A 66,367-nucleotide genomic window follows, 5' to 3' on the forward strand; every position below is an offset into this window, starting at 1 on the left:
CATTTTCGCCAGGAATGCCGGTCTGGTCAGGCCAGTTCCAGCCGAGGCGGAGATGGCTACCGGGGACGGTGGTCTCCAGTGAGGGTCGGCGCATGGTCACGCTACGCACACCGGACGGCCAACAGAGACGGCACCTGGACCAGCTGCGACCTCGACACGCTTCAGGGTCCCCGGAAGGCGCTGACAAGGCACGTCGAGTCGCCGGCCGGTCGGAGGTGGGAGCAAGGCCGCCCAGCACCGACGAAAGAGAGGTCGCCACCAACGGCGATCCCGAGGTGACGCCCACAGCAGACCCGGTTCCTCTCAGGCGCTCTACGCGCCTGCGGAAGCCGCCGGACCGTTTGAACTTATTCGCGACTCCAAGTAACTATAGGTGGCGCCACTCATTTTCCAAGATGGCGGGTTTAGTGAGGGTCAGAGATGCGTGCCGCTGTTGAGCCTGTCTAGTGTGCTGGCTTCACTGAGCGAAACAAATTATTTCTGGTAATACGAGGAAGCTAATGTCTTAGGAGCGCAGGTCACCTCTTTTACCCGAAAACAAGAACGGTGTTCAGCGTAATATTTACGCAAGGATGCGCGTTTTAATTCTGCAGCGAAACCGAAACTTACCTCTATTTTGGATTTAATTTCTCGACAGATGTCTTAATTTCGGATTCTTTCATGACTCAAGATGTGTCTCACATCGTAATTATTTACTTAGAAAAGTTGTTCGCGGAAACTTTATTTTGTGACATACTGTTCGATCCAGGCTGATATTCGTCGTTGTTGAAAAGATCAATGCTGATATCTGTGCGTTCTCGCTGCCTTTTTCTCGCTCAGATAATTGCCATGGGAAATAATGACAATTATCCCAGCACAAGAATAAGAGAATAATTTCAATTTTTACAATATGTTCACGAAACGCATAAACTAATAAACGCTGCTCTCACTGCAGCAACCCAAGACGAAATCCGAGTCAGACAGCTAAAGTGTGTGTGTGTGTTTTTATAGCACCGCGTGACGCGTAGGACTTCATATTACATCCAGCGTTTAACTGTTTGTCTATCTTGATAACTATGTCAGTTTTTCATATGCTAAAAAGAAAAGAGAATTATACCTTTCTGGAAAGACTATTCTGGTTAAATAGAGTATTCTCGTGATCTTGGCGTTAATTAGAGGCATACATTGCCGCGATTTGTATTATAATAATAATATTAAAATTCGCAGATCTAAATAAGTAATTATTCAAGCTCTAATTTAATTTGTTGCTTATGATTTAATTTTAAACGCGCGAAGAAATATGACAATGAAAACTGTGCTAATTATCATCACTCGTTCCAATTGCTGCATTTTAATTACAAATAAAATAAAAATAGTCTAACATCAATGAAATCATTCTAGCTAATGTGAGAATTCCATGTAAAATTACATTAATTGTGGGCAAAGTATATTGTGATATCAAAGTCCCGACTTTTGACAATCGGCGAAACATCCAAAGTCGCCGCCAATATACTTCCAGATCAAAAGCCCAAAAGTTTAAAAAAAGCCTTTTTTTAATTACTATTTTTTTTTCATAACATTTATTTACTTTTGTATTTGCTCGCCGTCAATTTGCCCATCTCAGCCTTTCCTGTTCGAAGGAACGCCTGCCTGCTTGCACGTCTTCTCACTGCAGCACGTTTCGCTGGCGTTGGAAGCCGGTGAAACAGTAGTGAGGTTTAATATTGCGTATACGAGCGAACTCAAGCCCTGTGTGTTTGCGTTAGCTTTGCGCGTTCCACACTGCGCGTGCGCGGAGCCCGAAATTGCGGTCTTGGATGGCGCATGGCGATGGGGCGCACGCACAACGTGGGGCACGCAACTCTAACGCAAACGCACACCGGTTGCGTTTGCTTCTATGCGCAATACTAAAACTCTCCAGTAAGGTACAATCCCATACCGGCTGCAGCACTACGTTGGGACAGTGAAGAGTGTTGTTCGCATTCGGAAAAGACATTTCGCGAGCCATGATCGCGAGCAGTTCCGCCATGCCCGCTGAGCAGGAGAGTCGGGGGACCCTCACTAGAGCGCTTCCCGTTTCCGCCGCGGGAGGGCGAGCGTCGAGCTGGAGACGCGAATAGGGGGGAGGGGATGCTGTATCGCCGTACGGCAGCGTCACCGCAACCAGGAGCGGCGCGTTCCAGCGCATGCCCGTGCCGGACATACGTCACCGGCGCGGGAGGTAAAAAGAGAGCGCTTGCCAATAAACGACGTTTTCATGTCCCGGCCACCGGCGAGTCTGGTCGATGTTTCACTTTCCACCTCCCTTAAAAAGTTAGGGGGGGGGAAATGAAGTCACGTGACAGGACGTCACGCGACATGGTCACGTGAAGAGACACCGAGGTGTCACATTGAACCTTGGCGTTACTTGAGGTAAATATTCCCTCTAAAGCTTTGGGACAGTGCATGGCAAAACGGATGCACATTTTCGGGACTCGGGAGTACCGTGAGAAAGCGATCCCTTCTTTCACAAAAATGGGTTCCCATTTTAATAAGCTAGCTTTAGCATGAATGTTTCGTATATTAATAGGTTTTTGCCTGGAGGGAAATTTAATCTTCCACCGAATACGAATAAGCATGATAGCTCTGTTTTGCTGATAGTTGTGGGAACCGAATTTCATTCGAGAATTCGTTTTTACCTTGCTGTTTGTTTTATGATCTCCTACAACCACTTTTTTTTTTCAAATTAAAAAAAAATAGAGCTATATTGAAGTTCGTAGCGACGGTAAATGCCGGGATTTTCTTCGGAAAACGATGTCAGGTAACTGCGAGAGACCGCGGTATTAAAAAAATATATATTAATCAATCTCATTAATCGATATAAGTTCGTAAGCGGAACACATTTTGAAAAGTGGAGTGCAGTTGCAAGCCTCACCGTCGCAACCTCTGTGTGTCTATAGCGCACACGTAAATTCTGGTTTGCACAAATAAGCGACTCCTATCATATTGATTCACAAATCTAATTAAAAGGCATCGTAGAGAGTTTTCCTTTTTTTTCTGCCAGGAGATGAAGGCTCTGGAAAAATAACATCCTAAGACCCTTAGTTATAGATCCGTATCACCAAAACCAAAAAAAAAGAAGCAAAATGCAGCTGAGATATTTTTGCATTTCCAAGGCAAGAACAGTGGTGCAAAAACCATTTAAACTTCGCGCAAATTTCAAAGAAATAAACAACCTAAAACGGTGCCATTACCCTATTGGAAAAACGTACAAGAAACAAACCTGCTGCTTGTACAGTTCGGGTATGACACCAACATACTTTCTTGTTATTATGTATGCAGCTAGTTTGGTTCGGCTTTCTGCATAACTGGAGATACCGGCACCGCTATGCCTATACTGGCAGCCAGTTTGCCTATACTGGCAGCCAGTTTGCCTATACTGGCACCCAGTTTGGGTCTGCCTATACTGGCAGCCAGTTTGCTTGCCGATATGATTCGGGGTGCTGGTATGATTTTGCGGCCGATGACGTAGGCGACCGCCATCTTTCCAACAAAAAACGCTTATACCACACCACCACCGTTATATCCAAATCATACATGCAGAAAGACGACCGCCATCTTCCAACATAACGTCCATCGTTTACCACCGGTATCGTTACATACACCATACATGTCGAAAAAGAACATAAGCCGCGTTTACATGAATGCGACTTAGTCGTATTGAATTTAGTTGCCGCATTCCATATGCGGTCATGTAAACGGCATAATGCGCAAAGCGCATCGCGTTAAAGTCGCTAGACAGAGGTGGATCGAGATGTCGAGTGCGCATTCATTCAGCCCATGTAAACGGAGATCGGATCGCATTTTGGAACGGGGAGGATTATCGGAAGGCGCTCGCTGCGGGAGCGAGTGAACAGCTGAGAACATGGAGGCGGCCAATCTCGTCGGCGGCGCGGAGAGCGGTCCCGCAATTTTTTTCCCGAGAACAAACGCAAGCTTTTATTGTGATCATAACTAAGCAGAATATAGCGGAGCTGCTCGGTGTGGGCGGCCCCGTCCAAACCTTTGCGAAGTACGACTTGCGTGTCCGAAGGGGTCACAAAGACATCGGTGCAAGCACGAACGACACCGAGAGCCCCGAGCACTGTTGAGCACTGCATGGTAGCGCAGAACGAGCAGCTCCTACCTCGGTGCCGTTCCCGGCTGCGCAAGAGCCTCTCGGACTCGGGGTACGGTCGCGATCGGCGAGTTCTGGCGCGGCGAAACGCGGAGGCTTCCTCAAAGCGTGCGCACACATGTCGCCTCTCGTTCAGAGTGAACCGGCGGCCCGGCCTGGAGTCCTAAATGCCTTGGTTTCGATGCTTCTTCCGTCTCGCAACTTCTTCTACAGCACCGAAGACAGCGGGCACCATCTTTACGGTCACTAAATGCGTCGAAAGGACTCCACGTGCGATGCACCGGAAAACGTGGTGCGGCTGGTGCCGGAACGGAACTGCGTAACCAGCGTAACTTCGAGCTTTGAGTCAGCGTGCACGGCAACAAACCGATCGTGACACCAAGCCGCGGATACCGCATCGCCGGTCGACAGCGGCAAACGGCCCGTTGCTCGTATCGTGGGCCGTGACTCGTACTCGGCCAACTCGGCGTCTTTTCGTGGCCCCTCGCGTCGTCGCTACCAGCCGCCAACCCGGCGTCGGAGAAAAGCGAAACCGAAACGTAAAGCTTCCGCCCAGTGGCTTCCGCTGTCGCGCCTTTTCTGACTTCCCGGCTTCCACGCTTCCGGTCGTCGCGGAGATGGCGACGTAGTGGTTTTGGCGGTTTTGGCATCGCTGGCTCGTTCTGCGTTTTGGGGGACAGATGTTTTACGGTCCGTTTCTACTGCGTCTCTGGCTCTCAACTCGACGGCGCCTCTCATAGTTCAACCAGGCGTGGTCAACCTGTGTCAGGCCGGCTCGACTCGTCCGATCGCCGGACCGCAGGCGACTTCCCAGTTCGGCCGTGAGGCCTAGGATCCGAAGACGTCTGTCTCCGTGAAGCGGTAAGCGAATCTCGACCCGTTTTCGTTCTACTTTTAAATTACGTTAGGTGCGCTACAGTGTAAGCATGCGTGCCAAGTGTTCGTAACAATTTTGAACTAGATAATTGTGCTTCATTGCGGTTTGTCATTTACGGAAAATATAAATCGAGCAATGAACGAGGAGCCATGCTTGAAAACGATGCATGTACGATGTTAACTTCTACCTCGGCGGCTTTAAAAAAAAGTCAAGACTGGTTACGGTTGGATGCGAGGCTGGTCCCAATGCAATGGTAAGCACTTAGAGCGCCTTTCTGAACGGCATGTAAGCAATATAGCGATCAACGAGACGAGCGACGGCGAGAAGCTACGAGTGCCGGCGCCGAGCGCCGAAGATTTCTCACTCTCGCTGCTTGCGCCGCTCAATTCTTGGGCTTCTAGAAAACGTCGCTCATCGCCTCGGTCGCTCGCACCAATCGCTTTCATGATGTGTGTCTCGTCGCGCGGCTGACTGCCGTGTTTATTCAAATATAAGTCGACCTTTTCTTTTTTTTCTTCTTTTTTTTCTTCTCGGAAATTGTGACTAAAGAATTTCGACACCTACATTCGCGACCAAATTTTGCGACCCTACCGGAGGCATGAAGCTATCGAGTCACCGAGCCGGCGTTGCCGTAGAGCCGCGCCGCTTCTTGTTTCAAAAAGCTTTTGGTTGCCGAAATGGCTCGCCGCCCGCGGTGGCCGGTCGGGCGTCGGATTTCGACATCGCGCCTCTAGCGTTCCCCTTGCTGGGCAACGGGTAAGGAGAGGAACGCGATGCGCCATGCACTTTACCCTCCATCCTCGCAAACGCGCACAAAACAAAAAAAATATATATATATATTTTTGTTAGTTGCTTGAGGCGGCTCGGCTCGCGTGTTGCTCATGGCGACACGGCGGCTTTGCTTGCGTCTTTGTAGTTTGTCTTCCGTCGCTTCGCACCTTCTTTCGTTTCCTGTCGTCATTTTACAACGGTGTCAGTGAAGTATTGCTGCGAATTTGCGAGGATGTCTACCCAGCTGACGAAGCTTGGGACGATGATAACATGTCCAGAAGTTCTGACGGTGATGAAGTTTTTGGCATCGCCCCGTGATTTAGCTGAGAGTGATGTAAATAAAGGTTTTTTTCTTTCTTTTGCCCAAAATTTCCCCTGTTCTTAAAAATAAAAAAAAAAAGATCGACCTATATTTGAATTTTTTTTTTTTTTTTTTTGGTGGATCCAATAAATAGGGTTCGACCTATTTTCGAGTAAATACGGTAACTTTAATTTTTATTTTGGGTTACGTCGGACGCAACTCGAATGCTTGACAGTTACGTTGGGCGTAACTTTAATTTTTATTTCGGGTTCCGTCGGACGTAACGTTAGACACTTCGTTACACTTAAGGAAAATAGGGGCTGCTGGTTCATCATATAAAGTTATAAACCAACCATTTGTGTTTAATTAAAATGCATCACTGACCTAAAAAAAAAATACTGCTATTCTAGAGTTTATGCTATAGGAATGTAGCACTTCAGATAAATTTGTTTATTTTTACTTTTAGTCCCTGCCCCACCAGATAAAACATCTGGCCTAAAGCAGTGTTTCGGATCTCCTTCCAAGACATCAGGCGGGTCGTCATTCAATCCAGGAGTCGGCGGCGTCTCATGGGCGTGTTGCTGGTGCTTACTGGATGGTGCTACCGAGGGAAAAGTGGTCATGCTTGGGAAAGGCAAGTATGGCCGCCGTAAGTATACATATTGTTTTTACCTTTGCTCGAATCCGTTTTTAAGAAATGCACAGTTTGCATGTGTGCATCTCTCAATGTTTCCACAGTCGGCTGTTTTTTTTTTGGAGTGCTCCAACTGTGTCAGCGCTAGTTTCTCTAGATCATGCAAATGGGATGCAACAATAAACCACATATGCTCTCGCAACAAACAGCGCTGTGCCGAAGCACTGTGGAATCTACTCTAGCTTTATGATGCAGCACAAAATAGTTGATGCCAATTATAGCTACTTTTGTGACTCCGTTTTACAAAAAGCTCTGCCGAAACAAACTTGCCGCCTTATAGGTAGTGCAAAAGAACCTCGCGTGCCTAACCTGGAGAAGGGCATTTTTTTTTTTCATAGGTCAATTTTTCCTTAAACCAATACCTTCAGCCTCCTTGAAATGTTAACATTATGTGACACACGGAAGAACAGTAAACTCTTTAATGTTGGCAAACCTTTAATTTTCGCGGCCTTTGATTTTTGCAGAATTCAGTGGCTGTGATTATGTCCTCTGTGACCGATTCGAGAAGAAATAGGGGCCACGAAGATAAGGGGGTTCTACTGTACATCGGAGGAAAGAGGAAGTCACTTATGTTTGTATGCAGGAGTAAAACCAACAACAACAATCATGGTGTCGACACTTTGTAAGCCTATCTGTGTCTATTGAATGATATCAATTTTGTTTTAGTTCGTTAAACATTGTTGCCTGTACATTGTGGGATGTCGTCTTCAACACGAGCAGTGGTTTTCTTCTCAAGCAGGCAGCATGGACGCGTGCCGCAGCACAACATAGTTCATTTGCAGGTGGTACCGCAGGTTGAAGGATGGTTGGCACAATATGGGGGAATCACAATTCAATGTTCTACCTCGGGCGTAGACAAGATTTGCTTATTCTAAATCATTTTGTCTAAAAATCTGGGATTTGCGATGAATGTACCCGCATGGTTGGAAGGGCCAGACAAGCCTTGTGAGCGCTTCATTTTCTAGCGTCTCAGTCCTGAACCCACTCACGCACCACATGTGTAGATGTTCCGATAGGTGGGAGCACTTATTTGGAAAATGGTGAATGGCAACTGTTATCTTTATCAGACTTCTGTATTATGGTCAAAGTTGGACTGCATATTTGCAATACTTTTTCTCACTTAAAAATATGTCATACTAAAATATGTAGAATAGCCGATGACAAAAAGAGAATGGCTGGGCGTCCTCCAGCACGTGCTTGTGCTTTTCACCCCACTTTGGACAGATGTGCTTGCTCTAGGCTCATGAGGCGCTGAAACGTCATCGAAGGTAGCAGACGGGCTGGTGGTGGAACAACGGAGACTTCTCCCTGCCTTTCTCATGCTATCAGTGAGCGTGTACCTCTATACTCTAACTTGGCTTAACCTGCACACAGCTGAGGAGAATAGGCTTGGCGAGTGCCCTTACTGCATATGCATTTGTACAGCTGAGGCACTTTCTGAATCAAGAATATTGTGTACCTTACCTTCAAAAACACATCATTTTGGGGGTGCAAAAGGAATTCTAAGGCATATTTTTGTTTGTATTGTCCTATTACGCATCGCAGGCACGTAGCCAGGGGGAGGCCCATGGGGCCCGGGCCCGGGCCCCCCCTTCCCCCTCCCCCTCCGAAATCTTCCATTTTGCATGTGTCCTCCTCTCCCCCTTCTCCTCATACAGCATTTTGTCATGAGTGGGCCCCCTCTGAAACAAAATCCTGGCTACGTGCCTGACGCATGGACTCCTTCAACTTAATGCGGAGTCGACCCACCCTGTTGAAAAATTTAATGCCTGCCAGGTAATTGTTTTGCATTTAGTTAATATATCAGTATTCAGTTGGGTATCCCAAGTCATTAGTCGTTGAGATGCAGTCTCTCTGTAAGTCAGTCATGTTTAACATTCATAAAACTGCTTGTCAAATAATGGCACTGTCGAGGACATGTACTCGGCTCGAGCAATCGCTGTGCACAAGCTGGTCGTGTGGATACAGGCAGCAAACATCCCGGTTGAAACGTCCTTCCTCGCAATGTAGCTCAAGACTAGGTCAGGGCCCCACTCACAAACGTCTATACTTTGCATATCTTTAAGCTGGACCACTTTTGACACTACAAGCCATTGCAGCGAAAACAGTGTGACACATGATTGTAAGCTCGACGTACCATGGCATCCAACTAGAAGGTCACATGGCTTGCAGCTTCTGCCGTGGTTAACTTTAAACTGAGATAGTTTGGAATAATGCTCTCGGTTTTTAGTGTTGCCCGGCACGGTTAACAATTTGGTGATATAGTGCTGCATTGAGAAATCTGCATTCGTGACTGTATCACCTTATGAATGCATACTAGCTATTAAACTCTCCATTCTGCAGAGAAATGAAATGCACTTTGCTTCCAATTGCAGCTACTTCTGGAACTTCATGGTATGAAGCACCTTATGGCTGCAAGCTCTGACCGATCTTGTTCTCTGGTCTGCGCAGGCCCATTGCAGGGAGTCACTCCGAGAGCCTCACCAGAGGTTCCTGCCCGTGGTCGTTCTAAATTTTTTTGTTGTAGGTATGCATCCTTTCTGTCTTTCCCTTAATTGTACTCGGGCGCTTTCTTTTCATTGTCGCAGATTTGCCTCAAAATTAATTCAGCATACAAATGGATGCTGTACAACTGTACCCCACATATTTTGTTCAAGATAACTTTTCTTTGCGAAAGTTAGATTTTTTTATGAAGGTTAGTCTTTTTTGTTTTTATTTACAAATTTATTTGAGTTTCCATGGGCAACACTAAAACGTAATGCCATGGGCAAGGACAAGTTCACTGCTCTAACTTGTTCTCAACTGATTGCAAGAAATTTTGTTAATGTCGTGAAACCTCTTTCCAGCATTGCTTGGCAGCATGAAAACAAATTATACATGGGACATACTCTTTTTTAGACTGCTTGCTCATTCTGCAGGTCTGCCTTCTATAGATGTCGTGCTACTGGAGAGCAGGTAATTCGGTTGTTGGTTTTGCCATTGCTTTTTTTTTAGCCGTTGTCTTAATAGTTCTTTTAAATTTAAAAATTTTCCTAAAAAGCAAGTTGGCAAGAATATCTAGTTTGACTAGTTAGCTGAAAATAGTGATCTAGTACCCTTTAGTCGGTAAAATAGATAGTGTGTGCCGCTGTTAGTGTCAAGTAGAGATGCACGCTTTTTAGGCATTTTGCGCAGGGTGGTACCAATTTTTATTGGTTAGCCTCTTGGTGCGCCAACTAAACTCTTTCTATCCAGACACCTGCCCTTTGCTTTTATTTGGCAGGCTCTGGCAATAAAATAATATAGTGTTATTCCTCGGTGGCTTAATAACCTAAACAAAGAAGTTTCTCCATGTTTAAACGCAAACTTTTATAAAGGCAAAAATGAAATAAGCCAGTAGCAGACGGCACATAGCCTCAACAGTGCTCCGCGCCAACAGCGTTGCGTCAAAATAGCGGTCTTCTCCTTTTTGCTGCCTTCTCTCTCCCTCCTTCGGCGCTCTCCTCCCTTTCCTCCTCTCCGGCACCTTTGTCACCACACCCACTGGCTAAACTCTCCCACTATACAGCTCTGCATTGCAGTAGTAGTTTTTTTTTATAGTCTTTAGAGTTAAATGTGAATATTTGACAGAAATCTCCCAGGTTGGGGTGAAAGAGGGTTAAATGAATGCATTTGATCATTCGCCTTAATTCGGTACCCATCATTTCAAGGCCTGTGTGGCCTTGTCCTGGGGTGTGCCTATGACTGTGGCTGTGAAGGAGCAGTTTTTTAATAGGTACAAGTACAAAGTATAAAAACAAAAGGATCTATGTGCTGATCACGAAAGAATATGCTAGCCATTCTAATGTAGCTCTGCCAAGTACTTGATTGTGATTTGTTTTTATTTTCAGCTACTTGGTTGCCTCAAGATATGGAGATCCTAGTGGCCACAAGCTTGGACTCAATCTTCTTCTGTGGTCCGGCCAGGACCATGGGGGAGGTAATCCCAGCAACAAGAGCATCACAGTATCTCCCTGCCTGTGACTTTCGATTAGCATCACGACAAGGGAGTCCTCATGCCACCAAGTGTTAGGTATGCTACTCGAAATAAGCATTCTTACCTATTCTTGAAGTGAAACAGCCAAAGCACTACTAAGCCTAAAATGCAAAAAAACATTCAAATCTCGGGTTGGATGGAGTTCCAATTACAAAAAGGCGTCTGCAGACATGATTCACATGTGAACTTAAAGCCCACGGGTGTAGGTTCGACGGAGTCACAGAAATAACTTCCCGCAGATGGCTTCGCTAGTGCTATACCCAAACAAATTCTTAAAATAATCATTGTGTTACGTTGGTGTCATCAATCTTATGTACCTAGCCCACCCAGCAGCCGGGAGATGTGAAATATAAAAAAATGGGAACTTGCACATTGTCAGCTCTGCAAAGATAATATATTGAACCGAGCGTAGCACGTTCAACTTAAGAAAGCAATTCAGTGCAGGCCTAGTTTTAAGGTTCACATATTTGTTATTGCCCTTCATAATGAAGTAAAAACTGCTTAAGTTGTGGCCCACTACAGGCTCTCTATTAGTGTTAAAAAGTGTTATGGCAGTTTGAACAGCTCGCTCCAAATATTTTCTTGAAATGCATAGGTTTATGGAAATTATTATGTGGATGTTTGCAGACAGTCATGGTGAGACCAATCTTTAGTGCCAAGTGTTCCACTTATTCAGAGTTGGTTGAGACTGTAAATATTGTAGGTCGCAAATTAAATTTTTATGGTATGCAATGGGCACAATCATCCGTAATGACTAGCTCTACCTAGGGGAACTTTATACGTTTACTACGGCAAGATGGTTTCGCAAAACTAAGTATTTAGTTTATTCAACTCCTGCACTAACCTTCTCTCTAGAAACTTTTTATATTCTTTACGATGCTGAGTTAGGATTCTGGAAGTAGTTTTTCTAGAACTACGCTAGACATTTCCAGTTCATCATTTTTCTCGCCAAGCATTCGAGAGAGCCAAACCCTGTAATATATGGATGGAACTCGCAGAATGATGGGACTGGCAGTTTGAAACATTCGGCACTGTAACAGTAACAATGACATGTCACTTGCCTATGTAGTGCTCATTTTCGCAGATCAAACTGCCTTTTCCGTCTGCACTCATTTTCAGTGGACTCACTCAGCGAACTCGCACCCGAGACTGCAGCGCTGGGTTCTGCGAAATAATTTGAATGAATAACTCATTTTCAGTGGACTCACTCAGCGAACTCGCACCCGAGACTGCAGCGCTGGGTTCTGCGAAATAATTTGAATGAATATAGATGCAGCAGGTTTCTTTGAGTGTGCGTCTAACACGTATTCTTCATATTGAATCTGCTAGTGTATTTATGACCATGTCCTTAATTGTATCCACATTCCAGCTTATTTTTATTTTGACGTTTGGGTTTTCTTCAGTACTTTTCTCAACATCTGTGCTTGTTGAGCCGTACTCAAGACCATACATCTTGTCTTTCCCTATTACATTAATATATAAAACTGTTGATGGCGAGTACGTACCGAATCTGTCGTGCGAGTTAAATAAGAACCAATAGAAAGCTCTACAAAGGAAATTTTGTTAAAGGAGGCTGTATAAGCATTAGAATAGCACATGCCATGCTAAAAAAAAAAAAAAAAATACAAATTCTTGTTAGGTTGGCAAGGATGACACTGCTGTGCTGTTTCTGATGTGTCACAAAAAAAATCAGTGCCATACGGTGTTCTTTATGGAAATACAAACAGTCGAATTCGAAGCCTAGAAGTTTTATTCAAGAATGTTCCTCAATACAAATGTATTTAGAGATCTGAGCCACCGGCTCATACATGACTATGTGGCGAACATTCATTTTCATGTGCATTATAGTTTACAAGGTCTAGTCTGCATTGATTTATTGCATTCATGCTGAAACTGGGAGGGGTTCACTGGGTATGAATAAAGATATAAACATTTCTTGAAATGAAAACATTTGAGAACGGACAAAAGAAAGGATCTGAGAACCTGATCTTAGATTCTCTTTTCTTTTTCTTCTCTAATTTTCACTTTATTTCACCTGATGCATTTAGTTTTTTTAGCGCAGCTCTTAGCGCCCGTTTCCGCGTTTTGCGGCGTCGCTGTCGGCGTAACCGCCCAACTAAACTTGGCAGGAAATTGAATTAATGTTGCGGTCATGTGACGTTAATATTTCCGCTAAGTCTAGCTGAGAAACTGAATTTTTTATGGATGACATGACACGGTCATGCGACGTCATTTTCCCCGCTACTTTTAGCAGAAAAACTGCATTTGTGTTGAGGACAAGGTCTAGTCTGCATATATTTTTGCATTCATGCTGAAACTGGGAGGGGTTTCCGCGCTAAATTTAGTGGAAAACTTAACCCGCTAAATTTAGTGGGCACATTTTCCCGCTAAATTCAGGGAAATTTCCCGCGAAATGGGAGGGGGCCGAAGAGTAGTAGGGGAGGGGGAGGAGGGGCATACCCTCCCATACTCCTCTTCAAGATCTGTGCTCTAATTTCACATTACAGAGTATTCTAAACGTCTCATATTTCATCTCATGTTTATTCAACTTTTATATTGCAGGTGCGCTTGCAGCACAAATCTGGGTTGTGCTGATCCTCTACGCACAAGTTAGGAACTCCTGAATGGCAAGAGTGGGAGTTTGGTCTGACAGCTCAAGGGACACCATTGTTCAGTATTGAATTTTTAATTATCTTCTTTTGAGCAAAGTTAAGCTTTGCTGCTTGCAGTTCTTCTAAAAATAAATACCTGCAACCAAATTTACCAGGTCACGACATTTTGCCTCTGCTCTTAGTGCTCCTGGTGAGCCTTGGATAAGAGCTTACTGGTGTGCAAACATCATGTTTGTTTGAAACCACTCAATAATGTAGACTCGCTGACATCCAGCATTCCAATGAAACGCTGGATGTCCACAAGTCTTGAACAATGCAAGCGGGAAAGGAACCATACAATTGTATCGTATTGGGGGACATTCTAGAGAGTGTTTTTTTGTATGTTTTACAGACTTTAAAAAAGCCATAAAAGCTACATTTACGCGGTCTGTGCACGTGAGTTGCATGGCCAGGGCGGCATAGTATAAAAGACTAATTTGTAATGTTCAGTCGGGTTATTACAGAGATGTGCCAGACTTCTTTCAGAAAACTAGATGGAGGTTCATTCTAGCGTAGTTTTATCCCGCAAACCTAAATATCCCATTCGTTTTCCACAAAGATATAACTAAACGTGAGAAAACACAAAAAAAAACCTCCTACCAATAGTGACATCGTAAGAAGACCTTTCGGCCGCGAAGCGTTTGTCGCTTAAGGGCCGCGCGTCCAATCGCAAGTTTTCTAGGTATATTCTTTCGCATTGGCACCAGTCGGGACACATTTTATTGCCCTTTTAAAAAATAGCACGTGCGTGCATAGCTTTGATAGGTGCTGAAGATGCGTGAGCAAAGATTTCGAAAGCTGCTTTTGTGACGTCGCTCTCCAGGGAAGTGCTTTCACAGCGCTTTAAAAATGACTCTATGCAGCCTCGATTCATAAAATTACCAAATAATTTTGATATTTGAGATTCTGGAGGTCATATGAAGAAGATTTAAAAGTGTTTTCTCAAATACAAAACCGCTTCAGCCTCTCTCTAAGTATAGTATGTTCCTGAAATTTTTAATCAGTGAAAATAGGTTCATGGTTCCAATTAGAAACTTGCTAAGCGTCATCAAAACACACTAAATCAACTTTCTTTGTGAAGATTTAAGACAAGAGAAGCATTTTATGGCGTTCTAAAATTATGGTCAATTTGGACGCGTTTCCAGACTTCGGTTTCTTACCAGAGCGCATCTTTGCACCTGCGGTCCTGCTGCCCGGTGGCCGCAGTGCGAAGCCGACCCCTCGCCTCCCTCGTAGGATGGAGGGAAGCAAGGCGCACATGTGTTGCGCGTCTAAGCCCCTGGGGAACAGGACTGTGCGCGCAGACATATGAGCTCTGATAAGAAACTGAAACCTAGAAACTCGTCCAAATAAAGCGTTTTTACAGAATGCGTAAAATGCTACCCCTGCATTATATCCTTCTAGAAAGAGTTGATTTTGTGGTTTTCAATGACTCAGCAAGTTTCTAATTGAAACCATATTTTCATTTTCACTAATTAAAAAGTTAATTGACAAATTGTATTTAATTATCTGACTGATTGTTACGATTAGGTCCCTATACTATGTACACCTGGCCGTATAACTCGCCTGCACAAACCGCATTAATTTAGCTTTCACGACCTTTCTAAACATATACGTAAAGCTTAAAACTAAATCGCCCTGTACAACAGTGGCAAGGCTAAACCAGCATGGTGGAGCCATACGGCTCCACCATGGTGGTATCGCCTTTTCGCTGGTATAGGATGTCCCATATTACGTTATGCATGTATGGTTCCGTCCGCCTCCATGGTTCCGCCATGATCCACTACGCTGGTATAGGATGTCCCATAATACGACACGCTTGTATGGTTCCGCCTACCTGTATCATTCCGCCTTAATCCACTATACTGGAGCCGAGGTTTCGCTTGTATAGGATGTCCCATATTACGGTTACGCTTGTATGAGCCTTTTCCATCATCTTTCCATCATCGAAATTTTCCAATAGGGTATGACCAAAAATAAAAAAGAAATATTGATAGTAAAAGAACTTGTTGTTGGGCTAGTTGGTGTTGACTGAATTGAACCATGGTTAAAAGCGCTAAAAAAGACGTACACAAGAAAGAAGACAATATTGATAGTGCAGGCAAATTTGTAGAAACCACAGGGGTGATTTTTATATGAATGCGATAAAATTTATCGGTGCACAAACGGGCAAGTGTTCGGTTTTCTGCTAAATTTAGCAGGGAAACTGAATTCGTGCATAGGACACGCTACGTTAATTTTCCGCACACTTTAGCGGGAAATTACTGCTCGAGGCCAGAAAATACCCTTGCTGAAAACCCTGGGTTGGCTTAATGATGCTATCGCATTAAACATAACTGCGGGTTGGCAAATTTGCTAACAAAATATTTTCATTTGGTTGTCAGGAAACCAACACTCCTATTTTCGTTTTCTAAATGCCCTACTTTCCCGAAAATAGCGTAAACAATATTCGGATGTCCTGAACTCCACGCAAGTTTTAGTTGTGCTCTGGATCGCCCAATGGGATACGCCTGCCTAGCTTTGTCCAGAACTCAAATGAGGAGCAATACTCGCTGGAGTAGACGTCGAAAAAAAGCGTTTTTCACAAGTCTGGTGGAAACGCGGGGCCCGACGCCCAGCGCGGTGGCCGATCAAGTCCGCCATAGCAGAAAGCCTGACTCAGCTGGCCTGGAAAACTCAAACTTACTTTCACGCTGTGTAAAGGTCAACCTCTTACACATAACGTCTTAATTGTTACCGTGTTTGTTCCCCTTTGTCCGGACGTCCAAACAGTCATATAACACCAAGACCCCATTAGAAGCACGGAAACCCACAGTTTTCATGTTATTCGTTTTTTCCGGCTCAGTCGATTGCGAGCCATTTGGCGCACGCGCTTCCCTGGCGCCTGGGTCACCGGTGCCAGACCTCTTTCGCACGCTAAAGAGTCGCATTACCTTCACTCCCACCAACTCTCTCTCCTCTTCTATTGTCTTTCGTCTCAAACGCGAATCATTAAAATGCAATCTAGATTTCTCTCTCTTTATTGCTCATTAGATAACCTAGATTGCTTCAAAAATGGCACCGTCAAACCCGCCCCTTCGTAGCTCTTCCTTGTTATTCAAAACAAGCCCGTAGACCTAAAAAAAAAGTCGAAAATAAAAAAAATATAAAAGTACGAGAGGCAGGAGAACGAATACGATGAGCCTAACTACAAGCTGTCTTTCCCTCATAGCGGCCTCATGCAGATATAGTGTTACGCCGCCTAGTTTTTTCTTCAATCGAGATGCGGACGATGAAGATTGCGACGGCTCACCTGTTTCTCCTGCTGACGGGGCCGCTGTGGCTGGTGTGTGCCAGGGTGCCGCCGTTGATACTGTGCGCTCAAATCCTCGGACTCTTGGTTCTGGTCACGCACATCAGCTACTGGGCGGTCTGGATTCTACGGCGGCAGGTGTTCGTCAAGCTCATCAGTGGGGACGGCAAAGCTGTGCTGATCACAGGCAAGGCTCAAAGAACCCCCGAGCGCTGCTGTGCCAAGGGTGTCTGAAAGTTGATGAAAACGGATTCTCCTCTTCCCCGTAACGTTTGAAACTAGTTATCGCAGCAAGATATAATGGGTCGAGTGGAAGGTTATTCTGTTCAGGCGCGTAGTAATATATAAGACTGCGCTGAAGCAGCTGTTTTTCAGGGAAAACTTACCGCTCAATAATGAATGAGAGCCCTATTAAAATCCTATAACAGGGTTCTATTTCATTTCTCACCATGGAATTATTCATCCTTACACGACGCAAAATCACCCGGAAAATCTACTGACCGAGTGTGCAGACCAGCGGTCGCTGGAGGCACGCCCACGGATGGATCCTACTGGAGGAATATTCAGGGCTGTGTCATTGATTGAAGGGATATTGAGATTAGTGTTATAGTGAAGAGGAATATTAATGAATGTGTCATTTACTGCAGGATTATTTCGAGCTTTTTTAGCTACTTGATGAATATTCAAAGCCCCGTCGTTTAATAGTGGAGTATTGAAAACCTTGCCACCTACTGGAGGAATATTTGGAACTATACAATTTATTGGGGGTTATTTAGAGCTGTGAGATTTACCAAAGGAATAATCATAGCCGTGTCATTTAATAAAGAAATACTCATAGCTGGGGTCATTATCTGGAGGGTTATTCAGTGCCGTTGCGTTTACTGGTAGAATAATATAATATGCCATTTACTTGCTGAATAAACAAAAATTTGCCGTTTAAAACAAAACTTGAGATCTGTTACTTACTGGGCGTATATTTAATGTCTGCCATGTACTTGATAAATATTGAAAGCTGCGTCGAAATTCTTGGTCAGATAATTTAAGGGACGCATATTAAAATCTTTCGTTTTCTAGAAGAATATTCATAGGCCTGCCATTTACCGAAGAAATTAAGAACTGTGTCATAATTTTTATAGAATAACAAAACACATCTGTGTATTTTTTTGTGAGGTATATCCAAAGCCGCTTGTTTTTCAAAAGAATATTCAGCGCCATATGATTCTAGAAATATCTTAGTGGAACATTTACGTCGCAAGACTGATATCAGCGATCGCGAAACGCGCTTCTCTTTTAAAATCGACCTCTCGAAATAAAGTAATATATCGTAATCGCTCCTAAATGACTATTAGCCTCGCGTCGTGAACAATGCGGAATTTTTTCTCTGAAAATTAGTTTATGCTTTGTGTGCTCTAGGGACTTAACGTTATTATATATCAGCCGTAGAAAAACTTAAAGACACTACTCCTCTTTGTGCTTCGAAGTATCAATATTGATGATCCTTTAAGTCTTAAGTCTTAACTAGAAACGTCTTTGGCGAGGTAAATATAGGGCTATCATATTTTTGGAAAATGTTTTTGTTCCATACGTTTCCTACCGTGGTACCTACAAAAAAGAAAGAAAAAAAACACTTTTTCCTTCGGAGATTTGGAATCCTGCGCTCTCAGAAAAAAAAAAAAGGGTATATTCTTGTACCCTCTGTCCGAAATACGACACCCCAAAACTCCAGTTCGGCGTTTAGCGCGCTGATGTGGAACCGACGGTACCAACTTTCACGACCGGCTTGATAGCCGAGTTGTACAACTCATTAGAATAGCTAATGTGCGTGTTACTGACTACAAAAAAGTAATCGGGGTTTTCTTGGCCACACTAAAAAACTTCAGTGTTTTTCTTTTTTTCTGTAGTCTTTGATACGTATTTTAGCTGTTTCATGAGGTATATATCGCCGTTCTCAAGCCCCTCCTGAAGTTGGGGCTGTCTGTTCAACGTCCCTGCGCTATACGTCGAACAGAAGTTTTGGGATGTCGTGTATGGGACAAGGGGTGTGACGTCTACACCCCATTTTTTTTCTTGAGAGTGTGTGAGTTGACAGTACGGGGGAAGCTGCAGGCACGATATTGCGTCTGTAAGTTTACATAATCGAATAACCCTTCACTCTAGGAACGCACGATTCAAGGCAAGTTGTGCACGCCAACTCCGCGCTTGTAGTCTTCTCCGCTCTTTCAGCTTAAACCTGAACAGGTTACACACCTCGTGCCAAAACCCGGAGCCCGTTTTACGTGAAAGGGTGCGCATACGGAAGTGAAACTTTCCCTTCCGATTTCAGGTTATATCCCTGTTTCCTCCTATAATTCAAGGTCGAACCGCATCTTTCGCAAACGTCGCACTTCCCGGTTCTTTCGCTAGTGGTCCGCGTTTAAGTGCTTCCACCCTTAACTTGCTTATATGACGCAAACAGAAAATAATCATTTTCTCGAGAGTCAACAAGGCGTACGTTGCCAAGATAATTGCGAGGGAAGGACGCAGGATAGACAATGAGGTATAAACGCTCCTTAATAGTCCTTTGGGACAGATCTCCTACACGTACAGGTCCCCTTCGAAGCAAAACGGAGCGCCGGATCGGCGACCGAACTGCATCGCCGCGCTATCTAGCAGCGCCGGCTGGAACTGAAAGGCCACATCTTCGCATACGGGCGTGCCTTCCAATGGGGCCTCCGTTTTCCTCTTCCCACCCACACGTTATCAATGGTTTGAGCGGCGCAAAGCTCTTCCTAAAATCGACGCCTGAGAGAGGTGCGAGTGTTGTCGACGCGGTGCTCATCGACAATACTCGCCCCTCTCTCTTACTTGCCTTCAGTGTTATCTCACCGCACTGGCCCGAGCCGAACACCTAGCGGTGTTTATCGGAACAGCGTTTGGCAGCTCGAGACGCCGATAATGCGAGGATCAAACAAGAAAGGCGGAGGACACAGCGAACGGCACACACGCATGCGCAGACGGCACCTATCAGGTGCAGCCGGCGCTGCTAGATAGCGCGGCGGTGCAGTTCGGTTGCCGCTCCGGCGCTCCGTTTTACTTTGACGGGACCTGTACACTCTGAATCTGGGGCCACCTAGGGAGCCACCTATAGCCGTGACAAATGAGATCCAACTTGTCACGGCAAATTTTAAGGCCACCTAAACTTGCCAGCCTGTGTTCCGTCCCTTTTAGAGCCCAGCTCTTAGGGGCCCGTTTCCGTCTTGAGCGGCGTTGGCGTAACCGCGAGGTCATGTGACACCGAAGGTCACGTGACCATGTGACCCCCGCCGAGGTCACGTGAGCCCCCAGGTCACGTGCCGCCCCCCCCTGAGGTCACATGACCCTTTCCCCCAGGGTCACGTGACGCCTCCCCCAGGGTCAGGTGGCCCCCCCTTTCCAGTTCACGTGATCCCTCCCCCCAGGGACACGTGACTGCCCCCACGGTCACGTGACCCCCCCCCCCCCGAGGTCACGTGACCCCCCTGGCCCCCGGAGGAGATTGAAGAATGAGGGGAGGACGAGTAGAAGGAGGAAGAGGAGGGGTCTACTCTCCCCTCAACACCCTTCCCTCCTCCTCCTCAAGAGCTGCGCTCTAATTCGGCGTTACAGGGAGTTGTAAACGGTTTTGACTTTTTTAGGTGGCCCCAAAATTTGCCTTGACAAGTTGGATCTTGCCGGCCCGTTTTTTTAGCTGGCCCGTCTTCCAGGTGGCGCGTTTTCTGCTGGTCATAAAAATGTCCTGTCGTCCAGTCCCCCGCAGAGTATCTCGGAGTATCCAGGACGATGATCCACGAAGAAAGTCAGGAAATTGAGAAGTACAGGAAATTTATACCGTAAATATAAAGCTATGAGGTGGCACTGAGCCTGACATTTTCTTGTGAGACGTCATGCACATAGTCACGTCGCAACTTTATTTTTGAGTCGCAAAATATATTGGAAAAACATTGCCAAGCTCGATGTGTATACTTTAGAAATTAACTTCCCGAGTGCTCTAGAGGAAAGTAAATATACAGGAATTGTTTCACGGGCAAGGCCGATGGTTTCTAAAGATTTAAAAGAACAGTAGGTCCGCACGTAAACAATCCATTTATTTGTTTAAATTGGATGCACAGCTGAAGATACAGGGGTGCTTTGTTGTAATACAGACCACATTCAAACGATAAAATTGAAAAGCATATGAAAACTTTTGTCACTTGCTGAAACATTGGTGGAAGCGTGATCGTCGCTTTCACTTGACACACTTGGCGAACTAGGACCCGCCGCAGTGGAAGGTGCGCTATCCGAGCCAAGTGTGTTGCAGTCAGCCGGAGTTTCGTGCCACAAAACGGGTCTCTGCGGCACGTCCAAAGGCATGATGCTGCTGCGATTAAGAATTTTCATCATTTTATTATAAGAGAATAAGGGAGGGAGAACATGTGTTGTATAATAAATACGTTCTAAAATTTATCAAACATCTGTTTTCTTAGAAAGTAGCTTGCTGGACGTTAGAGTCAATTCAGATGCTGAGTCATCGGCCACAAACATGGCCGCTAACATAACGTTTATTCATATGCTCTCCGGAAAAACAAAAGAAAGCAAAAGAAATTCGCCAATTAAAACCGCGTTTGCTTCCGGCGGCCATGCCTTTTTGTAGTTACTCGACATTAAAAAGCGGTCTGACGTCATATGGATAGACCCCATAGCTTTGGTTGCAGTTTGAAGAGTGGAAACAAAACAGTAAATTTTGACTCCACCAGGCAGAAGAGCTGAGGCTGTCCGTTTGCCAGGATCTACAGGTCCATGGCTATATCATACAGGCTGCGTCATGAAACGCCGGCTAAATCATTGCTCAAAAACTACACGTTGCACATAAAAAGCTAATTTTGTTTAATATGAAAATTCATAAAGTTTGACGTTCAAATAAATACGGTGTCAAAAAGTATGAATAATTAACTTCTGTAATAACTAAATTTAAAAGTATGGTCAGGTCAGGGTAAAGACCTTGCTAAACTGCGTCAAATATTGTAAAACATATTGTTTGATATTTTTTTTCAAAAATATTGTTTAATGCATACATCTCTTAAATTCAGTTAGCCTTAAAAAAGCTTATAAACTTGTTCACACAAAAAGAGCGTATTGGCCGACGTCGACGGTCGTGTGAGCCAACGAGGGCGCACGCAGAAGGGCAAACTTAGTGTATTCTAGATGTTACACTCATGATCAATCTTACCATAAACGTTCCTTGTGTGGCCGACCTCCTTTGCTCAACGCCATTGTCGACGCCGGCCAAGACGAGCGACTATATTCCTCGGACGGGAAGCTGATGAGTGCGGCGTATACGCCGTGCTCTATCGGCGGTCACTTCGGCAAGAGTAATGTACCCCCCCCCCCCCCCCCCCCCCCCATAAACTATTTACACGTTGTCGCTGTAAAAAGCTGGTGGCCACCGTCGAGACATAGCCGGCTAGCTTTCTTTGCCTCACCTTATCATAGGCAAATCGTAAGGGCAGCGACTGTGACCCGATAACTTAAAAAAATTGTCACCCACCACGACTGCTTGTGCACAGCCGAGCCGGCGTCAAACGCGAAGAGTCCGCGCTCGTAGGCGTTATGTAAGTCCAATCTAAGTTGAAACGAAGTAAAACTATTTTCCGCTCTCCACCGGCGACGCCAGCTGGTATCCTAATAGTATGAAAAGAGGCGATTCCAAACGTGCTTCTTAGAATACAGAAATATTGTGTATAGATACCTGTATCGTTCAGGACAGTGTCCCACCTGTCCTCTGTTGGCGAGAACAAAAGTTACTAGTCAGGAACTCTTTCAGCAATTGACTCTACTTCGTTCTTAGCCAGTGAGCTACATAATTACCCAGTCGGTTATCCTGAAGAGGACTGTGCCCGCAGTAACGGCACCAGCCAAGTTGGCTCAGTAGTGGTGGTCGTGCTGGTCGTGCCGGCAGATCGGCGGGCGGTGTGAACCCATCGAATTCACATGCTTCCTTATGGTTACACCGCCCGCCTCGAATTCCTTTGGTATCCTTCGACGTGAGCATCCTGAAGAACTAACTCACTGTCCCGCGGCTTCGGCGCATTTTCTAACATAGGCCGAGATCACCATGATAAGAAAACAAATGTCACCCGCAGATACTTCCGATTAGAATCGTACTTCGTACGTTCGAAATTAATCGTCCTTGCACACCGAGACGAGAAATGATCGTTATGCGCATGCGTGCCCTCCGGCTGCGCCCGCGAAGAACGCTGGGCGGCCTCAACTGCCACCATCTAGCGGAAAGGAGAATGTTTTTTTGTTGTTTTTTTTCGTTCCCGCTATAGAACGTCACGGCTATGGCCGTGACGTTTGACGGCCCCAGATTAAGATTATAGGACGAAACGCAGACTCGCAACAGCAATGCACCGGAAAAAGTGCGTGACGAGGAAGATATGCGTTTTACTGGGGACCTAATGCAACTATTACGCACGTCCTAGGGTCTCGCAAACTTAGAATAATGAAATCACGCGGGAACCTACCCTCGGCGCCAAGTATTTTGTGCTACGTTTTTAATGGTGGCTTCCACAGTGCTGCAGCCCCGCAATGCTTCAGGAGCACGTGGCTTCGTCCTGCGTCTCATTTGCTTGCGCAAGTAGCCTTGACGTCGTTGGAGCACTGAAGAAGCTACGCTTGGTTTGACAATGTTGCACGAAAAGGTGATGTAAACAATAGTTGTAATGTAGAAAGATCAGTGAATAAAAATAAGATAGCCCCCGGGAGTCTTCCTGGCTGAATAGTCTACACTAAAAAGGATAGAAAATAAACTGTTTTTTGCCGGATTCTACAACTGGAATGCGGTGACAACAAAGAAGCTGCACACTGCTGTGCAGGGTTACGCTACCGTGTTTAAATGTAGCGGACGATGTTCATGTGACATTGTAGCTCGCGAGATTCCCCCACATCACGTGACACACAATTCGCGCTAAATTCGGCAGTAAAATTCCACACTAACTTGTGAAGCGCCTAAAAAGCTAGGACACGAGGAAGACGAGACAGGACCAAGCGCTAACTTACAACTGAACGTTTATTGAAACACACTTACTATTTGTACGCAAATTCAGGCTCTCGAAACAAAAAGTAAAACCCTTTTTCAGTTGAGTGCACTGACGGGGCACTCACGCAGCTATTCTCGCCCTTTGCTCTCATGCAAACAATTCTCTCTGCGTTTTTTTAGTTTTCCAACTATTTTTGTTTTGTCATGAGTAGGCGCGCACGGACGTCTATCACAGTGAAATGCTAGATTACCTGATGGGGAACTTCTAACATAACATGTACCAACTAGCCCACCTATCCACTTGCCACGCTAACCTTAGTGAAAATATTACTCTTAATTTTTTTAGAAATTTTTTTTTTGCCTTGAGTTTGTCGGGAACGTTATGGACTCATATAATATAACTACAGGTGATACTGTGGCGCTACAATGTTGGCACTCAGATTACCCCCGAAACCTGGCGGAGAAATTTCGTGCAAAATTTTTCGGGCTGGGACGCACACGTACCAAAAACACACCGGATAGACTGCGAAACCTTGCGAGCAACGTCTTTCGCGAAATGGGAGAGATAAGGGAGATAAAAAATAATTTAAGTATACATTATAAAAATGCCCCTCACTGCACTACTAGTCATAAGAAGTCGTTACCTTGTACTTGGTAAATTAGAAACGGGGACACTGTGAAGAAAAAAAAATCAGAAAATAGCATTTAAGGGCCACTGACAACCCCAGTATCGATATTTTGTGTACTTGCACACACTACTAAAAATGATGCTCAGAGATCGTCCTCAAAGTTTTAAGCTTGGGAGAGCTGTACTGGGGGGGGGGGGGGGGGGGGGGGGGGGCAGAAAATGGATATAAAGACAAAAAGCAGATTTGAAAATTCCACCCGATTTAATCACGCAGGTGGCGAAATGGTGCACATGGTGACTTCAACAAGGCAAAGATGAATTTACTATGGGGAATGCACCCTACACCGCTTAATGGCAATAGATTGCTGGTTTACCGCGGCGAACCTTCCCAAAGAGGCAGGGAAACTCCACGTCCGAGAGAACGCATGCGCATCGCACACTCAACGATGCCGGAATTTTGCGCTTCCGCCGAGGGACAGGTTTGTCGTCGATGCTGCGATAAACAAGATTCGCAACGAAAAGTGTCTCTGCTGTCTCGAGGGTTTCTTCGACAATAGATGGCGGCAGCCGTCGCTCATAATTAAGGAAAGGCAGCGCGATTTTCTCTTTCTCCGTATCCACCTGTTATCCGTCGAGGGCGATCCTCCTCGCCCTCCTTCCGCGCCACGTTCCCCGCCGCAATTTTTGCGCGGGGCCCACAAGGCCCGCCTAGGCTCGCGCCTCTGCTTGCCAGGCCGTACTTGCTTGGTATTGTATACAGTGCACGAGAAAATTTTTGTTTTTATAAGTGTGAAGACAGTTTTGTTTTTTCAACGTGAAGAAACTAGCGTCTGTACACATTTATTGGAGTCCTAAAGCACGGTGAAACGTCTCGATCGGAAAATATAATAACGCGAGCAGACCTGCAGTCCCTCGGATGGGAAGGAAAGTTATCTAATTCTGCTAAACACAGATGATTAAAAAAAAATGTGAATAGAGTTTCGAGAAATTGTGTACATGGAAATGCACTGCAGTATTATCTTGCCTTTAGCCGTTTGTTTCAGCAAGTGCTGAGAGCCGGCACACGATAGAAAGAACCGCTTCGTGCTTCAGATAGACAGTTTTAGTCAGGGGTGTATTCACGTTTTTCCGTTTTTCTCGGGAAGGGGGAGGGAGGGGGGGCTGAGGTGGCTGCGACATCCCTGATTCGGGGTGCGGGGGTTGGGAGGGATGGTGGGTCAAGGTGCATAAGTATATTATAGGGTCGGTTTGATTTCTGGAAGGGACGAGGGGAGGGTGAAGTCCCATAAGCCCCTTGGCGACTAGGAGTGGTTTTAATAAATTTTAGGCAAGGACTGCGTTGATGGCGGGATCTCACGTCGTCGATTAGAGCATAGATTGAGCACGCTCACGTAAGGCCCACCCACAATCCCTAGCGTACGCTCTACTCAAACGTTCTTGTATCTTGGAAGATCTGCATTTGCGGCATTTAAAAGTCTGCACAACGCGTGCAAACCCAGGAATTTTCGGTAATGTCATAAGCGATCGTTTTGGCAAACCAGTAGCTTGGTTTACTTAGTACACATTTTATAAACATTGAATACTACCTGCAACTGAGGACATGGGCACGGAGGAATATGCGACGTCTGCTATTTACGTTGCTCGAGTATTTAATTATCCATCAAATACACTCACCTCGTTCGGTTGCAGTCGAAACTTTTCCGACCGATCCGGTGGAGCCATAGTCTTTGTTGCTGAAGAGTTTCTCTTCCCGTCGAGACGGTGAAACATCTTTTTCCTTTTCGCATCGCTGTTCGTACAGTCCACAGCGCAGCAAGATGGCAACACATTGCCGCCGATGTCGTGGTACAAAAAAACAATAAAAAACCTACGGCAGGGCCGTAATCAACGTTGGTGCCACTGCAATACATCGCACGAAAATGGCGGCGCTTTAGAGGAGACCACTGAATCGCGTAGGATCATGGGAAGGCAACGGTCACGTGTTGCGCCCGATCCGATTGAAGCGATTGGGAAGATACATTTTTAGGGGGGAAGGTGCTGGGTGTGAGAACTTTTTTACCCATTTCAGACAACAGTTCGTGCTACCTTTCAGTTTCTATGCATTTATTGTACATGCCCCCAAGTGCAGAACCATTAAAAAAAAGGATAAAGCAAAAAAACTATAATTACGAAAAAAAAAAGACGTGGCAAAAAATACAGGCATCGAACATACATTCTGATTCACAAAAGTTGAAGGAACATCTGCTACGAACGAATTGAACAAAAGCAACGAACTTTTATTGGCTCCAAACACTGAAAAGTAAACAGAGATTGGTGGAAAATAAAATAATCAGGTATAGTTGTGGTATCTGCTGTAAGGTGGTTGCAGTCGTTGGCTATATCCAGGATGGATGAGTAAAGAAACGTGTTCGCTTGACAGTGTGTTACTCCAACGTTATTCTTATGGTCCAGAAAAGAAAAGTAATAGGTAGGCAATGTAAGGAAATCGTCTTGTAATGACTGATGATACACTTTCTGGAACAGGCAAAGTCGAAAAAAAACTCTCTACGCAATGACAAACAGGGTAACAACAAACTGGACTTCATTGATGATATGCTGTCTGTTTGACTGTAACTAGTCAGAAGGAAAATAACGGTGTTATTTTGAACTAGTTCAAGAGTTTTATGTAGAACGGTTTGGTTAGGACCGTATTCTAATTTAGACCGTGCAAAAGTGTCATAAAGGAGAAATTTTAAGTTGAATGGGGTCGTTCTGAAGTTCCGTAGTATTTTTTCTAAGATGCGGTTACCGTTGGCGATTATTACATAAATAGGAGTTTTGCAGGTTAAAGTTGAATATATAAAAAGTAGATAACTTTATGCGTTACCGGATTTACGTTTAATGTCTGTCACTGTATATGCTGAAGGGCGCGTGCCTTACTATGAAGACCGCATTAGTTTGCATTTGATATGGTTGAGTTTCATACACAATTTTTGCACCAAAAAGAAATATTATTTAGATCAGATTATACAAGGCGTTCAACGTCATCGTCATACGTTTCTCAATAAACAACACTGTCATCCGGGTATGTATGCATGGAGCAAGGAACACAACTTGGTATATCAATATTGAGCATTCGAAAAAGAAGCGGGCCTAAAACGGAACAACAGGGTGCGCCGGATGCCGCATTAGTTAGAGAATGATTATTGCAATTCACTCGTGTATAATGAGAGCGGTCGGTACGAAAGCACTCAAGCCAGGTGAACAAATGAAAAAAAAATAGGTTTAATGACGAAAGTTTAGGTATTCGTAACTCATGACTTACCATGTCAAATGCTTTACGTAAATCTAGAAAAATACAGTCAGCCTGCCCATTTTTGTCCACTATAGCAAGGAATGAATGGGTCAACTGATGCAGCTGCGTCTCACACCAAAATTAGTGATGTAAGTTTTATTGAGCAGGAGCGAAAAAGAATTTGATTCTAGGTAAATAAAAATATGAGAGTACAATATGTGCTTTGTGATTTTAAAAGGAATAATTGATGGTGAAATTGGACAATATTGAATGGGGGAGTCGTCTTACTGGGCTTAAGCAGTGGAACGCGGTGCTATCAATCAAGGATGGTAATGGCTATCGACCGGTAGGACTCGCTCACGTATCTTGTCAAAGGGAGAGCGGAATTACGCAAACCTGGAAAACGAGGGATTGGCTCTCGTATTCGGAGTCACAAAGTTCAGAGAATACTTCTGGGGCCGTGCATTTACTATGGTGACGGACCACAAACCACTGCTGGGCATTTTCCACTAAAATTGAGCTGTCTCTCACACGGCGGCCGCAAGAATACAACGCTGGGCGTTGCTGCTAAGTGCCTACTCGTATCAGATAGAGTACCGGAAGGGAGAATTGAACCAAAATGCGGACGCCCTCAGTAGACTGCCACGACCAGCAAAAGAAGCGTCTTGTCAAGACTTGCAGGAGTATGTTCTTGTCGTGGAGGCCTTGGGTGACTCTTTCATTCCTTCTACAGAACTCTGGCGGTTGACTACGGTAGACCCTGTTCTTCGTCAGGTGCTGAGTTTTATCCTGAAGGGCCGGCCAACTGACAAGAACAAGATCAGCAACCATCTGAGGACGTTTTACAATCGGAGGAACGACTTGACGGTGTCCCACGGGTTAGTTCACTGGGGGCAGAGGCTGGTGATCGCCGAACATGCACGTGAGAGATTGTTGAAGCACCGACATGACAACCATGTAGGCGCATCAGAAATAAAAGCAGTCGCGAGACCCTTACAGTGGTATCCGGGCTTAGACGAAGACATTGAGCAAGTGGCGCGGAGGTGTGCCACATGCGGTAAGGTAGCGTCTCTACCGCCTTCTCAGACACCGAAGCCTTGGTCAGAGACAAAAGAAAAATGGTCTCGGGTTCACATCGACTGTGCGGGTCCAGTAGCCAGCTACATGTTGCTCATAATCGCAGACTCGCACAGCAAGTGGATTAAGGTGGCGCGATTAAAGACGGCTACAGCGGAGTCTACCATACAGGCTTTGCGCGCGAATTTTGCCCGTTTCAGTCTGCCCCGGACCGTAGTTGCGGATAATGGTCCTCTGTCAGTGCTGAGTTTCAGGACTTTTGTTCGCGCAACAACATCCAGGACATGCGCACGGCTCCTTATTTTCCCCAGTCGAATGGTTTGGGTGAGCGAGCAGTGAGAACCGTGAAAGAGGGTTTCAATAAGTTGGAAGAGGGCAACATGCTTACAACGTTGGCACGGTTCTTACACAGCTACCGCAGAACGCCCGGAAAAGACGGGAAGACGCCATCGCAAAGATGAATGCGCTACACCGTTCGTTCACGAATTGACACTTTTCTACCCGTGACGTTCCCAAACAGTCAGGATGATCTAACTAACCCCTTTATTCCTGGACAGACAGTGTGGTTCAAGAACAACAGTCCCGGAGACAAGTGGCTTCCCGGCACAGTAGAAACAACCAGTGGTCATAGTTTGGTACAAATCAGTTCGCCAGCGGATCAGCGATGCCGCCATGCAGACCAAGTTTATCCCCGCGATAGCAACTCAGATGTCCAGGCACGGATACCCCAGGTGGACGTGACAACTGATGCTGCCGCTGCGTTCCCGACATCCCAACAACCGCAACCGGTTCTTCACCTCTGAGCAAGAAAGTCGAGATTCACTCGAACCAGCAGCAAGATGATCACGTCGAGATCGGCGTCCACCTGTTTGTCTTTGTTATAGGGAGAAAGGAGTGATGGGAAGTGACGACGCAGCAACAGAGTAATTCCTGACAGCGACGTGATGGCACGAGCAACGACAGCACCGCTCGCACGTGTCGGTGTTTCTTTCCATCTCCGTTTTCTTCTTCTTTATTCAAGCCTTACTTTTCTGGCAATGAACCTCAGTTTTCATCATGCTGCCACACGGGTCGGTCGTGTCCACTTTATAGCAGGTAGGTTCCCATTTTATAGGCAGCGTGCCACATTCAAAAGATTCATGGAAAAGGTTGGCGAAAAATGAGTACAATGTAGCGTGTCTTAAAAATCTTGACGTAATGTTATCACTTCCACATGACTATTCTTATTTCAAAGAAACAATTAACTTCATATTTCCAGCAGGCTTCATAGCATTGGGAAACATCGGGCTAAAATAACAGTGTGGAACGTCATAAAATACATTTCCAGCACCTACAAAAAAACTACTTGGAAAAAGAAATAAAAAAATCTATTAACACGGAAGGATATTCTGCGGGCGGGACTAGCGCACCAGACTCAACGTTAGAAGAAATTAGGTCGTCTTTAATCATGCTATTGGTCTTCCAGAACTTTGTGGGTTCATTTCACAATAAGCACAGTAAAGTGTGTGTTTTTTTTTAAATTTCTTTGACGTCAGCTACAGACTGAGCATAATCGACCTCAACCGCAAAGTATGCCTCTTACCGATCAATCAACTTGCGTAATTTGGTTAAACAAGAAAGTCGTACTTTGTTATTGAAAATATGTTTTAGGGTGTTATCAACTTATAATACCGAGGTGCTCTATCATCAGATTGAATACGCCTGACGGGTGCATACGCTTCGGTCAGTTCGTTCACTTTTAATCATAACAATCCCTATTTCTTCTGCTCGCTTCACAAATCAAATTCTGGCAGATATATCCAAACAGCGGAGGGATATTCGTTAATAAAATCGAAATTGGCTTTATAGTTTTAGGAAATAGGCTTCGCTTTTTTAATATTTATTCTGGGAGCAACTTTAAGATCAAAATTTAATAGTTAATGATCGCTAGAGCCTGGGAGATATGTAATGAAAGAGAGAAGCTCAATGTGTATCGACATAATTAATTCAATTTTGCTCGCTGTCTCAGTAGAATAGTTTGTTGGTTTCGCTACCAGACGTGAAAGGTTAAAGCACGGACACAGATCCAAATATTGTAAACTTACAAGGATGGAAAGTAGGGCTAGTAGGTAATAATCCTTATTGAAAACCAGCGCGAAATACACACGTACAAAACGAAGAGAACACACAGGACGTGGCGCTGTGTGTTCTCTCCTCTTTGTCTGTGTGTTTTTCGCGCTGTTTTTCAATATGAATATTGTTAACACTGAGGTGAAACAGGTTGAGCGAAAAGAGGTGGGCCAGACCACCTAATATCTGAGAAAATAAAATATATTAAATAAATAAAATAACTAGGATATTGACACAAAAGAATTAATAACGTCATACAAATCACCAATAAATGCCATTGCGATGATTGGGGGTGGTAAAGGTGCTGAGTGGAGTTTTTATGTCTGTTACTTAAAGTGATCCAAACCCACACCATTTCTAGATCTGAACGAACACGTACACAAAAGGAAGGCATATGCTCGGCGATACGGCTACGAGTGTGCCACCACCATATCTACCGTTTTTGTCATATCGATATGCTACATTAAATGTTTTATAAACTTTGAAAGTTTCACAGCTGTCGACATTTTTACTGAGACATGTTTCTGTAAAAAAAAGAATCAGATCTGCTCTCTTAAAAGTTAGAACAGTGTTAAGTCGATCTCGTTTAAAGTCATCGTATTGTAACTTTGAGTTAACGCTTACGGTTTAGTAGGGAACCCGACAAAAGAGCACATGTCGAAACAGAACACGACAAAATATTACGGTCATATCAACACCCGTCAAAACAGGGCGTCGTTAAAATAGCGATCGAGAAAACACACTACGTCCATTCAGAACACAGACAAAAAAAAATATGCCGAAACAGCACAGCGTAAAAAATGAAAGCCGTTTACAATTCCCTGTAACGCTGGTTGGAGCGCAGCTCTTGAGGAGGAGGATGGAAGCATACTGAGGGACAGGTGACTCCTTAAGGTCACGTGACATTATGGGAGGTCGGGTGACGTCAAGGGGGTCACGTGACCTCGGGGGAGGGAGGTCACGTGACCTTAGAGGGTCACGTGACCTCAGGCGGCCACGTGACCTCAGGGGGTCACGTGACTCCAGGGGGTCACGTGACCTCAGTGGGGTCAAGTGGCCTCAGGGGGTCATGTGACCTCAGGGGTCACGTGACCTTAGGGGTCACGTGACCTCGGAGGGGCACGTGTCTTGACGATTTGATGACGTCATCAGTGACCACTGATGACGTCATCAGTGATGATGACGATGACGATGCGGATTTCAATGACGTCATCAGTGATGATGACGATGACGATGCGGATGCCAATGACGTCATCAGTGACGTCACTGATGACATCAGTGATGATGGCGATGACGATGCGGATGACGATGACGTCATCAAGTTGCATGCAACCTGGATTGCATGCAACAGGTTGCATACAACTCGTTGCATGCAACAGGTTGCGTGCGACCTGTTGCATGCAACTCCCGAATGAACCCAAGGTCCTCCCGAGGTCCCACCGAAGAAACCCGAGGTCCTCCCGATGGGACCCGAGGTCCTTCGGGACGACCTCGGGTTCCTGCGAGAGTTCTCGGGTGTCTTCGGAAAAATTTACCCATAATGCACCGCGCGGTTACGCCGACGGCGACGGCGACGCCGCTCAAGCCGGAAACGGGCGCCTAAGAGCTGCGCTCTAAAACGTCACATCGACAAAAGAACCCCCCCGTTCCCCCCTCCCCCCCCCCCACACACACAATTAACGTCGTTGATTACGGGGTCTATGTCGCAAAGCAACTATGGCCATACTGCGCCAAGCTTGTTTAGTTGAAACATGCTCAGAACTCTTAACGTATGTACATATATATTGTGACGATGAAGACGACGACGCTGCGGCAGTGGTGTGCATTACTATCGCGCGCTCGGCCCACATGCCCACGGCCCTGCCGCCATTAAATAATTCGGCTTCAATATGAGGACATCCATGCCTTCTCCTGCAGGTCCACATTTGGTGGGGGTGCGGGGTACCGATCATCTCGTTTATCTCCACCAACCTTGGCGCCGTCTGTGGAACCGCTGATCTCCAGCCCACAGCCCCCGCCTCAATTAAGCGGCAAAGACAGGACAACATGACGAACTGACAGACACAAGCGAGGAACCATTAAGAGTGTAACAGGGTGATTTGAGAACGCGTTTGCGAGACGATGCTTGTGACGACTGAGACCTACGAGAATTGACGATATCCTGCCCCGGCCCCAGCCCAATCTTGTAACGGCATGACGGACGTTCCCCAGCCAGGACAGTGTCGTCGCGGGGCTGTGAATGGTGCAGAGGTCGGTGATGCTGCAGAGCGTCTTCCGGCCATGGAACTGCCGCAGGTTCTCATATTTTGTGGCAGACCGCATTGCTTCGTCCATCTGTGTCTTCATCTGTTTCTGTTGTGTATGCGTGCACGTTTTCTATGTGTTTTTTTTTATTCATCGTCTGGGTCGTCCTTTGCTAAGGGAGGGGGGGGGGCATAATATGACGATGAAGTCTACGACGGTGCGGCAGTGGTGTGCGCTACTATCGCGGGATAGGCCCGCGCGCACGGCCCTGCCGCCATTAAATCGTTCGGCTTCATTATGTGTACATCCATGTCTTCTCCTGCCAACCCCGCATCTTCGTGAAAAAAAAAAAATATATATATTTATATATTTTCTTCAGCATTCTTACTTTGTGTTAATAGAATGCCAATAGAGCGTGCATAATTGTAACGTGCGCAACATTGTATTATATATAGCTATCAATGGCAAGGCGCAAATAATTTGTAGCTCCTTGAATATTTTTATATTTAGCGGGAGATGCGATGGTACCTAATTAATCATAGATTGCCTCAGTGCATTATCGCTTTAAGTAAACTATATTATAGAGGTAATTATTCTTTCATAGAAGTACTAGTCTGACTTACAATTTACAAACATAACAAAAGACAAGAATGAAGTGTTTAACAGTACTCTGCATTAAATGTGTATTCTCCCTTCACATTGAGTTTACATAGCGAAAGAAAAGCTGTAACCCTACATTGTGTCAATAAAGGGCTGTGTGTCATAGTTGCATAGTATTACACTTCGTAGCTTCTCAGCGATCCTTGACTAGGGCTTCGAGCCTGACGCAGCACATCCTCTCTGGCTGTATATCACTACGCATGCCGTTACTTCGGAGAACTTGCGAGTCAAATGCGTTACACAAAAACCATAGATATAAACCGCTAACTATGAGTGAATGTGAGTGAATTGAACGGTTAACCCCAATTACAAAACACGATAAAAAAAAAGTTTCACAGTATGAGGCCACCGTTTACAATTGTCGTTTATACGAAAAACGGTCTAGTAAGTTTCTAATTGTTACCACAGTATTTTGCTGTCCCTTTCACCCTTCCGTTCTCCGAAGCTAGTATAGCACAGAGCATATTTAACGCCACAGGCTAAGTTGTCAATAAGCTTTCTTGACGCTGTGGGGCTTTCGTTTCTTTTTTTCGTTTTCTTCGTTCTGCTGTTATTGTAGGTTCTCTTTTGTTGAGGTGGTGTTTTGAAGGTGCGCTTTTCTGTTACGAACTACTTTAACACATGCTGTTGACGGCGCTGTTCTGTACTGCACTGTTATGTCGTATGCTGTTTTTCATAGTGCCGGTTTTGTAAAATGGAGCATTCCTTGCTTTTTGTTTTTCAGATTTATTGCCTACAGTACAAGAAACCTATACCAATAAAAATAGCAGGACACAGGACAACTGTAAAACATAACAAGCAGCTAATATGCGTGAGAGCTTATAAACACCTGAAAAATAGTAAACGAATGTGTGTGCTGTCAACCCCAAGCAAAAAAAAAAAAAAAGAACTACGGAAATCAAGTCTAAAGGAAGCGGGAGCAAAAGCTATACGCGACTTTCAGCTCTTCTTGTTGTCTTAAATTACACTTTGCTTCACGTGCTTCTGCGAGGAAAACCGTGGCAGCAAAAAAGTCCCAAGGTTGCCTCCCCCACAACGTAAACATAAAAGAACATAAGTAACAGCGTGGAGGGACAAAGCTGTCAGCGCCAACGCAATGGCAGCTTGCTACATTAGGCCACCTTCCTTGTTCCGTGACCTAAAATGAGTTGCATTGTGTGGGGCCTTATTTTTTTCCAGTTCAGATAAATAGTCTCTGTATTCTGTCTCGGCGTTCCGCGTGAGCTCTTGACAGATGTTTATGAAGAACCATGCAACTAAGCCTGTTTTCGTTGGACGCAAAAATTCCTTGCTATTTTAAATTTAAAAAAAATGTAAACATTGTTTGGCACTGGTCAAATAAAGTGTCGTGTCTAATATTATTGAATTTAAAAATAAAGAGGAAACATTAGCCTAATTCCTTGCCTACTAAAATGACTGTACATGCACTATTAATTACGGAGGAATATAAGAATAGATTCATTGGAGGCACAAACATGCATTACTTAGCGTCAAAAAATCCTCTTCTATAGTTTTATTAAAATTGCAGACTGCCTGAAGGTCGACTTTTGTTACGTCAAATATGATTTTAGTGGGTTCAATATATTAACTTTCAAACGGCGTACAATTAATATATAGTGCACTAATATTCCTGCTCATTTTTTTGCCTAATCTTTGATGAAGCTTTATTGATACAATAATTTCAGTATTAAGTTCCCAGTATTCGCTGCACGCCACAAGCCATGTTTCTACGTGTTTCTTACGAAACTTTCAGCCACATTCTAACAGATTCACTGATAAAACGCCAAGGAAACTATAACGACAGATTCAGAAACACTGACGGAATATTAAAGTCTACAGCTTACAAAAGACATCAATGAAAGCCACTGATGTGGTATGGCCTACGCCAAATTTTTGCGAAGTGTTTGCCTAGCTATACGCTTCAGGCATTGGAGCTATTCTCCGAATAAAGAGAACCTAGACTTTGAACTATATATGGTTTATTGGTGAGTTGATGAGGTGGACGGTAGTTATGATGTTTGTCACAGTTTTGAACGCTGGCTCTCACGGGCTTTTGCGTTTGCTCTTCATTGTGAAGGAGCGTGAGAAAATCAAAAACGGCTTTCAAGTATACGCCTGATTGCAAGCGCACTCTGTGGAATCCACCAGGATGATACTGCTGGGTGAAAACTCTACGTGCTTGCTCGTATGAAACCCAAACCGCGACGCTATGCGCTCAATGGACTTTTAACCCAGTTACCCGAACTCCCGAAAAATGCTGGGAAGGTAGATACGCACGTTGCGGGCGCTCGCCTAATTGAATTACGTAATCGAAGTCAATAACACAAATAAGACGGAGAAACAGACGTTCAAAGTGCCATATCCGTTGAATTATTTCGATTGAAACAGCTACTGCCAGAGACACCAGCGAGTGCAGCGAGCGTTACTACACTCGAGCGTTCCCCTTTGTACTTGGCTTATTTACAGAAAGATCCAGTGTGCATAGTACACATTTGTTCACAGATCCTCGCGCTCTCTTGATACTACCTGCAAGTACAACCGGGTATGTAGTGAGCAAATTTCTTAATTTCAGTGACAATATAGGCTCAGCAGATATATTCTGCTAGGAAATCTAAAAAAAGCGTAAAAACGCCGACGTATGCAAGGTTGTCATATACATTGACATTGGGATGGGTTTGTCTCCCTAAAATAACCATTAAATGAATTTTTTTTTGCAGACACTAAAACACGTGTTATTATAATCTATTTTTTTCCGTCGGAGTTTCGACAACGACGGTTATAGAAATACTACATTGGAAACATGCGGTATTATAGGGTGCTCAACTGGCAACAAAGAGACAAAACTCACATTTCACAATAAACTAGGTCTACGATAATATTGTATGAATAAAAAAATTCACGGCTATCAAATAAAAGTAAAAAGTCTCTTTTACTTTTTCTTTTGTCTCTCGGTGCAGGGTGTGATACGGGCTTCGGGCACTTGCTGGCCAAGCGGTTGGCAAAGGAGGGCTTCTATGTATTTGCCGGCTGTCTGTTCTCTGACGGTGCCGATGCCAAGGAACTGAGGTCTTTGCCAAACGTGCACGTTCTTCAGCTGGACGTCACCAAGGAAGGCCAGGTAGAGCTCGCCTTGGAAGAGGTCAGAAAGAGCTTGGGTTCCAGAGGTAAATGTATTCCCATCAAGAGGATTATAAATGAAAACGTCGACTTTGTCGCATTCAGTTGATCTTGTGTTACACGATTTGACTTCTTAAAAAAGGCGGGTTGCCCTCACCCCTCCTGTTGCGTCCTATTAATTCAATAGATTGAGGGTAGTTCTTCCCGGAGTGGAATGCTACCAATCGCGCGTTATCTTGAAAGCAGTTCATGGAGTGCTACAATTCTTGTATAAGTTCCCATACTTTGGGTGGCTTCATGTGCGCTCTGGCTAGGCTGATGACATCCGGCCATCCTTTTTCACGAACGGTTCGTTCATCTTTCGTTTCAAAGCGCATGAAAAGCATCTGTCGGTACGGGTCCCGGGCGTTCACTGTGCACGGCGACATTTTTTGTAGGGCTATTTTGCTGTACGTTTGCTTGAGCGCGTGGTGTCGGCAGGGGATACTACGAAAAATCTGATCAGAACAAACGGAAGCGTATTGAGGCACCCTACCCGTACTAAGTATCCTTGATAATATACACTGGAGTCCTACTAAGGTAGACAAAGGTACATGCGTTGGCACATGATTTTGTCTCATCCTGCAGTTGGACTTGCTATCGTATAGAATGACAAAATGGGTAGAGCGGTGTTATCGCGCTGTCTGTAAACAAGCCCCCACGAGGCGTGGGGCCGTTCTCTACGAGAGGTAGGGGGATTTTGTGTGCTCAGGAACACAAGTCTCGTGAAGCAAAGCTTCTGTGCATGCGCCCTGTAGATAGCATCGGTAGCGTCACCCTGTGACGTCGGGGCCGCGTGTTGCTGTATAAGTTATAACATATACATGGTGTTTTCTTTTGATTCGAACAATTTTCTTTAAGGTAGCGAATGTTAGACAAGTACCGTCTTCACCGGATATTTTCAGGCTTGGCGGGCATTAGATTCAAAATTATTCGTCAGGGTAAGTTGACTAATTAACTAACTGTGTCGATTAACTTTTAAGTTCTAGGTTTTAGGTGTTATATTGTAAACTCATTATCGTTGAAAATCACTATCGGATGCCAAATTAATTGAACAAGTTTTAGATAAAGTAACGCTTGTTTTAATACATAATTCGATCAACTATCAATGTTCTTTTTTTTTTTTTGCCCAATTTAAACGTTTCAAGCGAAAACAGCGCCGCAATCACTGCCCCCAATGATTGTTCGAAGAGTGACACAGTGGTTTCATTTTGCGTCATCATTTCTGTTGTCGGCGCATTCATCAGCAACATGCGGCCGAGATAGTGACCGCACGATTGAAATGACTTCGTCACTCTTTGAAGCGTTATTGTGGGCAGGGCTTGGGGCGATCTAGCTGAGCGCAATTTTTCAATCGGGCGGAACAAAAGGTGAAAATTGTTTCGATCATATATAGTAAAAGCCACTACCGTTTCGCATTTCTTTAAACGTTTTTCCACCGCTAATAGTAATTGCCATCTATATTGTAGTTCTAAAATCACCACTAAACCTCATGATTAAAAAGAATTGATTAAAAAATATTAGTTAATTAGTTAACTTACCATAAAGATTATTTCCTCATCAAATGTCCGCCGAGTTTGATAAATACATGGCAAAGACGGCACTCGTCTTAATCTCACTTCCTTTCTAAACAAACGAATATATCTCCGAAATAAAATCAAGGGGTTTAAGGGGGATGGGGTATACACAAAAAGGATGTTTCCCGTGTAGCGAAACTCAAAGCATATGTTCAACCATTGCGCCGCGGCGGTGCTGTCGAGGCCTATAAAATGATAGCCCTAAGCAATAGGCCCAAAAAGTTTCGTTTAATATTTTTTTTATTTACCACGATTACAAAGCTTTTGAGCCTCAAATCTTAGCGTTGCTCATTACTCTGCACTAGAAAAGCGGCTGTAGTGACGAAAAGTGCAATGAAATAATGAAGAGAATTACAGTTTACACTATCAGCTCCCAGTGTCTGATGCCCAAACAAGTGCTATCGCATATAAAACACAGGGCGGCGGCGCATTCGCCGGACTCAGTCGATTTAAATGATGACGACACACGTGCAGAAAGTTGGCAAATGCCGTGACTTTGCGCTTTGTCACTGCGTGATTGACCCCATTGGCTCGTAGCGTCTTCTACAGGTTACGTAAGGGGAAACCAAGTATACCAGTTGTTTGCCGGCAAATGACCCTGACTCGAAATTGATAATTGAGAATTCAGTATAGTAGACACCGTACACGTCATTGGACATAGCACAGTGCTGCCCAAGGGCAGTTGAAATAACATTCGTTTAAATGTCAATTGATGAATTAACGACAAAGCACGCCATCATGCCTCCGACATGCAGTGATGTTGAGTATAAAACATCACGCGTGAAGGTTTTATAAATGTTATAATGCGTCGTGCACACTGCAGGGGTTACACTACAAATATCACGTGAGGTATCTTCTTCCGAGACAACTGGAAGTCCCAATCAATTTTTTTTTTTTCTGAACATCCGTTTTGCGCTAAAAAGAAGTGGCCTTTAAGGCAAGTGAAGCACTAGCACCCAAACTACGTTTGTGGGAAAACATAGCGTTATCACAATGCATTCTAAGGCAGTTTCACGTGTTAGAGTTTAAAAACGCGAATACCTTTCGTCGATCTATGACTCTGCGTTAATTCATACATCGGTTGAGGTGGCACAATCAATTCAAGAATTCTCTGAATATGTGGCATGCAATTCAAGGAGGCCCAGTAGGCATCCAATGGTATTCAAGTGTTACTGAGTTAATGGAGAATTTTAGTGAACTGCTTTTGCACCCCCTATGGTGCGACGGGCTCACCGGCACGAAATGCTCATGCGCTAGAGCAGAAGACTGTCATATCCGCGCTTCGTACCGGAGGACCCTTCGTACCGTATCGGATGTCCAAAAACGGTTTCCTAAAAGTTCCGAATAAGTTGTAACTTTGTAGATATTTAAATGTCCTTTCTTTTATGTGTACTGTAATCATTGTGACGCAGAAGTCAGGGGTATACAATGAACGCATCGACCGTGCGCCGAGCACCGCTTGCAATTCTGTAACTGTTGCGAAAATCAACCGCGAGCCAAACAAAGATCGTTATCAAGGTTTGCCGCTGAGGACTGTAGTTCGCTGGTTACAAGACTGCCCGATTTATTTCTTTAACCAGTTGCAACACGAAAAAAAAGCCTGTGAAACTTGAGTTGTTTCCGTATTCGGTATGGTAAAGCAATCAACGGAGTTGTTTAAAAACGCGTTTGTGTGGATCAACAGCAGCGGTATTCCCTGACCGTCTTTAATAACACGTCACGATCTCCTGTGTTCATTGCACTCCAGACACATAAAGCCGCTTCTCTTATTTTTTCCTTCTCAATCGCAGTTCTTTGGTCTGTGGTGGCCAATGCTGGCGTGCCCAACATTGGCCCCATTGAGTGGCAGACCATGGATCGCATTCGGTCCGTGTTCGACGTGAACGTCTTCGGCACCACTCTCGTCTCCAAGAGGTTCTTGCCGCTGCTTCGAGACTCAAAAGGAAGACTCGTCATTGTTTCCAGCGGGTTAGGTTAGTGGGTTTTTGATCGAGCCACTTCAGCCGGCATAATTGCGCAAAGAATTTCCGTGAAACAGTTGCACTAACTATTCGAATAGACGGCCCTGCATGGTCACCCTCTCGAGTAAAATAACCCAAGAATTTCATACGTAAGAAAATTTAGCCGAAATGTTGCTGCTGTGTCGAAATGTAATATATTTTTATATCAAGTTACAATACCTTTTTTGTATTCAGATAAACTAAACAGGCGCATACTATGCAGTTGACGTAGTGCTTTTTATTGCGTCCCGTTTTGTTCTTCGACGTCGCCTCTAAATGTTTACTTTGTGGGATGGTCGCGGGTGGTAGTAACCGAAGGTTTCAGCGGCTGTTTCTAAACGGGAGACGCCAAGCCTACTCTCAGATCCCACAGCTTTCTTTCGAGAACACCGCTATGCGCGGGTCCGAATGATAGCCGCGCAACTGATCGCTTCTCTAAAAAGAAGGACCACATACCATAATAGGACTGCGTCCAATTGAGTTTCTTAGAAAGCCAAAAGACACACTGTCCCAAAAACCCCGCGCCGACAAGGTCAGATGAAAGACTCATCCTATCGACACCGTTCCGAGAGCGCAGTCCAGAGCAAGCAAAGGAAGAGCTATGCGACAGGTCCGATCTCTGTCGTATCCAAGGGAGGGGTCACTCTGATCCCGAAGTCGGGAACGCTCGTCAACTTCCTCCCTCCGCGGGCGTCATCCATACCCAAAACAACTAGGTTCCCGGATGAGCGGGGAAACAGAAATAGCCCCCTCCCCCCCCCCCCCCCCCCCCCCAGTAAAGAGTAAAGAGGAGAGCCCCCCAATCCAGGCGGTTCTCCCACGCTTCAAGAACAGGTTGGAGTTCACGGGAACCAAGTCGAGCGTTCCAAACCACGGCCGTTATACCGGCCATCGGGGAAGGGTGAACAACGGTACGCACAACTTAGGACACATTAAAAAAATACAGGCACCCCATTGCAGTGCTTTGTTCAGAGTATGACTTACGAGCGCCTTAATGGAGGTTACTCGGAGGCAAAGTCACTGTACAGTGAAACCTCGGAGGAAAAATGATTACATTATATGTCTCAGAGTAGGAGTATCAACGTTGAATTCCTGAGCGCTACTTCAGCTCAGAGCTTCCTTTCCAGAAGATATTTCTCGAATTATATATTTAGTAAAATTAAACATCTTGAAATGATATGTATTTCACGTCAACACGACGGAAAATAAACATGATACAAATAAAAAATCGAATTATTTTAATTTTATTTTAGGTGGTAAAACGTCGTCGATTTTCATGAATACTTTTAGAATCGAGTAAAGTTTTCTCTGAAATAATCATAATATAGTAACTATTAATGAGGTAAAATCTCCAAACCAAAACACGCCGAACAGTGTAGCTACGGGCTTTGGAAACTTACACGGGATAAAGACATAAGCACTTTTCAATTACAAATGAATATTTTATCGCAATAAAATAAACATGTTATTGACATAGATGTTCGCATATCGGATTTTGATCAGCAAATGCTGACCTACTGATGTTAGCTGGCGTTCTTTTATATCTGGAAATTCAATCACAGCCCACTTTTTCATCTCTCAAAACGCACAGGTCGGGTGACCTTCGATCAATCGACGGTGTATTCCATGACCAAGCACGCTGTAATTTCACTGGCGGACGGACTACGCAGGCAGTACTACCAGCGCGGGGTCCACGTCATCACCATTGAGCCCGGGGCCTACAGGTATCCTGAACTTCCAATTTTATTAACTTAGAAAAAAAAAAAAAAAAAAAAAGGAAGCCGATTGTCAGGTATGTTTTTTGCGATATTTAGTCTTTGAAATATACATTTTATATTTTTTTATATAGTTTGTCCAATTCTGGCGAGTCGAAGTCTCGATAGTTAACTGTTATTTGCTGTGAAATCTCTCCTTGTTCTGACTACTCCAAACTTGGTGCAAAGTTATCTTTTGATCTTTTCCTCATTGCCATTCATCAACCCGGCCATAACTGACAAAAATGTTTGTTATATCATAGCAAGTAGAGAACAAACCACGTGGGTACCACCAAAAATGAGATCTCATCCTCGCATCAAGTAACTAGTGTTTTCAGAAGGTTAATTAGTATAAAAATAAGTATGGCAAGTAAGTCGAACCATTCAGGGTTGCTGATTAGTAAACTTGGATATTCACCCACTGGAAGAGTTCGATATAAAAGTAGCAGTTTCGACTTTGTCTTGGAGATATATTTTACGAAATATTAAGCCTCCAAGATGAAATATCTTGCACTGAAAGGACCAGCGTTGATGGATCTGCCTAAACCAGTGGTGGCAGTAATGAAATTCACTAATAAAATTACCTATTAAAGCAATTGCTAATGTAATTATTTTCAGGTGCAGGTAACTTAATAATGTAATTAATTATATTGGGGTGGTAATGGGGTTTCTGTTTCAGGTCTACTTTCGAACGCAAAGAAAGACGGAAGATTTTAGTGACAAAAATAAAAGAGGTCCAAAAAGGCTAAGGGGGGGGGGGGGGGGGGGGGGGGGAGGGCGGATGAGAAAATAAATGTAAAAACGATTACCATGAGACTAGTTGACACGCTTGAAGATAGAAACCAATTAGCTCGTTGAGAGCCTGCAATAGTTAGTGCAAAAGTACGCAAACACCCAATGTTATTGAAGAACGTTTAGCCTTTCCACTCTGGTGAAGAAGGAAGAGCAGCGTAGCTGTACTATGGTGGGAATGAAGTAATGGCCGGCTGCAAGTCGGCAAGCCAGAGTGAAAAGGCTGGAAAGGTTGCCACCATCTATAAGCGACGGTGGCAATCAGAAAACCGGTAAGCCGTTTGTCTGGTTGCCCCCGTCGCTCATAGATGGCGGTAGGTGTCCGTAGTTGGTGTGTGCACATTTATTTTCTGGTGGACGAGATCCTGGGGAAACTATAGCGCTCAACAACTCCGCTGTAAACAAATTAAAACAAAAAAAAAAATGAAGCGCAAGCAAAATTTATGCCCCCACCCCCCCCTCCCCTTCCCGTTCCGAGCAGATTCGTCGTTCCATAATGACGTTGTCCTCCCCAAAAGGACGACACATATATTTTCGCAGAAAATGATCTACAGTTCAAGGAGGGAATAATAAAGTGCAGGAACAGAGGCTGTAGATGTAAAGTCTGAAAATGAAGCAACCACTAAGAAAACATTTAGTCAATTTTAAGAATATAATATTGGTAATTTCTTAGGACCGCCACGGCTGGGCAGATGAGCTGCTGGTCAATAATTGTTTTGTTTTTTTGGAATCGAAGGAGAACAGAAAACGAAGCAGTCAATCATCTGTATTCTGCTTGCCCAAAACGACGAGACACTGAACGATTTTGTATTCCAGATTTGGGACAGAACATGAAATATAATCCTTCATAGCTCTTGCCTCTAAAACTGATCGTATTTTTCTCACAATCAGCATCGCCACGATAACTCATGTAGGTTAAATGTTTATAATGTGAATAATCTTGCCTGTAACAATAAATGTTTAATCTTTCTTTATGTGTACTAAGATAAAAAAAAATAATTTTAAAGTGATATACATACGTTTGAAGACTAATTTCTGATTGTAATGAAATCCAATTAAAATGTAATTGAGTAATGCTTTAGTCAATCAGGCAAGAACATTAGCCATTTGATTCAATTACAATGCAGAAGCATTTTGGCCACATCTAATCGAAATTCAAGTATCATGAATGTATACTGCCATTCCATCGCTTAATCTTGAATGCAAATTCTTTCCGTATATGGAAATACGAATTCAAACAGTGTGCTGAGCAATTACTTAAACCGTCAAATAAAATTGGGCAGGCAGACATCAGATGTAGTGCTGGCAATAAACGAAGGTATCAAACACTTTGCGAAAATAATCCCAGGAGAAATGGAACAAAAGGGACAAAGGACAAACACACATCTCCAAAAACAGCTAGGTGACTGGTGCGCGACCATAAAAACCCGCCTGGTCCTGGTATGGAACCAGGGACCTTTCCATTTTCAGTGGAGGGGTCTCCCAAGTGAGCTAACTAGAAATTACACGTTCGTAGACCCGCTCAACTAGAATACACTTTAGTAAGCGGGTTGGCGATAAATTCAACTGCAATAAATAATAAAACATAAAGGGCGGAAAAAACGACACATATTTTGATGTGTTGTTTCCTTGTTGACTAGAACTAGTAGGAGGAGTAGCAAAAGCAGCGGGGATGCCCCGTCACCTACGAGGGAGGAAGTAATCGGGAAGAGAGTGCTAGTGCCACTTGGAAGGTCCAATTCATGATGTGCCTTACGCGGAGCCCACCGCTTTTTACGGTGTTTCTTGTTCACTTTAGTTCTACTTTATTTACCACATTTTTCGGACTATAGTCCGCGGTCTATACATGAATAAAAGTTGAAAATTCACCCAATGCGGACTATCTACAGGTGCGGAATATGGAAGTATTCTTTTTCCAGATCGTTTACTGTGACAAGTCCTGAAGCATTTTATGAGTAACGGACTATGTTAACGTTGATTTATGTACGATATAGCTTCTTTGCAAGCTAATACAGTTAGCATTTGCCAAGGTGTGCTGTGTATGATTCTTTTTTACGTTTGGACTAGGCACTAAGTGCGGCCTATGCACGGGGTACGGATTTTGTACCGGGCGCAAACTATCTAAGCAAATACTTTTATTTTTGACCCCAAATTCGCCCCTGCGGACTATGCATCGGGTGCGGACTCTAGTCCGGAAAATACGGTACAAGAGTAATGACGGTCGCATTCTTTCACCAGCTTCATCTTCGTCTCTCTCCTTCATCGTCATCGTCCGTCATGTGTTAGTTTGGGAACAGTACACTCCTTATATGTTCAAGCGACAACTTCGATGCTGTGTCTAAACAGTACGGCGTAGCTTGCAGCCATAGTCTCTTAAGCCAACAACGTCAGAGCTTACAGTGTGACATTGCTCCTTTTTTCGTCAATTCAAGCATAATTAAGCTCAGTACATACGTCGTAATTAGCTTTCGGCCAATCGTGGAAACCAGTGAAAAGAAGACCACAGTGACGTTTTTAGCCGCGCACGTATCCAGTAGTTTGAATATGCTGTTACTCAGCTCGTGCTCTGAAGCCAATCTTTCAAAAGGCTCCCGCTACGTGCCTTCTACACCAACAAGTTGTTGTCTTGCCGGATGAAGAATATAAGCTTGCTCTTGCGACGCGCTCTGAACCACGCTCTCAACTATGCTAACGCATTCTCACACTCTAACTCGACATTCTTTTTTTTTATTTCGAGGTTAGGAATTATTTTCTCGCAAAAAGGTTAAAACAAGTACCTCTCCAGTGCAGTTTTGATTGGCTTTTGTTCATTGAATACGATTAGAAATTATATTTATTCGCTTTCTCTAGGTTTTTTGTAGAAAATTATGTGTAGAAAGTATACATATTCTGAAGGAAATGTACCGTTTTTTTTAATATCCACGGCCTGTATCTTTTTGGTCGCTTTTTCTGTAGACATTTTATAAATCTTGGTGTACAGACAGTGGATAAAAATTTTCCAGTAATTCTAGAAAAAAACAGACAGGAATCCAGCAACAATTCAATCCCGTTTTTGTTGTAGAGGGGAGAGATTTTCAGGAAAAATATTATATCCTGAACATTAGTTTTCGGTTTTGTGACAATACATCATTGAAAACATGCACTGTCCTCTTGCCTTGTGCACATAGGCAGACTACCAATCTACGCCGAAGTGGTCATGACACTAGTAATTCAGCAGTTATGACTGCTCCACCGCCATATACATTCTACTTTTGGAAGGCAATCGTTTGAAACAGGCGTACCAAAGAAGATTAAACAAATTACACTACGTGTTGACGTTACATACAAAACGACCGTGTTGGTAACAGTAACTAAACATGAGGGATACATGGAAAGGGGGGACGGACGTGGAAGTCTTCGTTGTCTGTCCCTTCTTTCCATGTATCTTCCTCATGTTTAATTAGTGCTGTTTTTCTCGCCAATATTTCATACGAAGTGTGGCTTCTACGGGCGGTTCAAATATATTTCCAACTCTAAAGCATTGCATGAAGGGAAAGTTATTTGATGGAGTCGAAAAAGCAGCTTCCACAAGGAGGTTTCGACTGAGTGTGATATCGCTTCACCGCACTATATCTTGTAACTCAATCAAGTCCAGTCTATGGAAATAAGTAAATAAATAAATAAATAAATAAATATATATATATATATATATATATATATATATATATATATATATATGGGTGATTTCAACTCAAATCGGGCAGGCTAAAAGAATCTAGTTTTTAATTTTCACGAAAAAAATATATGTTTTGGGGGTATTTCTCAAATGAAGGAGGGCGCAAACCGCATGTTCTCCCGATTTTTTGTTCTCGAGTTACGAGCCGTAGAAGCCGCAGTGGCAGAAACTAGTGTTTTTGCCTGCCGTCGCAGGTCGCGTGTTTGACACCCTCTGCTGACGTTATTGTATTCTCTACATCCTTCTAAATTTACCTCATCATTTAATAGGTATTATAAAAATACCTTGATGTATTCAAATATTTTTAGGAATTTTATTGTTTTCTAAAACACAGGTCAAACTCGTCACTCCGGCCGCTTTTCGGTTAAATTTAACACGTCATTACTTTGTCTGTACTTAAGGTAAATTTTCTTTCTTTGGCTCTACAGAAAGCCCAAAGCAAGCCCATTATAGATATAATAATATCATTATGATCTGTCGACTAGCCGCCCCGCTACCTTCACGTAAACGTTGTAAGAAATAACAAATGTTGAAAGTTTGAGGTCGATTTTCTCAAAAACCCCATTTTTGTAAATTTTTATTTTTTAAATACTTTTAGACATATTAGTCGACTACAAGAAGAAACAGTCTAGAAATGTAATATTTTGGTTGTATGTCCTCTGTTTGAGCCGCAATCGCGTGAAGCGTGTGAACATTTGTTATTTTTCACAACGTTTACGTAAAAGTAGCGGAGCGGCTGCTTGGCAGATAATAATGATATTATTATATCTATAATGGGCTTGCTTTGGGCTTTCTTTAGAGCCGAATAAAGAAAATTTACCTTAGGTACAGAAAACGTAATGACCTGTCAAATTTGACCGAAAAGCGACCGGAGTGACGAATTTGACATGTTTTTTAGAATACAATCAAATTTCTAAAACTATTTGAATACATCAAGGTATCTCTATAATACCTATTAAATGAGGGGGGAAAGTTAACAAGGTGTAGAGAAAACAATGGCGCCAGCAGAGGGTGTCAAACACGCGACCTCCGACGGCAGGCAAAAACTCTACTTTCTGCCACTGCGGCTTCTACGCTTCGTAACTGAAGAACAAGAAATCTGGAGAACATCCGGTTTGCGCCCTCATTTATTTGATAAATGCCCCAAAAACATATATTTTTTTCGTGACAATTCAAATTCATACTTTTTTATTCTGCCCGATTTGAGATGAAATTTCCCATATCGGGCAGACTGAAAGGGTCCAGCTTTTAATTTTCACGAAAAAAAAATATATGTTTTAGGGGAATTTCTCAAATGAATGAGAGCGCAAACCGCAAGTTCCCCAAATTTTTTGTTCTTGAGTTACGAAGCGTAGAAGCCGCAGTGGCAGGACCTAGCGTTTTTGCCTGCCGTCGCAGGTCCCGTGTTTGACACCCTCTGCTGGCGCTATTGTTTTCTCTACACCCTTTTAACTTTTCCCCCTCATTTATTAGGTACTATGAAGATACCTTGATGTATTCAAATAGTTTTAGGAATTTGATTGTTTTCTAAACAACATGTCAAACTCGTCACTCCGGTCGCTTTTTGGTCAAATATGACAGGTCATTACCTTGTCTGTACTTAAGGTAAATTTTCTTTATTTGGCTCTACAGAAAGCCCAAAGCAAGCCTATTATAGATATAATAATATCATTATTATCTGCCAAGTAGCCGCTCCGCTACTTTCACGTAGACGTTGTGAAAAATAACAAATGTTCACACATTTCACGCGATTGCGGCTCAAACAGAGGACATACAACCAAAATATTACATTTCTAGACCGTTTTTTCTTGTAGTCGACTAATATGCCTAAAAGAATTTAGAAAATAAAAATTTACAAAAATGGGGTTTTTGAGAAAATCGACCTCAAACTTTCAACATTTGTTATTTCTTACAACGTTTACGTGAAGGTAGTGGAGCGGCTAGTCGACAGATCATGATGATATTATCATATCTATATTGGGCTTGCTTTGGGCTTTCTGTAGAGCCAAAGAAAGAAAATTTGCCATAAGTACAGACAAAGTAATGACCTGTCAAATTTGACCGAAAAGCGACCGGAGTGACGAGTTTGACATGTGTTTTAGAAAACAATAAAATTTCTAAAAATATTTGAACACATCAAGGTATCTTTATAATACCTATTAAATTAGGGGCAAAATTTAAAAGGGTGTAAAGAAAACAATAGCGTCAGCAGAGATTGTCAAACACGCGACCTGCGACGGCAGGCAAAAACACTAGTTTCTGCCACTGCGGCTTTTACGGCTCGTAACTCGAGAACAAAAAATCGGGAGAACATGCGGTTTGCGCCCTCCTTCATTTGAGAAATACCCACAAAACATATATTTTTTAGTGAAAATTAAAAATTAGACACTTTTAGCCTGCCCGATTTGAGATCAAACCACCCATATATATATGTATGTATAGGTGGTTTTTCATCTCAAATTGTGCAGGCTAAAGGGTCGAATATTTAATTTCGATGAAAAAAACATATGTTATGGCGCCGTATCTAGAACCGCAGTCGCCACAAATCACAAGTTCGTCGGATTTTTTTTGTTCTCGACTTATGCATTTTTGAAGAGGCCGCGGCGAAAAGCAGTGTTTTTTACACCCGTCGTGGGTCGGATGTTTCGCTTGATCTCCCGCCGTGGATTTTCAGTCCATAATCTATTATCTTTTTTCAAGCACTTTGTGGACATATTTAAAAGGCTCCAATACCATAAAATAATTTTAGGCGTTTTGCTTTTTTTTCTGTAAATACGTCAAAAACGCCCCCTCGGTCAATTGTTGACGAAATTTGACAATTAATTGCTGGCGATCTGCTTGGGTTACACCGATATTTTTTATGTCCACGGAGAGCCAAATTCACGCTCTTTATTTTTATTATAAAATTACTCGGCTGCATGAATTATCCTTTGCGGTACGTTTAAGTTAATATTATGTGAAAACCAAAAGTACCATTTTTGAAATTGATTTTCTAAAAAAAAACTTATTTTATTTGTTTTTATTTTTTGTGCAAATGTAGATATGATAGTTGTCTACACGAAAATCAAGCCGAGAAAATGTGAATTTTGTTTGTTTGTTTTATATTTAGGCCTCAATATCGGAAAAAGACGTCTTCGTTTTGCAAGACCTAAGTCAGACATAGCCACCCATGCGTCTCTAGGAATTGTGAAAACATTTTTGTTTAATTTTCTTTCGCATTTTGTAATCATTTATAAACGAATTTTGTGGTATTAAATATTTATTTATGTTTTGATAAGAGCGGGAACTACGAGATACATATCTAATCAAATCAGCAGGCCCATAGTAGACTTTCAATAACCAAAAGGCACAGACGTTGTATTGTTTTGATTTATAAACCTTTCACAGTAAATTAGCATGACTAGCTATTAGCTTTCATATAACTAAGACAACGAAAGTCACCACATCGTCGATATTCTTTCCGAAACCAAAGACTGGTGTTTGTCCACCGCACATCGCACAGGTCATCAGGGAATGTCCTTTCACTTCCGTAATACACAAAAGTGGTGACACAGAAACGGTCCGAAACACACAGAGACTGTGTCACGGAGAGGGGTAGGAAATAAAAATAAATAAATAGGAATTGAATTACCCAACTTCGATCTTAACTAAAATTGCGTTAAAAAATAAAGTATTTAGGTTCGAGCGGTGTCAAGGTGATAAATCCACTCCTGGTGGAGAGTCAGACAAAGAAGTCGGCGACACGTAAAGGTAAAAACAAAAAAAAAACAATAATTTAATAAAGACTGGAAAACTCAGCCGCACATGGCAAGAACAAAAACCAACTCCTCCGGGCATTCCCTAAACGGGACGCAACCAAATGCGTGCGAACATGCTCTCTACATCACCGCCAGGCCGCTACGCCATGACGAAATAAACCCAACAACTGAACAGTGCTAACAAACAGTTAGTAAGAAAACATTGAAAAAAGGAAACGTTCAGAAAAAACCGCACCCGAGAAACAAAGTTCAGCGGGGCGAAGAAACACACAGGAGTCGGTCCCACAACACTCAAGTCTGGCAGGATGACGGCGTCCAGATGATGCCCGAATCTGTTCCTCCCTCTATAATATGCACATCCACGACGGCTGTGCGGAACAGTGGCTGTGCGAAACAAAGTGAATTGATTCGAGCAGCGATGCGCGAGAAGGCAACCGAGACTATGCCTCAAGCTTCATTTCAGGAGAGGAGCTTTCGAGGTAGTTTCTGCAGTTACTCAAACTTTCTTTTTCCCCTTCACTTTTTCAAAAGAACACGTCAGCCGGCGCTAACTTTTCATCTCGGGAGAAGCCCACTTTTCTCAAACGGTTATAGTTGACAAGGAGGCTGGCGTCGGCCCAACTAGTCTCCGGGCAGAATACAAACACAAGTATATTTACCAACACGCTCGTTTTAATGTCAGTCTCCGGGCTTTGCTGTTTCCAAAAGAGACAACCCTTTATCAGGACAGAACGAGCGGGTTGGTGGGGATAATTAAACTTAAACAGACCCTTCTCGTTTTCTTCCTCAAGTTCAAGTTCGGTGCTTTCGGATCTCCCCGGAGAGAGATAGAACACGGCCGTTTCAAGGTAAGGATAGGGCGCTCGAAGCTAGGGCAAGCAGGCGGTATCGTTTCACGCATGCACGGATGGCTGGTTTCAAATTTCCCCACATTCCTATAGGAAACCGGCCCATCTTCGTGTGTGCGTCTCCGGGATTTGTGTCCCGCGCCGCCGGTTTTAGCGCGCACGCGGCGTTGTTTTGGCTGGCAGAACAGTAGTTGACCGTCGATATTGTAAGGCCGTGGTGTCCTCATCCTTTCAGGCAACGATTCCTTTTCTTTCCCTTGTGCAATACTCTGACAGACTCCTCCTGGGTGGCTCTCAATGTTCGCCGCGTCAACGCTACATTCGTACCATTTCACTCCTCGTGACACCAGGAGGCGCTGCTCGCTTTACTGTCACGGGCCGTCCTATGTAACACAACGAGCGCGAAAGGTCGTGGTCATCTGCTGGCTCCGAAAGGGCGGGACGTTCATGCAGGCCAATGAGGGCCCCGAATCAATACGACGTCTGCCGACTCCTACAAGTTAAACATTTACGACACCTGCTGGTCTGTTAAGGCGTGTTGCTTTCTCTTTTAAACTCTTTCAATGTAGCTTGCCGCCTATAATAAAATTTAAATAATCAATAAATACAACAGGGTGGAACTACTATATTTGATTGTTATGTGGTAAGGTTGGAAAAGGCAAAAATCTTTCCAAGTTTGTGAAGACGCGCAATGGGCAAGTCCATTTCGAGCCGTAAAAACACGTTTTTGTACGATATTGATGCTTCAATATAAAATATACAAACAAAATACACACTTTCTCGACTTGATATTTGTGTAGAAAACTATTACATTTACATTTAAAAAAAAATAAAAACTGGATATTTTGAGAAAATCAATTTAAAAAATGGTACTTTTTTGTTTTCACATAACATTAACGTAAACGTACCGCAAAGGATATTTTATACAGCCGAGGTATTCTATAATACATATAAATAGCGTGTTTTGGGATCTCCGTGGACATAAAAATTATCGATGCAACCCAAGTAGACCGCCAGCAATTATTTGTCACATTTCGGCAACAATTGACCGAGGGGGCGTATTTGACATTTTCACAGGAAAAAAGCAAAACGCCTAAAATTATTTTATGGTATTGGGGCCTTTTAAATGTGTCCACAGAGTGCGTGAAAAAAGATAATAGATTGTGGACGGAAAATCCACGGCGGGAGATCGAGCGAAACACCCGACCCACGACGGGTATGAAAAACACTGCTTTTCGCCGCGGCCTCTTTAAAAATTCATAAGTCGAGAACGACATATCCGACGAACTTGCAGTTTGGGGCGACTGCGGTTTAAGAAACGGCGCCATAACATATGTTTTTTTGATCGAAATTAAAAATTCGATCCTTTTGCTTGCACGATGAAACCACCCATGTATATATATATATATATATATCGTGTTATAAAGTCTGCTAAGACGTGGCGATCTATATCTTATAGCACTTCAATCGTGTCTGCTTTACAAACTTTGCTTTAAATAAAGTTGAGAGAAAAGCCATTGGGAATTGCGACACGACGTGACTCGATAGGAAGTCGAAAGAAAAGTTAAAAATATAGATTTGATTTATAATGAGTGTCTAAAATATTTTTTTTAATGCTAAGACTGGTGGGCAAGTAATGGGACTACAATTTTGCTATGTGTGGGGAAGATATTTAGTGGCATGTCGGAAGAGTGACTTTTGTCAGAAGTAAAATGTGCGCGAGCAAAGCTTTGATTGCTTCTCAATGTGCGCGAGAGCAGGGGTGCTCTCAGCATTTTCCTTTCTTATGGCAAATAGTTGAGAGCGTCGCAGAAGTTACAAGGGAAATTTCAGTGCTTTCGTGCCTGCAATCGCATCCATGAAATTACGCAACATTTCTACTACGGTGACAAACCGCAATGTCGGAGTGTATGAAGCCTCATGCACGTTCATGCAGCATGCACGCAAATGTAGCTGTGGCAGGCTTGCAATCTCTGGGTACTCTTCAAGAAAGCACGAGAGATTGAAAGCCTGCTGAAAGCATCAGTGCCGTTACGATGAACCTACTTGAAGCTTGTCGGTGCTGGTTTTTCCGGATAATCGCATATTCTTTTTTTTTTTTTTTGTGGCTATGCAGGCAAATCTGCAGGGGCGCGTGCATAAACTCCGACTAAAGCTGCGCACAACCTGTTCCTCTCTTTAAGGGGATGCCACAAAAATATTGTCGTACTTGTAGCACCGGCTTCGCTAAGACACAATGTGAAACATACTATATATGAACTTCGCAGCGAAAAAACAAAAAAAACAAACGTATTTTCTCGTGGAGCATTATTTCTTTCTATCACTTGCCCGCGGTACAGCCGGGGATCACTATCCTTGGAATTTTCGAGTAGAAGAGATCACGCGCGCAGTTTTAATTAGCGCTCAAACATGCTTCCCAGTACAATTGACTCCATTGGCGAGGAAATATTTCCCCACTCCCCGTAGTCGAGTTAATTAAATTCTTCTCTACGCTTTATAAGTAAAAATGTGCAACACAATAAATACGTGTGCTTGTTGTTTCTCCAGAACGAAGATGCTTGACACGCATGAACTTGAATGTATCCTCAAAGCCGACATGAAGAACCTTCCCGCCGATGTACAGCGAGGCATCAGCAAGCGAGACCTGACTACGCTCAAGTGTCACGTCTCTGGCTTTCTCAATGGCATCGCGCGGGACGATCCGAACGAAGTGGTCCACGAGATGGTGCTGGCTGTGCGAGAGACCGACCCTAAGGCCATCTACACGGCTGGAAACCAAATGGAATGTCTGTTTCGCTACATCTTCGGTGTGGTCCCCACAGAACTCACAGACGCGTGGCTCTTACTTTTAGGTAAATTTATGATTTGGGCAGCAAGATTAAAACAAAAAAACAAGTTAGCAAAAGAGGTCTTTAATTAAAAATACAAGAATAAAGAGAGTGTGATCTTGCAAGTGTTCACCTGCATTGCGATGTGCTTTGTGGCACATGGAATCTGTAAATAGATCGGGTCAGTAGAAACTATACAATATAGACAGCAACATTTCTAGCGCTTTCGTAAATAGCCCTAAAGATATTTTATATTGCGCTATTGATAAATTAAAGAAACATAATGTCGCAAGCCAGTCCACACACCATTTCCTTCCTCCTCACCTTTTAAACAGATGGTACATCCGAGCGAAGCGTTCAATCGAAGAAACCGCTGCGAAGCGAGCGTGTATCCTAATTCCAGCCAGATATAACGTGAGGTCACGTGAATCAACTCTCAAATTTTCGTTTAAATGAAACCCGTCACACACCCCGAAACCTTCACTCGAACTAAGGTCACACAAATTAAGTTCATGCCATTCAAGCAAACCCGGCCTTCAACACTAACGCAAGCACCTCCTTTAAACCCACGTCCCTAACAAACTCATCGCCCTGACGGACTCTTGCCCACCAGTAACGAACTCTTGCCCATCAGTAACACTCCGCCCCTCACTGAACACATAACGCGAACGTACTAACACCTTTGACGGACTGACATTAACAAACATATCGCTGGCGACCTCACGATTGGGGTGGCCACCCGTCCCGCGACTCGCGGGACTGTGCCGCATTGAGGGCTCCTGTCCCGCGTCCCGCAAGAAATTTTCAAATATTCAAGATGTCCCGCACTTCATACTGTCGTAAAATTCACCCTGCAACTCATGGTGCTGCCGAACAACGAGGCACGAGGAAGTGCGGAGGTCGCTGGTAATTGTGTGAATCGCATGGATACCCCCTTTTCTATCCAAGCATTGCGGGAAGCGACCGTCGTTCTTGCAGTAGAACTGACGCGCTCGCTCCGTTGCGCCTCTCCCCTCCCGTGGCAAAATATTGTAAAAAAATTGCTCGCCAAAATAATAATACTGCAAGTTATTATTGCAAATAATAATACTGCAAGTAGCACCGCGAGTTACGGAGGCAGCTCAGCGAATGACGATGTCGAAACATAAGTTCAGACCCGAAAAACGCAGTCTGAGTTGTGACAGTATGTAATGCAAGCGTGACGTTTTGCATTGCTAAATGTGACAACTCAGTCTGCGTTTTTCGGTCTAAACATATGTTTCGGCGTCGACATTCGCTGAGCTGCCTCCGTAACTCGCGGTGATTGGCTCCCCGAGTGTTGTGCGCAAAAGTAGACACACGGGCTTTTTTAGGGTGTAGCACCATGTTGATAAAAGTAAGCGTTGACAGGAAACAATAACCAGAAGAAGACTTACGGTTTCCTATTTCCATTTGAGGCATTGAGGTCTGCTTCAGTTGATTTGGTTGTTTTCAATTTCGACACATTTATTAACACATTTGGCATAAAAAAGTATATCACTGGGAGTAAAAATATTTGAGCTGAATTGCTGAGCCTGCAAAACAATTGGAAGGTGTATAAACAGCACAGGTATTAAATGTGTTAACAGATCCTCGGTTCGTGGTGTGCGTGTTAATAAATTTCTTCTACACCCCCCCCCCCCTCTCCCGCTCCCACTGCCCCGCTGTCCCGCATTTCGCTTGCAGAAAGGTGGTCACCCTACTCATGACCTATTCGCGCATGTGTGAATTTTGGTTTTATGAGCCCAGTCACTCGGCTAATTATTTTGGAGGTAAAGGTGAGTGAGGGTGACGAGGGCTCTCATGAGTGAGTTTCGCCCATATTGGTTGTGAGAGGGTGTTTCCCAGCAGCGCGTTTGGAATCCGTTCTCATTTCGTGACCCGAAGAAGCTCTCCGGTGTTCTTTCGGTAACTCATGGAAACCAACCTCTATTAAAGCAATGTGGTAAGTTCCTGATATGCTAAGAATTGAAACAAATTCGGCGAGCCCTCTATGCTTCATTTCACATTTCGTCCGGACGCAGCGGACACTACGAGCTGTCTAGCCAATCCCGTTCTGTGGACGTAGCCAGTGATACGCTTTTTCGCGCGTCGCTCTGCCCGTCCTGTAAGGACACGTGAAAATCACACGGCCTTGGATTGGCTCCGATGGCTCGTTGCATCCCCTGCGCTCAGACGTAAGGTGAAAGAGACTATAGTTGATTCCGAACGCCAACTCGACTATTCGACAGTGGATTGATTATTAGCGAGCAGCCAATTTGCGACGCATTGGTCGTCTTCAATTAATTAAGTCGAATTCAGTTGACTAGTTTTGGCGCCATAATTAATCGTAATAAAAAAGTTCGACAATTGAAAAAAAAGTTATATATAGGCAAAAGTAATGTTCGCAGACACAGCAGCCGTAGGATGACAAAAAATAAAATTCTTATTTAATGGCGAAAAAAGTCACGCAAGAAAAAAGGATGAAGTGCCGAAAAAAAGTTGTATTAGTTTACGGGAATAATGAAGACCAGGCAGAAGAACGCTAATTACGCGGGAAAGAAACTTTTAAAAAGGACGGAATAACGGTCAAAGATAAAACACAAAAACTTACAAAAATAGATTTTTAAATAAAAAATAAAATAAAGAATTAAAAATAAAAAAAATTAATAAAATCTTTCTTTCTTTTTTTTTTTCTTTTTCATTTAACAATTTGTTTTTGTAAGTTCTTGGGTTTTAACATTGACTTTTATTCCGTCCTTTTTAAAAGTTTCTTCCCCGCGTAATTACCGTTCTTGTGCCATTTTGTTTTTATGGCTAATAAACATCTTTTTGAAGGAGCGAATGAAGATTTAATTCCACGTAGGGCGGCTGACACATAGAGTTATGACGTGCAATGTCGGTATGACCAGGTCTTTTTCTCCTGAGCCACAGTAGGCGTAAAGTTTGGAACGCAGATAAGTCTATCTAATTTGTTGCTGTTAGCCGAATTTTGCTTTTTTAGCTGGTAAACCTCTTTCGCAAAATATGCAGGAAAATTCTAAGCGAGCTGGCATAGCGGCCGCCATCTTGCTTGTTTTCAAAATCGGGCAATTTTGGTTTTTGCCTGTAACGATTTTATTCTTGACCTTCCATATGAACATTTGGTAAATCGCGAGACGTTCCAAAGCGAAGAATTTGACAAAAGTTTCAGAGTGGTAGCTTTAACATTTACTCATTTACTCCAATCTCCAAGATGGCGACCGTGGAAAAATAGTTTGAAGACGCCAGAATCGTACCAGCAAGCGCGTTTCACATGCAGCGATTTTCATCCCAGAGGGGAGTGCTCGGCTCTCTGGTAGCGCCGCCGGCCTTACTAACAGTTCGCAACGCGGCGGAGGATCACAGGACAGAAGATGAAACTCAGCGGGAAAGCCTGCGCATGGGACGGAGTTTTGATATTTTACCATCCCCAATTTGACTGGACATCAACGCCTCGGCGCACGCGCTAAAAGGAGAATTTCAACTGAACAACAACACCCATCAGAATGTGCCCCGGGAATATTTTAGATAAGAGTAATGTAATCCCAATAAGTAGTTATTAAATTTTTGGACGCGTTTAGTTTACATTGCACGCTGTTTGGTTCCGCGAAGAGCTGACGTGGACCACGCACTTTATACATCTGAAAGCACAACTCTCTTGAGTAATTGGATGCATGTACAAAATTACAAATATAATGCCGCTCTGGTTGCTAAAGTGCTTTTATAATTCGTTATTTTACTCCCACCTTTTATATGGTATTTTCGCCTGGGGTTCATCAACAATTGAAAATTATAACCAAATCTTATTGCTGAAAAATAGAGTGCTTCGTATGTACGCGGACTACCATGGAATCGTGCAGGATTTTCACTGCGAACCGCTTTACACTATACATAACATGCTAAAAGCTAATCAAATATAATACTTTAAACTGGCATGGTACGTGCACAAGAATCGGCTCTATAAACAGTTTCAAAACATTCAAGACTGGAGAGCATACTGTCTCGGACAAACTAAATGAAAAGGATGATGAATGTTGTCATCTGAATTATTTTGCTATATAAAATAGACGTAAGAAGTTTTCAAAATAATTACAACATTTCGCTTCTTAGTTAATGAGTCTTGTTTTTTACACTTGACGTACTTTGGTATTCATACCTGTAAGAGGGGAAAAAAACTTTTGTTCTGCTATTTTAGAATGTGCCACCCGAGATGTGTTATCGCTTGTTGACATCCTGGGTTCAGTCTGTGGATGCTTCCTAGTGTTTTTATTTGTTTCGAAATTGATAGGGCTTTTTAATAATACTTTTCGTACTCACCTTTTTTTAGTCACTATGCGCTCCTAGGGATTTGTTTGTCGATTTTGTATGATAATAATAGATGTGTGTATATACAACTTGTCGTGTTGATTATTTATGTATTCAATGCATTTCTTTCCTTTTATTAATATTCATTCCGTTGTGTTAAATATTTTGCTGTTGAACAGTAATGCAGTAATGGGGCAGAGAGGACCCGTTAGGCAAGAATGCCTTTTCCTGCACCGCCCTCCCGGCCTCGGCCTGCAGAACCAATAGAGAAAGAAAGAAAACAATCACTTGGGACACACTAAGAGAAAGTAAAATTGCTGCGGTTCTTTACAAAGGAAAATGTTCCCGATGGCTGTATTTGCTTGGGTATCATAGAAAGTAAACCAATTACCTTTTTTTATATTTCCTTTTAAACTCTTTTTTTATCCCACAGAATCTCGAAGAAAGTGTCATGAGCAGACTACATGCAGAAAAAGTAAAGTGCCAATTTGTTTTCTCCTGTCGGGTCCTTTTTGTTGTGCCTATTTTCTGCTTCAGTGGCCTTACGGGATTTATCTGGGCTGTGTGAAGAATCGTTTTAAGGTCAACTTCCCCTGTCATCTTCCCTTTTGGGTCACAATGTATATGCATTCAAATTCCTCCGGGAATCACTCAGCTATGTTGAAGGCAACGTGCTTTAAAAAGAGAATGAAGCTAAGGTACAGTAATAAAGGTATTTTCTTGTTCGCTATGCCCGTTAAGTGTTAACGAAAGAAAGTAAAAAAATGAAGATGACAATTAAAGCAGTGAGGTTGTTGCTTCAATCCACAGAAACCCACTGGACGTGTCCGCTTGCTACAAGAAACGTGGAGCATCGCCGCGGCAGAAAATGTGCGTATGAATTGAGAGCTTTATAACTATGCCATTAGTGGCCGCGATTTGAGCTGTAAAATTGTAGCATGTGAAACGTGCTCTATTCGCAATCTTAACGACGTAGCTGGAAAACTAAAGGCTAAGTTTCTCGAGCAAAGAACCTCATCAGGATGGCAGAGGAGGTCCGACCCATCCATTTATTTGACTAAAAATATGGACTGAGTACAGCGATCGTAGAAGTCACCCCTACGATATTTGAAGAACAGAAGACAAAAAATATTTCTCTGCAATGAGCGTTGTGCCCCTTGGATAAAGATTTTTGCTTTCTCGTTTGCACACTGTGCTGCCGAATGGGCATCTATTGCGGCCAGAGGCAAAGCTAAATCACGCTGTACAGGGTGTGGATGCAACCAAAAGAACTAGAAGTAAAATAGAAAACAAAAAGAAATGTGCTGCATGTTTGAGTTTTGCAAAACGCCGAGCATTCGCAATACAGAACAACTACCAATCAGCAACGCAGAGCCGCTGTCCGTTCTTCGTTTATCAGCTGAAGAAGCTGAGGAGGAAAAGTAATTTCTACAAAAACACCCAAACTAAGACGTATAAAACTTCAATAAACCACAGTAAACATGACATCACTCAAAATTCTTCAAATTTATAAATGACTCCATCACTGCAACTGAACAACTTATGATTAATTTATAACACATCTAGTCACAAGTAATACAAGGTCGAAAGCTTTACCGCAAGAGACTGCCCGGAACTAATAAAGGAGTGTGTATTTACTCGGTACTTGGGGATGCGGATTATCCTAATTCAATGTTTTGCTCAAAATGTTCTAAAATGTCTAAAAAAACGTTTTGCTTTTTTTTTTTGCAGCACCTATACGAATCTCTTCGTGCTACCAGCGTTGTCCAGGTACTTCAGAGACTTCCTCATCTGCCCTTCCAGCCCGAGGCTGCCCGTAGGTTCTAAACGAGCGTGTATTTACTCAGTATTTGCATATGCGGATTATTCTAATTTGTGTGTCCCGCTTAGGGACCATGCTAAAAAAAAAACGCGGAGGCCATAATTCATAGACCTTGACCATCTTTTCTGTCACATCATGGGGGCTTTGTGATGTGAAGTACCATACTTTCATTAATTAGATTGTGGTGAAGTCCTCCCTCCAGTGAATCCCGTTGATTCAAAAATCCAGGCTAAGAATTTGGCATCAATATAACTCCAGATTTATATCCCGTTATTCTTCGATCCGTTCAGCCCATTGTTATAATTACTAAAATTACGAAGACTTAAGGACATAACAAAAAGACAGGCTGCGTCGTCCCAAGTCTCTGGTTCCAGCCCCCCTCCACCTTAAAAACTTCGTCCTCCTTCGCATGAAAACGATGTTTTCACGTCTCTGTCCTCCTTCCCGTGGGGCCAAGGTGAATCAAACGGTGAATCTACGATCACAGACGAGGATTGGGTGCAGTAGGCGTGCCGTAGAATGGAAATCACCAGACTACAATGTATTCCCCAAATGAAGTATTTGCTCACATGTTCTGCGCACCCAAAACTGCGAAAGGGCTGCACATGCCCGATGTCCGAGTTCTTTCTCGGTCCCTTCGAAGAATCGTGATCAAGAATAGGCAAATGCTGAAAAGTAAAAAAAAAAATAAAATAAATAAATAAAAACTGGATTGACAAAAAAAGAAAAAGAAAAAAAAAAAAAAGAATATTCCGTTCGCTACGCTTCAAAGCTGAAAACTTAAAAACACTTTCCGCGCATGTTGTATTTTAATGATCTACTAATAAAAAAAAATAAAGAATTATCTGCGGGCTGCGGTGATCAGGTGTCTGCGTCGAACACCTCATCAGGGCGTAGGAAACATCTGCGGACTAGCGGAGCCAATTAAACAACTGCGAGGTGTGGTGTATGTCGCGTTTTCAACAGTAGTTAAAAAATTAAAAACTTAAAAATACAGCGATATTCGCTTTTGCGTGACGTGAATTATTGTCTGTGGACGAAATATACGGAGTCGCTTAGAGGAAGCCGTGTTCTTGTTCATTATGTGTTTTTTTTTTCTACAGTGCGTGCCTTTCTTTTTCTAAACGTTAGTTCAAAACAAATTATAATAAAAGTTATTCGGTAATATTCTTTGTATAAAACATCAAGTGCCCAGAGTAAACTTCTTTTATGTTGCATTACCATTTTTTACTCCGGCCTTTTTTCTCATCTGCCGTTCCAAGAGGCATCCTTGAACTGCATGCTCTGCAACAAGTCTGCAGTTGACTCTGCTGACTCCAGCAAAATGACAAATCAAATTTTTGTAAAAAATAAATAAAATATGCGCAAGCCGACGAGATTTGTTTTCTGTTCATTATGTTTTGAGATTTAGCAGTTTCATAATTCTGACCTCTATACAGAAATCACTGGTATAACATAAAAGTTAAAGCTTTATAAGTAATAAGTACGATTAAAAAAAAATTGTTCGATGTTCCAATATCGTTAGTTAACGAGAAAGCCGCTCTGGGCAACTGATCCTGTAGATAACATGGTCGCAACCACTGCGCAGATTACGGAGTTTTGCTGCACAAAACATGTATGCTTCCATATTTAGACAGAAGGATGTTATTATGCATGAGAGGACGTTTGTCACACCGTCCGTGTAGGAACAATTCGGTCATAACAGGAAGACTGGCAACCGCAGTTTTTTTTTTTTAATGCGGCCACAGGTGCCTCGCTACGCAGTTAAAGCGGATGAAGGGACGTCATTCAGAACAGTATACATGCTTTCGATATCCTGTACAGTCTACAGCCACGTACTTGCAGCTGCTTTAGATCTTCCTCTTGCAATTACAGCCTTTACACAAACAACATAGTCCCGTCTCGTGAGTCAGTCATATAAAGCGTACTGTCGACCACTGCCGTCTGCTGCGAGTGGAGGTAGGTTCATTCTTGTATTTTAGATTTTCCACTTTTACTTGGCGATAACGCTTACATGAAAAAAAAGAGCGAAATATGATTTATTACAAACTAAAGATGCTACATCTTGCATTTCAAAGAAAAGGGAGGATATGCGAAAATAATACGGAACAAAGAAGCAAAGAATATTAGAGAAAAAGCTGGCAAGAATTTGCCACTGGAGGTTTAATACCCCTGTCAGATAGATACACAAAAGGAACTTTACGGCAGTGTAAATGTCATTTAAGCAGTTCCAAACGGCAACTCAAATGACATTTAGGGTAAAGGTCCTTTTCGTGAACCTGAGTTCCCCAGAACTCCGTTACGGCTGCTGAGGGCGTACTCTCGCCAACGGCGGTCTACACTAGAGACGCGTATTGAAATTAAAGATCGTACTGATATCTAAAATCAATGTTTTTTTTTTGTATTTTTATTATTGAAAAAGAATGTGTATATTCCGTACAGACCTCGCTCGATTAATAGTTTTCTGTTCTCGCGGCACCAGCTGTCTAGTAGGCCTCGTCGTCCCGCTGCTCATCTGCTCGCATCGTCCACTTCGGCATTTCGGTTTTCCTCCTCTCGATTTTCTTTACAACCATAGTTATCTAGCTTTTATTTCTCTACTTTATATTGCCGCGCGCGCAGCTGGCCAAGTAGGCAGCGCGCGCGTGGCCTAACGGTTATCGTGCCTGCCTCCCACACGAAAGACCAGGGTTCGATTCCTGCGAGGGCGTGTCTTTTGTTTGTCTCTGAAATTTAGTTTTCTAGTAAATTCGAGAATCGTGTTGCTTGTTCGATGTCCGAATGGTTCTACGCGTCGAACATTCTACACCGATTATTCCAGAAGCTCACGCATGTACATTAGGAACCCCGCGTGGTGAGCCGCAGGCAGCCTCGCCCCAGCGTTCGACTCTGCTGTTACGCCGACTTCGACGCCCGCGACGCTCTGTTATTATCTTTTGTACCCTCTTATTTCTGGCACAAGTTCGCCACATTAAACGTTTATTTCCTCCTGTTTATTTATTGTTTTGGTCACCACCCGGGACAATATTTTTTTTGTCATTCTTTAATAGTGTTTTACTAACTATACTGCATATATTTAATATAGTTTTGCACATATATATTTTTGTATATCACTCTATCGTCGTGCGATATTTGCGAACGAAGGAGGAGCGTCAAAAAGTAGGAATGGGTCGCCGCGTTTCCATTGGAGCGTTGAGGCAACCTGGGCTCTGGTACAGCTCTGGGAGGATCGTCTGGAGGACCTCCGACACGCGCGATAACACTCAAGGGCGAGCACAACGCCAAACCGAACAGAGCAAAAGCGTAGCAGAAGCACGGAAAGGAGCGGGAGCACTGAGCTGCGCTAGGACTAAGTGAGCGGGAGACGCTCAGGGTTGCCGCTAATTGCCACGAAACTACTTTGCCTGGGCTTAAAATGAACTTTGCTTTAATCATTCGACTGAACTCGGAATTTTGTGTTTTTCTTAATTTTTATTTTGCTTAAAAAATTTTTTTAGCATAATTTCTATCGCCCAAAAGATTATTTTTCTGGCGTAAACGTCATTTATGCGTTTGAACGTGCTACGAGACTTCAGTCGCTGTAAACATGTCTAAATGGCAATTTTTACAGCGATGTTTACATGCCGAGCTTAATGACCCTTTGAAACTCCCAGAGGCCTTTGGCGTAAAGGTCCTTTTATGCCCGTCTGACAAAGGTATAATAGTGTAAACATGTGGTGAAGTCTTACTTGTTTTATAAACATTCTTGCCTTTGGTAAATATTTTTACTTTCTGTAAAACGTTTTCACACCAAGACATTTCAGAGAAGATCGACCAAAGGGCGTCTGGTCGACATTTCTAAATCAACTGATGTTTATATGCTATTGTCTGGTGTCTGGTATAAAAGAATCCAAGCTTAGTTTTGAAAAGAAAAAGTTTTGGGGACAGGAAAAATTGTAAGGTATGAAGGGGTGGACAATTGCATTACCGCGCACTGATGGAGGGGGCATGTTTGAGAGTGACTAACCAAAAACGATAACATTAGGAGAATTCTAATATTCTTTAGACGCAAACTTTGTGTATATCGCGCTTGTAATAGAAAGTAATAATATTTATTTAAATTGTATTTATTTTTCTAAAAAATTGCCAAGCATGCCTACTGGAACGACAAATGGCAAAATTTGGAGGCCTGTATCTCATAAAATAATTTAATAATTATTATGCATTTTGCAGACAGTATTCTACTTATACATGGCTATTATTTAAAAAAATAAATAAGGTATTGAGTGATTTGATAGACAATATATATTTAGGCAGACATGGGAAAAAATCAAACAACAAAAACTTCCGATGCCAATAATAAAGAAAACAAAAAACACCACCACCTTGGTTTTATTTTTAAATTTGGGTACGGTATTATGCTATATTTCGGCATTTATTTCTATTAAAACATGTTGCATTATTTTATTGAGAAGAAATAACGCCACAAATGAGGGTCCTTTTTCAAAGCCTACACTTAGCACTGCCCTATACAAGAAGTGACTCTGAGTTCCAGTTTCATGAAACTAACACACATCTTTTATATATTTTTATTCAGATGAGGCCATGGATAACTATAGAAGTCGTTCACACACTAAAATTTATGAAAAACTACTGTGTACAAAGAGGTATCATATTACGAACTAGTGATCCGAGAAAAGATCCTGCAGCCAGCGGCCACTGGGAACTTTGTTTACTTTATTTTTCCACGGCACTATATGCTCCTCTCTCTTATCCTCTATCTCCCTCTCTCTCTCTTATATATATATCCCTGGCTTATATCTACAATGAAAATATATTCAAACATTCCCTCTTTGCGTGATAGTGTTCTGTGGATACCAACAATCATCTCCTCTCCAAGATCACGATTATGGCGCGATAGTTGACTGAAGTATCAGGCGACCCTCGTCGCTAGTTATGCTAAATAGGCCGATACAATCTTTGTTTGCATTTCCCCGATCGCTGTCAAGAATGAGGGGGTTTGCTTCAACCAGCAAAATATAGCCGCCGATGCCTGTTTACTGAGCAGTCGCGTTTGTCGCCATCCCACTCGCTGGGTTCGTGGGCGATAATATAAGGCACAAGAAGGCACATCGAGAGAGAGCAAAGCCCCCAAATACTCGAGCCCCGCCTAAATACAATAGAGCGTAAACACTGTCGCCATGTTAACCTAGGAAAGGTTAACATGGCGACAGTGTTTACGTTTTAGGTAAGGAAAAGCAGGGCGCGTGGTATGAGCGGGATCCTTCCACGAGGTGCAAGGTGATCCCTGAGAACTTGTCTGCTGCCTTAGAGTACTTCACGAAAGACGAGCTACAATGTTCGCGCCAAGGTCCCAGCCAGAAGGACGTGATCTTTGTCATGCTTCACGGGGAGAAAACGTTCGTGCCAAAGCGCTTCTGACACGCTCAATCCGAGAGGCCTTTCGTGTATACAAAGACAAACATCCTGATTCCGGCGTTGGGCTAACAAAATTTTATTTCTTGCGCCCTAGATTGGTAAAATGTATTCCACACCGGGAAGTGTGCGTTTGTGTGCGCTGCGCCAATTATTACCTTTGGGTGGCCGCTGGAGAGAACGTTACAGGCTCAACAGTCAACACTGGTGAAATGAACTCAGCCTTTCTGTGAGACCCACTAACAAGTCTGTGTCCTTAAGGAGACTGCTATCACTGCCCAAAAAGCCAGTCTCTTACAGTCGAGGAACTTCATATTCCAGAGGATGAAGAGATTGTGCTTACAACATAAAAATCCAGCGACCTTGTACAAAGAAAAAAACAAAAAAAACGACATTGGATTTTGAGATTTTCCTAAAAGTCGTTCAAATAACGGTTGAAAGTTGGATATTTCACAACCATATCCGACAAACGCAAGATAAAGCAATCTACAGTGAAAAGCAGGTGCATGCAACGCGGGAGCATTGCCTTTCATTTTGACTTTGCTGATAACTGGACCATCGTGCTTCCTGACGAAGTTAAAGCATACCACTGCAGAAAAAAAAAAGTTATATGTT

General features: G+C 43.3%; 1 protein-coding gene across 1 annotated transcript; it reads left to right on the top strand.

Moving 5' to 3' along the window:
• Positions 1-16,706: 16,706 nt before the first annotated feature.
• Positions 16,707-42,252, top strand: LOC121045949 (D-beta-hydroxybutyrate dehydrogenase, mitochondrial-like). Its single transcript, XM_040499452.2, has 4 exons — positions 16,707-16,923; positions 36,722-36,928; positions 40,288-40,470; positions 42,089-42,252. Exons 1-4 carry the CDS (start codon positions 16,707-16,709, stop codon positions 42,250-42,252), a joined length of 771 nt encoding a protein of 256 aa, XP_040355386.1.
• The last annotated feature ends 24,115 nt before the right edge of the window (positions 42,253-66,367 follow it).

Source organism: Ixodes scapularis, unplaced genomic scaffold (genome assembly GCF_016920785.2).
Source record: "Ixodes scapularis isolate PalLabHiFi unplaced genomic scaffold, ASM1692078v2 PGA_scaffold4__175_contigs__length_147842914, whole genome shotgun sequence".
In the NCBI taxonomy this organism is placed as follows: domain Eukaryota; kingdom Metazoa; phylum Arthropoda; class Arachnida; order Ixodida; family Ixodidae; genus Ixodes; species Ixodes scapularis.

Coding starts and splice junctions, on each gene's coding strand:
- LOC121045949 (XM_040499452.2), top strand. CDS start 16,707: ATGCGGACGATGAAGATTGCGACGGCTCACCTGTTTCTCCTGCTGACG. Junction 16,924..36,721: donor CAAAGCTGTGCTGATCACAG/GCAAGGCTCAAA, acceptor CTCTCGGTGCAG/GGTGTGATACGGGCTTCGGG. Junction 36,929..40,287: donor AAAGAGCTTGGGTTCCAGAG/GTAAATGTATTC, acceptor TCTCAATCGCAG/TTCTTTGGTCTGTGGTGGCC.